Raw genomic sequence first — 72089 nt, forward strand, 5'->3', positions numbered from 1 at the left:
GCCCTTAGCTCCAAAATTGAACTAAATGGCTCTTGTTAGCCTATTTGTACTTTATTGACCTGAAATAGGCAAAAACACAAATAAGTATCTAAGATATGAAAGTAAGATAGATGAATGGACTAAAATACCCTGACTTAGGTGCTAAAATGTGTCACATTTGAGCACTTATCAAGAATGAACCTCTAGTAATCATAATGGATTAACCTCAGGTGGAGATTCACATGCAATTTTTTCACACAGCCCATATTGGATATGGAAAAAATTGAATTTAAGTAATTTCATTTCCAGAGTGAAGAGATACTTACCTATTACTTCAATCGATGGCAATCGAGTTCTTCTAGGTGTCGGCACCGCTTGTCTTTTGGGTGTTGATGATGTTGGACTCTTCTAGTAAGGGCCAATGCGGTTGGTTGTACATTCCAGATTCTGATGTGGTTGGTTGTACAAATATATATTAATTTTGGAGTGTTGCTTTAGGATTCCAAATTCTGATGTGGTTGGTTCTCTGTGTGTGTGTGTGTGTGTGTGTGTGTGTGTGTGTGTGTTATGGATACTACCAATTACTCCCTTATATACATATTGGGGGCGATTTTTTTTTTTTTCCCTGGAACTGTGAATCTGTGATATTGAGAATCAGGAAAGCTTAATCGAGGGCGGGGCGGGGAAAATGGTGGCGGGGACAAGGGCAGGGATAGGGGTGGGATTAAAATTTTTAACGGGTATAGGGACAGGGAAGGGGGTGAAAATTTTGGCTGGGTATGGGGATGGGGAATGAGATCCCCGCCCCACCCCGCTCCGTCCCGTTGCCATCCCTAGTCGAGGCTAAGTTGTGGACTCTTCTGGAAAGAGCCAAAGGCGGAGTTAGGGACTCTCTTGCCGAGGCTGAGCTGTGGACTCATCTAAGGATGAAGGCAAAGTTGGGGACTCTCTTGTCGAGGCTGAGTTGTAGACTTATCTGGAAAAGGCTAAGGCAGAGTTGGGGAATCTCTTGTCGAGGTTGAGTTGTGGACTCTTCTGGTAAGGGCCAATGCGGAGTTGGGGACTCTTTTGCCGAAACTGAACTGTTGATTCATCTAAGAAAGGCTAAGGCTAAGCTAGAGGCTGAATTGTGGACTCGTCTAGAAAGGGCCAAAGCAGAGTTGGGGACTCTCTTGCCGAGGCTGAGCTGTGGACTCATCTAAAAAGGACCAAGGCTGAGCTGGGAACTCTTTTGCCAAAGCTGAGTTGTGGACTCATCTGGAAAGATGGATGTTGGTTTTTCCGCAGGTGGGATTGGATCTTTTTTAGGTTGTCTTTATTGAGAAAGGATGATGTTGGTGTCGGACCTTCTATAAGTGATGCTGACCTTGTAGTGATTAGCCTTAAGGATGGTAATGATCATTATTCCCTTTCATTGGATGTACCTGTCAAGCAGTCATTGGATTAGAAATGCATTTGATATAAACAGCTCTAATATGACATTTGGCATATGCTTGCATTTTTTGTTGGTAATTACATATTTAGTTCACATGACTAGCCATTATCTGAAAAACAAAAGTAGAATGAAAATGATATTTGAATGCAACTTTGGTAAAGATTGTAAGGGTACATGTGATGCTTTTGAAAACTTTTTGCAACAAAAATGCATTTTTGTGAATTCATGTGCCTTATCAACCCTTAATGACAATGGTCTAATTTTATGTGCACTGTTTGTGACAGATTCCTGCAATGGTATCCCAGAATATGACTTTAGACATATCACTTATCTTGTCCCTTGTTAGACAATGACTTTGTACCATTGTCTAAGTTTACCACAATTGTCAAAGGATTCATGGGTTTAGTGTGGTTTGACCATGATTTAAAGGGAGGATTTCAAGTTACCTACGTATCTTAAGTTAATCAAGAATCAGGTCATCACGTAGTTTGAAAAGGATGATAGAGCTCAAAAGGCTATGAGGTAGGTTACTGTATACGGGGGAATGGAAAGTGTGATGGATAGTGTGACTGAGCCCAAGGATGGGCTACCAACGTATCCTGGGTTTTAAGTGCCCAAGAATCAGGTCAAATCGTTGTTCAGGCCAAGCCCAAATGGTAATTTAATGAAGAAGCTGTAGGGGGCCATATCTGATGGCTGAGATTGCAACGACTGTAAATGACTGATACTAAAACCGACCATTCAAAAACTTATCTTGATAATTGACTGATGTTGTGTAACGACCCGAGTTTTTATTCAACCCGGTGGATCAGTGACGAATCGAAGTTTGACCCGTTAACAGATCCAGATGCGGAAGCAAGAAACAAAACGATGGTCTTCCAAGGCACGAAACACCTCTAAGACCCTAGGATGACCCTCCATGAGGCCACGAAACTCAAAGAAAGTATGTGCGGAAGCAAAAGATAAATCAAAGTCTTAAGAGATATAGATCATCTCTCAGACGCAAATGTGACCTTCCATGAAGTCACGGAACCCAAGGAAATACCCGGAGGTGGAAACCAAGATAAAAAGGTTAAATGATACCTTATGGCACCAATGACACCCAAAAGGACAAGATCTAGTTCAAACTAGATCACGTACACCATTAAATGGCTTATGCAAGATCAACAAGGTCAAGTGGGAACGAGTGAAACAAGGTTAACATGTTTAGACAACAAACCAAACAAGGCCCACAAAACAGCTCCATTTCGGTCGACCGAAATAGAGCATCGGTCTGCCGAAATGAGCCAGGAAGAAAGAGAAGAAATAGCTCCCAGTTCGGTCGATTGAAGTGACAAACCAGTCGACCGGTTTGAGGCTCGAGATAAAAGAATGAGTTTCGATTGACCGAAATGGAGAACCGATCGACCGAAATAAGCCTCGAAGTGAAAAAGGCTACTGGAGTTGGGAGATTTTGATGAACAATTGAAACCAAAGGAGAATCGGTCGACCGAACTGGCATTTCGGTGAACCGAAATGGCTCGAGAATGTGCATATGAACCTGTTATGCACCTAAATGGAAGAAAAGACTCTAAGTCTTATTGGAATCCCCCATGGCATGTTCAATTTACATTATATACTAATGTGTGATGGTGTGAACATGCACGCAAATGTAATATGGTATTTTAAACATGATACAATGGCCTACGGCCTCATTACAAGTCATTTACAAGATTTGACATGCCAAACCTCCCAAGTTAGAAAAATTACTTTTCAAAGGCAAAATTTGAAATTTAAATACATACACTTGAACTTAAAGGTTTGTAGCCCTTGGCCTCATGTCATACATGTCAAATACATTGAAAAGAATGTACTTATGTACACTTTATATAAATGGAATCAAAGAATACAAGTTTGATACCTAAGAATACCAAATGACATCTCATGCTAACACTTGCATGAAATGGAAACTTGAAGCTACAAGTCATCTACGGAACGATGAGAATCACGAACCAAGTCTTCTTACCTAAACAAATCCCCCAGTAACTTCGGGGTGAGTAAACAAGTTTACTCGTAGAGAATGAGCATGTATCGACTCGATTTCTTTCAGATTTTTAGACTGACATGTAACAATTCAAAAGGGTCATGCCACCTAATGTCTATGTCAAAGGTTAGACTCAGGAAGCATCCTAAGCTACCATAGAGAAATATCAACAAGAATCATAATATGCATATGTGTATGAAACGAATCAAATTTGGAATAATCCAAAGAACACGACAAGAAGGATGCTTGAAAATAGATTAACATGGATTGCATTATCAATACAATTAAGCAAGATTGGAACATACCAATTAAAACGACAAGAAGCATACTCGGATACAAGTTAACAAGAATTATATTATCAATGCAATTAACACGATTGGAGCATTCCAATTAACATGATAGGAGTAACACACGAAAACGAAAACAAGGCATAATATCTATGCAATTAAACAAGGATAGAACATTCCATGAAACACGGAAAGAGTTGTACATGATATCGAGAATAAGGCATAATATTTATGCAAGTAAACAACATTGGAGCATTTCATATACACAACAAGTTTAAATCTTCAAGGAATAGCAACTTGAAATTTAAAGAGTGAAATCAACCAATGTGGAAAACTCAGATATCGTCTGTATTAAAACCGTACTCTTGAGATCACTTTAGGGCTACTAACCCATGGGTACCTTTCCCCTAGTGTGCACTATAGTGTAGGAGGACATTCCCCCATACTAGAACCAAATCCTAGCCATGTCAATTCTTGATTGATATCCCAAGTCCCAAAATCAACAAGTTGTGCAAACCAAGATTGTATCGAAATACAAGAAATGCATTAACCACGTTTCATATACAACCAAGATTTTGGAATACACAAGTCATGTCCTAGGTTCATCAACTATCATGGCAAGCGAAATGTCAAGAAATTATAGTATGCATCTATATAGATTACAACCAAGATATATACAGCACATGGAATCTATTGAAGTAAATATACCACAAGTATAAGATTAATGATTTAATTATTTACTAAACAACGCATGAGTAATTAAACCATTTCAAGACAAATGTGCATGTTCATTAAGTACATTAATGAAACCAAGATACAAGGAGTACGATGCTTGATAAAAAGATGAAGGTACATGAAATACAAGTCCAATTCATAAGTTAACACAAGTTCAATATCAAAGCATGATTAACGCGATGGAAGCATATAAAGAAATTTAATCTACTTAAGGGATTAAATTGTCAAGATTACAAGACAAGTCTAAATATTCTACGAACAAGATATGTCAAGGATCATGTCAAGGCCAAGTTCAATGTCAAGTTACAAGTTCATTTCATACAATATACGGCCATGTGAATTAAGTCCCATACAAAGGAAATAATAGACTATAAATTTCAAAACTTATCCGGTTATTCTCAAATTGATACACGTGAATGAACTTGTTAAGAAAATTATGAATACTAAGTTAGAGACTTAAACATGCTCATAGAACCATTGAATGGATTTTAATTAATTTATTTAATTAAAATCTCTAGATTTTAAAATTCATCCAAATGATCCCAATTTAACATATGTTATACAACATGTCAAGACTTGATTTAAAAGCATGATACAAGTGAATTCCATGCAATGTACGGCCATGAGTATTAAACTTTAATACTAGAAAAATAATAAATGAGAAGTTTCAAAACTTAATCAAATATTCTAGATTTAATATATGTGAAACTATATGACATGCATATCAAGAATATCAAGTCAGAATTTCAATGGAGTGAATAGTACACTCGGAATAAATTAATTAATCAAATTAATTAAATATTACTAGATTTCAAAACGTCTCTGATTTCTCTCAAATTAATCTATGTTGAAGAGCATGCTAGGGCCTAATATAATATGCTAACACACATTGATTTCAAGCTAGTTAAGGCTATGTGAATTAATCTTTCATTCAAGATAAATATTAAATAAAACATTCAATACTTATTCAAATGCTCTCAATTTAATATATGTCAATGATCATGTCAAGGGGTAATATCCTATCATGCCACATGTTTAAAACAAACTATGGACAACCAGAAAAATTAAATCTTACACAAGGAAATAATAAATCAAAGTTTCTAGATTTGTTACAAAAACATGTAAATGAGTTGCATAAGCATCACAAGCATGCTATATAACAAGAAAGTAAATTATAACACCCCCTACCTCAATTTGAGATGAAAACCTCAAAGGCCCACCGAAATAAAAGTGCTCCGAATCCGACGATACCGAAGGGTTTTGTTGGGGACAACACGGTAAACAAGAATCCGAAAGAAGCCCCTTGAAAATCACAACTTGACTTCAAACCCGAACTCAAAATTTGGTCAAAAATGAGTTATAAAAAGGGTGAAAGATGCGCGTCGTCAAGACAAGCATTAAACGTTACGGCACTACGATGTTTCACTCGAGGGAAGTGGCCGAAAAAGAAGAAGAAGGGTGGCAGCCCCTTGGCAGCCATGGCTGCCGGCTAAGAGAGAGGAAGGAGAGAAGAAAATCTGATTTTTCTCTTTAAGTCTCCTATTTATAGAAAATCTCAAAAAGTGCCCCGAAAGGGTCCTACCGGGTCCGGAAAAGTGGCTTTTGAGCAAACGCGTTCAAACGGCAAAACTCCGTGAACAAAAAAAATTCTAAATGAGAAAATATGAACAACGGAAGAAACGGCGTCGAAAATTGAGTCCCGAGCAGAGAGATATGCCCCGAATAAGTTCAGCGGCAACCGGGGTCAGAAACTCTGAAACTAAAGAAAAATGACCAGAACGAAATTCTAACAGTACACGACTCGATGAAATGTGAAAATGAATCCCGTACGACGATCCAGGCTCTAGACGAGGTATTTTTGCAATATCTTTCGTTAATTGCACAATGGTCCCTCCAAAAAGTGAAAACTGTACTAATGCCCCAAAATGAAAATATCTTCCAAATATATTTTCTTAAAAACCCCTAAAATAAAATATCTTCAAAAGATATTTACAAAAAACACCCCAAGAAAAGAAAATAATTCCAAAGAACTATGCATCCATGCCCTTATGAATACCGGGAGCAGCTAGAGTACTTTCTTGCAAAAGTAAATATATGTATTTCGAGGAAACCACTGAAGATGAAGACACGTGAAGTCAAAAACCAACTCCGAGTATGAAAAGTGAGGTTTTGCCAACAAAGTGACAAACGGGAAAAAGACAGAATAGGGAAAAGGACGAAATAGGGAAAAGGACAAAAAGTGAATAGTGTCCGAAAAGTGAAAATGTGGAAATGACTCGGTCCTCAAAGGAAGTTGTTAATCCAAATGAAAGAGTCTCAGAAACCATTTTCGAGCACTCAAAACGACACTATTAGACAAGAATCCGAAGTCAGAAAAAAAATTTAAACGAAAAAAAATTGGGTTAATTTCACCTAGACCTCCTGAGGTTGGCACATATTTCACCTAAATGGAGATTTGGTTTTTAACGACTACTTAGACCCCAATTTGATTTTTGGCCTCAAACACATGCGAATAGACATTTTTACCCTCAAAATTTTAATACTACAAAATATCTTTAATTTTAAATAACATAAATGCCCCTCTTTCATCTCTTTCGTCTGCGTCTACGGTCTCTCTCACCCACCGCCTTCAACCACTAACACACCACCTCAAAAAATGCATAAACACCCACAAACCACCACCTCTGTAATCAATTAAACAAACCAAATCTTACACCCAATCACAATCCCACAATCAACGCCCCAATTCACAAAATCGGACCATGTAATCAACAATCCACAAGAAGAAAAAAAATTAAATTAAATTAAACAATCCACAGCCTGCAAATCAAACCCAAACTCGGCAACGATGGTTGCCATCGAGACCCGCAAGACTTAACAAACCTCGCTGGAGACGAATCCGAACCAGAATCGGACTCAAACCATGGCAAAGACAAGCTCAGCACCCCGTCGCTGGAATTGCGCCACAGGCGCCGATCGACATCTTCTTGAGGAGAGCAGTCACGGCGTGTTGGAGGTCCTCTTTACCGCGATCGACGGCGATTGGTGATTGTTGATGCAGATATTGACCATCGGCTGGAGGTCTTCCTACGATATGCTCTCGATTATCTCCGTCGAGAAGTTCTCGCGTTGCAGAAAACCCAATCTCAGGGACTGTCCGAATGATAGCGAGCTTGTGGCTTCGGATGATGGCAGCGGCGAGCTTGAGATTCAGTCATCCCGTCTATCGCCGAGCTCCCTCATCCTCGCAGGTCAAACTCAAACGTGTACAACTGTAGTTTATCCACAACCATCGCCCGAGCACGCCGTTGCTGTTATTTAAGCCGCCGCTAGTCATCCACAGCCGAACTAATCTCCCAACCCTCTCAACCGCCGACCTCTATTCGACTCCCCTGTTCTATTTATTGGGCTCCTCTCTCTCTATATATGTGAATCATTCTCTCTCTCTCTCTCTTCACAAATATCAGAGAGGTCTCACTTTGCCAATCTACACTCTCGCCTCACTTCCCCAACAGAAAATGGTGTGGGTTAATTGGATGATTGTCTGAGAGGAGGAAGAAGAGGAAATGTGTGTTGGGGACAGTTTAGTCACAAAAAATAGTCAACACAAGGTCAAAGGGTAACATAGTCATTTAACACTAAAAATTGACATTTGGGGTGTAAGTGAAATGTTAAGCTACTAATTCGGGTCTAAGTGGTCGCTAAAAACCAAATCTCTATTTGGGTGAAATATGCGTCAACCTCAGAGGGTCTAGGTGAAATTAACCCAAAAAAATTTATCCGTAAAATTTCAGGAAAAGGAAAGGAAGGAAAATGACCAGGTCATTACATGCTGATAGGGGATGTTATAACTGACTGCAGAAACTGTTCTGATGATGTGCTCTATGATCCTTGTAGAACTAATGCCCTTTCCTTTTGGGATTTTTGTTAGGCCTTATGCACTTTTTTACTTTTAGCGCCAGACACTCCCAGGTCCCGCTAAGCCCGGCTGTTTCTCTCCCTTTTCTTGGATCCGAGTCGATCAATAAGGACTTAAGGAGGCCCTATTGGGCTGATGGGTTTAGGGGTATATGTCTTTGGACTACCTCGAGATGTCGAGGTAGAGAAAGGGCTTTGATCCATTTGAATGTCGGATCCTAGAAACTACCCAGCTGAGCTAGGGAGGGACGAGATTAGATTTTCTAGGAATGTACCTGTGACGTTGGGGCGACTGACCTTGGAAAACTTTGGGATAATGATTCCCTAAAACTGCCCCAGCTCTGCTGGGGAGACTTAGATGTCGGAAGAAAAAGTTTAAAAACTGCCCCAGCTGTGCTGGGGAATGACTCAAGAAATGGTAATAATGACTCATTGGGGATTGTCCTTAACTTTTAGGAAAATGACTATTGAAGGTCACAAAAATTTCCCCAGCTATGCTAGGTGAAGGACTTAGGAGGTTTGAGGGGTGATTCCCTAAAAGTTGTCCCCGATCATAGGGAAGGGAGGGAAGTGCTCCTAAAAATTGCCTCAGCTATGCTGGAGTGGACTCGGTGAAACTTGACTCCCTGACTTAATGATTTTGACATGCAATTTGAACTTTCAATGCGAAAATAATGAGAGGGATTATTTTCTTTTAAAAGCAAGCCTTTTTTTTTTTTTTTTTACCGTATAATGTCTAGGTCTATTAAACTCTTTTTTTACTGTGTAGCAAGTTTTAGGTCAATGACTCTCAAACTAGGTGGTTCAAGGACATTAGATCTGAAGGCACCTCAAATGACTTAATAACTTGAGTTTGCTAGGCTTCGAACCTAAACCAGCCTTTGTGATTTTTTTTCTTCTTCAATTGTTTTTTTTTTTTTTTTTTGTTTGGTTCCTCCCATTTTTTCTTTGGCTTGGCTCTTTTGATTATTCTCTCCTTTGCATTCTTTTGTTCTTCTAATGCAAATAAATGAAAATGCATAATTTGTAAAGTAAATGACGCATAATGACTTCGACAACTGATCTTTATTTGAAGTAGCGAAACTCTTAACAAGATGCCTAGTTACATTGACTGGTTTTGACTTGGTTTAGAATTTGAGAAAGAAAGGAAGGGGCAGTAGGGATTAGAGAAGGGTTTTCCTACAAATTGCCCCAGCTCAGAGCTGGGGGGTGTTGATGTGATAAGAAATGAAAGAATGTCTTCCATCGTGTCGACCGAGTCCAATCTCTCTATTTATAGTACCGTTTGACGGTATCTGAGTTGAGTGGCTCAGGAAATTCTTCTTCATCCGTTTTTATGAGGATTGATGTGTTCCTAAAGATATTAAGCACTAAGTACGGGATGCTTCCTTTCATGTTCCAAAAAATGTTGGCACTGAAATGTCTTGGTCTTGTTGCAAAGCTTATGATAGTGAGTCTTTATGGTTTTCTTATGGGTCTTGGTTTCAGGGGTTTCACGTGTAGGGTTTTGAGGGAAAGGTTCGGATTTTGGGTATTCGATCATGGCGTAAGATTTCTTGTGGCTTATCATTCGGTGGGACATTGACAAGGCCTACGTGTTCAAAGTCAATTTCTATGTCAAAAGTTATGTTCTTCTGGGGCACTAAACAGCAATGACATGATATTTGTATTTTTTGAAAAAAGTTCATTTCATTAACCATGCAGAAATATACAACAAAAGGATAGTGGAGCTTTGTAAAACTCTTCTAATTGAAATCAATAAATAGAAACATCAAAAATAAATAATTTCATGCATAACAAAAACTAAACATAGTGCTAAAAAGGAAAAAATAGATGGGCGGAAGAGAAGCGTATAGCTCCCCTCCCTTTACCAAGACTCCTTAAGCTAAAGGAATGAAGGGGTGGCCAGCGTGATAGTGCCAACTTAAATGAGGTCTTGGATTTTTTGCTTCAAAGCGAAACAACTCTCGGTAGAATGCCCGACTGCCCCGGAGTGATACTCGTATATTTGAGCTTGATCATAATTTTCTGGGAAGGGGTTAGGCGGTGGTCTGCTAGGGACTATGGGATCTGTTCTTTAAACTGAGCCCATGCTTCAACCTGAGAACATCCAAGAGGAGTGGAAGTTCGATTAGGCAATTCTTTTTCTTGAAGTACATGAGTTTGTGTCTTGGCTTTGGGGTTAATTCCTCACAGGATTGTAGATTTTTCCCCTCCTTGTCTCTCGAGTCAGCAAGGTGGAGCTAAAGGTTCCTTAGAATGGATGGTAATCCGGGGATTACCATCCATAACCCTTTGATCAATGTTCTTTCCTTGTATTATAAGTTCTGAAAAGCTTGCATCGGTGGAGATATATGCACATCTTCTCAAAGTATGTCTTTTCCAGAGAATGCAAGAATGTGTGGACCATTTCTTTTTCCGGCATTGGGGGATTAACCTGAGCGGCCACCTCACGCCACCTGGAGGCGAACTCACTGAATGTCTCATGTTATTTCTTTCGGATTTTCATGAGTGACAATTTGTCTGGTACCATCTCGATGTTGTACCTCACAAGAACCACCTTTTGCGTGTATAAGGCCAATTATAGCAACAGTGAGGCAAGAATGTCATCCCGTTGCTATAAAACACGTGTGCGCTCGTGTGTGTGTTTATTTCACATCAAAAGTAAAGTAATCAAAGAATAAGGCAAGAATGTCATCCCGTTGCTATAAAACACGTGTGTGCTCGTGTGTGTGTGTTTATTTCACATCAAAAGCAAAGTAATCAAAGAATGTAAAAATGGACAAAACAAGCAAATATAGAAGCAAAGAGAGCAAAATATGAACAAATGTATGAAATTTAAGCAAAACAGATGGAAAAGGAGAAGAGGAAGAGTTTTTTTTACCCCATTTTGCTTGAGTTTGCTCATTTGATTGTGCTTCTTGCTCCTTCCTTCAAGCTTTTGATGATAATGGATCTCTCTCTTAAAGTGTAGAAAGGAGGAGGGAGAAGATGAAGAGAGGTGTGTGGTTGTGTTGTAGACATTGGGTGTGTGTTCTTGGTGTTTGTGTATGTGTATATATCTAGAGAGAGAGAGAGAGAGAGTTTTAGAAACTTCTAAAGTTGTGAACCCTCTAAAGTTGTGAACACTTAAAAATGAATAAATGTGGGTCTATTTATAGACCAAAGAGGGACTAAACTCTAATTTCCAAGGGACTAAAAAGAAATTTTAAGAGGGCTAAAATGCAGTTTCCTTAGGCTAAAGTGTAATTTCTGAAGGAGTACATGAAGATCCCACGGTGGAGAGCCAATTTAGGAAAAGGAGGGACAAGTGAAGGGAAGAGATTCACTTTAGCAAAAGCAGCAAATTGGCGCGTGAATTCACACGCTAATTTGTTGCACTGTTTCCACTTTTTGCCTTTTCTCTCCAGCAAATTCCCTAATTTGTCCTCCCTTTTTCGAAAATTACATTTTGATGCCATTTTTGAATTTATGCTCATTTTCAGGGAATTTTGACTTCATAGTGACCTCATACATCTGATGTGGCACATTTTTTCCTTTGGTGAAGTCTGGAATCTCCTGCATAGTGCTGATTTGACTGTTCTCCCACTGGGAATAGAAATTAGGTCAAAGTGGTCCGGACCGGAACATAGCCACTATTATAGTGGTTTCTAAGGTTTTTGAACCTTCAGAATCTAATCTCGATGTCTGTTTGTCCATTTGACTCTACGTGAGAAAAGTCAAACCTTAGAGTTGACGGTTTGGTCTCTACCGTAGAGACTTGGTCAAAGGTGGACCAGGGCTGGAAGGTATGCAATATTATAGTGCTTTTAAGGTTTTTGGACCTTCTGAGTATAATAGTGAGGTCCAGGGGTGATATTTGTCCATCGGTATGAAAGGTTAAACTTGCGGTTAACTACTCGAGCCCCGGTGCCTCGCCGAGGGTTTTGGTCAAAGTGAGTGATGGAAAATGATAGATGTAATACCCTTAATCTTTAGAGCATTTAATTTATTATTTTAGTTGGCTAATTGTTCTTATTAAATGATTACATGGCATTTGATTCAATTTGGTTAATTAGATAATTTGAATTATTTAATATGTTTAACTTGTCATTAATTGTTTATGTGCAAATTGTTTTAATTGTTTAATGTACTTTTTTTTTATAAATATATATATTTTTTAATGTGCTATAAGTAATTGGGTTAGTTTATTTTACTTTAATCATAGATTGATCTTGGAGTTGTTTAACCCAAAAGATTTGGTTTGGGCTAATTAGAGAAGGTCTGGATGGTTATATAGAATTATGCCCATGGGAAGGTGAATATAGTTATATATATATAGTGTGTGTGTGTGTGTGTGTGCATGTTATTTATATATATAGATAAATATATATGTATATAGTAAATGGTCAATGTTTTTGGTAAATTAATATGTAGAGGGAACAACAACAATAATAATAATAATAATAATAATAAATTATTATTATTATTATTTCTAGTTAGACTTATGTTAGAATTTGGGTGTTAGTATATATAGATGTGGGAGTTAGAAGAAGAGGGTTTTTACACATAAGTGAGTTACAAAAGAAGCATAGATCTAGAGAAAGAATGAGAAGAAGAAGAAGAAGAAGGTGACCGGAGATAGCTTGGAGATTGTCGCATCTAAAGAAGAAGACTGGAGAATTCTTATAGTTGGTTTTCAATTCGAAAATCATAAGGCAAGGTCTTATTCTATATTTTTCCCTTTTAAGCTATGATCTCTCCATCACTTGTTCTATATTTTTCCCTTTTAAGCTATGATCTCTCCATCACTTGTTAGACTTTAGGCATTAAATCAAAAAGTTTAATTGAATCAATTAATTGCTATGCATGAATTGAATTAAAGGATTTTGTGTTTATATGTATTTATTCTTCAACTTAATGAATAAATACATGAATTGTTTATCATTGTTAAATATGAGTAATTGGTATTATGATTTTTAAATCATGTTTCTATCATAACCATTGTTCTAAACTTGAACTGCTATGGATTATAGTTGTTGTGCTATTGATATATGGCTATGATAAGATTTATTCGTGTATGTAATATTGATCATTAAGATAGCTATTAAGCTAGGTATTGATTGATGTGTAGGTGGGCTGGCTATTAAGTCATAACACTCTACTTGTGACGTTGTTAGATGTGGCACTTATTTATTGATGTTGTGTGTGTGTGTGTGTGTGTGTGTGTGTGTGTGTGTGTGTGTTTGTGTGTGTGTGTAAGTCATAATACGAGCTTGAGGTCTCGGGATCTATGGTTAGGACTGGGCGTATATTGCTGAATAAAATAGGTAGTTAGAATAGGAAATGTGTGTACCTTGGTAGAAGGGGGACTCTGGACCACCTCGCGTGCGATTTTTCAAAGAGATACCCACAACACAGTTAAGACTGTCCTATTATCCAGTGAGATTCTTAGTGTGTATATGTATGTATCGACTATATAGATATAGCATATGTTTGGCTAGGGATGTATTGATTATCAATTCTTTGATCAGGTTGTAGTAGAGAGAACTTATTCGTGGGTCTGACCCATCATTTATTTTTTAGGTCCTCGGCAGTACCATTCTTAGAGTTGTTCGTGCAGATCAGACATCATTCATCTTCACTCTTCCTTATCATCAATGTAAGATATTATTACAGATATTCTTTTATTTCTCAGACTTAGTAGTTATTCATTTGTTTCAGTTATGGGATTTTATTAGGGGTCCTTGATATATGGATTCCCGAGTTGTATTTTGGAGGTTTATTGATTATTGGATTTATTTGGAGTATTGATATTTGTGAGTTTGTGCGCAGCGAAATAGGATTGTGGAATATAATATGGATAAATAACCTAGAGGGTGCTCTTTTATCCGATTTTCGCTTAAATTAAATTTACTGAAATAAAAGTATATTAATCAAACCACAAAGCAAAACTAAATGCAGGTTAGAGTGATACCGGATTTTAGCGAGGAAACCAAATGGAAAACCTCGAAGTTTTGTGTGTTATCCCAAGTGTAAAAAGATCCACTATGTATGAAGCAAAGTATACCGAACTTTGACTCAGGCTCACACTCCTTCACTCTACCAAGACCCAACTTGTTGAACACCCTTAGCTTTGTGACTCCCCCATCCAACATCTCTCGACTTCATACTTACTCCTTGAACCTTGTAGAAGGATTGTTGGTAGATCAACAACACTTCACAAAGCGCCTTGATCCCTTCAAAGTGTGATCTAAACACCTTTTCTTCTTCAAATCTGAATTTGTTATAAAAAAGAATGAATTCTGCTTTTTGGAATCTCTGAATCTTCAATTATGCTCCAATTCCGATGAGATAGAGAATAACACTACTAAATCACTCTTGTGTTTATGTGTGTGCTCTCAAAAATAAAATCAGATTGATTTTCTGAATAAAAATCTTACAAAGATGGTTCTCAATTAAATATGAATTTTGTATGCAAAACCATGAAATCCTAATTGAGAAAATGTATTTATTTCAAAAACCTAGATATGCTTGGAAAATAAGATAAATTCGTGCATAGGATTTTGGAAGGAAGTCTAGACCAAATAAGAATCAAAACATATCAGGAAACTGAAGTTACCAAAACATATCAGAAGCCTTGAATCGGTTCCAGATTTGGCTACCAGTTCATAATGGCCAAAGACGAATCTTCTTTGATTCTTGAACCAGTTCAGGAATTAGCTACCGGTTCAAGAAAGACAGTGAAGAATCCAACGTGAATCTTGAACTGGTAGAGGGTTTGGCTACGGGTTCCCAATGGACAGAAACAAATCTTCAAAACTTCCTAAGTGTTCTCACACACTCACATACCTTTCTAAAGCATTGTTCTCATCATCCCGGAATGTATTAAAGTATGAACACTTGAACTTCTTCAAATCTACATCCGATCTTCAATCGTGAAATTCTGAATGAAATTTTACAACTTGATCGGACTTGTTTTGATAACGAAATTAACCAATTACAAAATATATATTTTTCACAATCTCCCCAATATATATATATATATATATATATATATATATATATATATATATATATATATATATCTCACAATCTCCCCCTTTGGCAATTTTGTAACAAAACACTAAAACAACATATGATCTACCCAAGCAAAAAAAACAAATTACAATGATTGTCAAAGAAATAAATATAAAGCAGAACTCTTCTTGAATCATATGAAGCTTCATCACTTGTAGTTTTCTTCCCCCCGTAATCTGCACATCAACTCAACAAAACTACCCATGAAGATTAATTAAGAAAGATAAACAATCAACATATATATATATATATATATATATATATATATATATATATATATATATATATGTCTTGTAGCTCCCCCTCAATTCTAAAAACTCTCCCCCTAAAATATACACATTTCTTCCCCTTTTTGTTACAAATTGACAAATAAAGCTCAAGAAGAAAAATAAATAAATAAATAATGTGGGAGAATTAACAAGAAGAAAGATCAAAACTATCATCTATGCATAAGATATAGCAATAAGCATAACAACATGATGATATATGGTAACATTAATGGAACCAAAGACAAGTATCCAAGATAACACATGTTCCATCCACAAGAAAAATAAAACGAATCATGCTCAAACTCACACACATGATATCTATATTCAATCAAAAACGAAAATTCCTAATAAAAACGAAAAGGAAAATCTTTTTGGATTTTTCAATATTTTTATTTTTTATTTTTCTAATATTTGAACAAAAATTATCAAATAGTAATTTCCATGAATTTTAAGCATACATGAGGTCCAAAAATTTCTGAAGAATTTAAGAGAATTTAAAAATACGAAATTTTTAGACACCACAAATTATTCAATCAAATCAATTCTCAAGCATGCAATCACAACATGAAATTCAACTTGCAATTTTTATAAAAAATTAGAAATTTGTCTAGCAAGTTCATATGTGTGTGTGTGTAGAATCCAACCTCATCAAATTTCAATCAAATCACATTAACCAACTATCTAAATCATATTGATCGACAAGTATCAAGATAAAATTGTTTTGAACAAATTTTACTAAGCAAAGCGCATTTCACTCTAAAGAGTAGACAGCAATTCCCTATTTCGACTTGTCTCCTCTTTTCTTTTTACTCAATTAGCTCCTCTTCAAAGTCTAGTAAGAGCTTTCGAACTAGTCTTAATAGGTAACATTTTCCTTAGCAAAGATTTTCAGCATTCTTTTGATTTTTCTTTTCTTTTCATGCTGAAATTTTTCATTATTTTTTTTTTTAAACACATGCTCTTTTTTTAAAAAAAATAATAACCTTTATAGTTTTTATGAGCAATATGACCTAGTCAATTTCACAATGATTTTCAACTAAATTTTCTCAGAGTTGGACTAGTACACATAAAAAATATGAACTTAAGAGACTCATCTCTAAAAAGAAATAAATAAAGCAAATTGTCTTTCAGCATATAGATTACACATCAAGAACCCTTTCATCAAATAATCATGTGTCCCCAATTTGCATTTTAAAAATAACGAATTTAAGAGAAATAATTATCACTCATGTATTGGCAAGAAAAACATGGTCATCACTTTCTCATGAAAACAAAAATAACAACCTAAATCCTAAACTACAAGATATGGTCCAATGGAAATAAGATATTTATCAAAGCATAGTCCATGACCATAAAACCTCTTTAGGACTTAGTTAGGGGGGTTTGCACCAATAGACCTAATAGGAACAAGTCCCATAGCATTAACAGGCACATAATTAACCAAGTCTTCCTTTTTTATCTACACAGTCTTTACATTCAACTTTTGAAAAGACTTTCCAATTTCAACCTTTTTCTTGTTTGGGTAATTCTTAATATGAGAATTTTTGGCCTGGTTTGATTCACAAAATTTTGATTTCTAGCATGAACACTATTCTTAGCATAAGAACCATAAGCAAGAAATTCATAAAAAGATTATATTCTCTTCTTATAGCAATAATATTGGCTATATCCATTCCTACCACAATAAGTGCAATGCAAAATAGTAGGCACATTAAACATATTAGCATGTGATGAATCAACAATCTTAGATTTATTTTTAGGCACATTCAAGTTATTAGGTTTCACAAAAAGAGTTTTACCCTTACTACTAGATGAAGCCTCATTAAAACCTAAGCCAGTTTTTTCATTCACATTCTTACCAACATTAATCATCCCATCAAGTTTAATCTGCCCAGAAATAAATCCAATCAATTTCTCTTGTGACTTTTTCAATTCAATTTCAAGGAATTCCAATTTAGAAACAAGAGATTCTTTTACAGAATTAACTTGACTGACCTCACCTTCTAGGAACCTTACCTTTCCTTGAAGATCTTCAATCTCCTTCTTTTTCTATTCACTTTCCTTCTTCAGAGCATCTTTTTGCTTCTCAACTTCTTCCAATTCTCTACCTTGCTTATTGGAGCCTTTCTTTGCTTGAACATATGTAACATACAATTCATTGAAGGCTTTATCATAATTCTCCTTTGTTGCTTCCTTGTAACAATCTTCATCATTAGGTTTTGCTATGTCCTCAAAATTCGAGTCATCTGTATCAGACAAAGAAAAACTTTTAGAAACATCATTATTCACAATAACAACAAAAGCAAGAGAATTATCATTATCATAAGAAGAATCATCATCAGAAAAAGAAGCATCATTATCCCTAGAAACTGAAACTTTTATTGTTTTTCCCTTATTTTTATCTTTGGACTCTTTCCTCGCAACAAAGCTATTTTTATGATTTAGACAAACTGTTGATGTATGACCTATACCACCACTTGTCCAATATTTGATTTCAGTTTCTTTTGACTCTTCATGTCTCCTTTTATCTCATTTCCCACTTCCCCTAGATGAAGACTCTCTTTTCCTAAACTTTAACTCACCCCTTTTCTTAAGTGCATTTATCTTTTCAGACTTAATCAAATTTCTAAACCTCCTCGTGATGAGAGCAATTTCTTCATCAGACTCACTATCATACTTAACCTTAGACTTGGAAAACTCAGACTTTGAAGCTTTTACAACTAAGTCTTTAAGTTTTTGGGAATTTCCATAGTACTTCATCTCATAGTTCTTAATATGACCTACAACCTCATTAACTTGCATGGTAGCGATGTTTTGAGTTGCTTGAAATGTTTCAACTTTGATTCTGAACCTTTTAGACAAAGACCTAAGAATTTTCTTATTAATTTTCTTATCTGTCACTCTCTTTCCTAGGTTTCCAACGCCAAACACAATATGGTTGAGTTTCATGTAAAACTTAGATAATTTTTCATTTTCTTCATCTTAAGATTTTCAAATTGAAACACAAACATCTCAATCTTTGAAGATTTGACTTCATCTGTACCCTCATGGATAAGTTGAAGCATGTCCAATGCTTCTTTTACAATGAGCATTACGAGCTTACTCAGATTGGACAACATCTTTGAATAAAGAAAACAAGGCTTTAGTGTTTCCCTCTTGAGCATTATTCTCAGCTTGATTTCACTCAGACTCTTCCTTTTCAGTGGTAACACCATCCTTTGTGACTGTAGGTGTTTTTTTATAACCTTTTTCAATTGCTGCCCAAATAAATTTACCTTGAGTCATAAGAAAAGATGTCATGTTAGGTTTTCAAAAAGCATAGTTATCACCATCAAATAAAGGAATACATTGAATAGATCCACCTTCCTTAAGAACATTATCCATATTAAATTTTTGAAAATAAAAACAGAATTTTTTTTTTAAAAGGAAAAAAATTCCACAAGAAACAACTCAATGCATAAAGGATGGCTCTGATACCACTTGTGAGTTTATGCGTAGCATAATAGGATTATGGAATATAACATGGATAAATAACCTAGAGGGGGTGAATAGATTCAACTTGTTCTTTATCTGATTTTTGCTTAAATTAAATTTACCAAAATAAAGTAAATTAATTAAACCATAAAGCAAAAAAAAATACAAGTAAAGTTATAGTGACACCGAATTTTAGCGAGGAAACCAAATGGAAAACCTCGAGGTTTTGTGCGCTATCCCAAGCGTAAAAAGATTCACTATGTATGAAGCAAAGTACACCGAACTTTGACTCAGGCTCACATCCCTTCGCTCTACCAAGACCCAACTTGCTGAACACCCTTGGCTTTGCGACTCCCCTGTCCAATAGCTCTCGACTTCAGACTTACTCCTTGAAATGTATAGAGGAATTACTGGTAGATCAAAAACACTTCACAAAGCGCCTTGATCCCTTCAAAGTGTGATCTAAACACCTTTCTTCTTCAAATCTGAATTTGTTGTAGAAAGAATGAATTTTGCTTTTTGGAATCTCTGAATCTTCAATTATGCTCCAATTCAAATGAGATAGAGAACAACACTACTAAATCACTCTTATGTTTATGTGTGTGCTCTCAAAAAATAAAAATTCAGAAAAATTAGATTGATTTTCTAAATAAAAATCTCACAAAGATAGCTCTCAATTAAATCTGAATTTTGTATGCAAAAAGCCGTGAAATCCTAATTGAGAAAATATGTTTATATGGATTTTCAAAAACCTAGATATGCTTGGAAATAAGGTAAATTCGTCCATAGGATTTTAGAAGGAAGTCTAGATTAAATAGGAATCAAAACATATCAGGAAACAGAAGTTACCAAAACAAATCAAAAGCCTTGAACCGGTTCCAGATTTAGCTACCAATTCAAGATGGCCAGAGACGAATCTTCTTTAATTCTTGAACCGGTTTAGGAATTATCTACCGATTCAAGATGGACAATAAAAAATCCAACATAATTCTTGAACCGGTAGAGGGTTTGGCTACTGGTTCCCAATAGACAAAAACAAATCTTCAAAACTTCCAAAACTTCTTAAGTTTTCTCACACACTCACATACATTTCTAAAACATTGTTCTCATCATCCCAGAGTATATTAAAGTATGAATACTTGAACTTCTTTAAATTCGCATCTGATCTTCAATCTTGAAATTCTGAACGAAATTAGCATATTACAAAATATATATTTTTCACAATCTTTCCAATATATATATATATATATATATATATATATATATATATCTCACAGAATCAAAGGTTTATTAATTAATTATTATTTAGTTTTCCTTTCAGCATTTATTTATTCTTTAATTATCCTTTTGTATTCTGTGCTTGTCTATTATCTTAATTGTTTTGACATCCTCAATCTCGTGTATGGACCTTATCAACCCGTGTTTTGAAATCGGGGGGTATCGCAATAGAGACCTCAATGAGAGATGTACCCTGAGGTTTTTGGGTGCTCTGGATTTGATGGTCAAGTCCCTTTGTCGTTCTAAAAAATGGATCACAGGGTTGCAGTGTAAAATCCCAATTTTTCCCTTTTCGGGGAATTGGTGATCAGGTACCTGGAAATGTGTTGTGTGGTCAATTGAAGTGTTTTCAATGGTTATGTGATGTCTTAATTAAGTGTGATGGTGAAGTCCGATGTCCAATTGGATGGTCTGGTTCTCTAATTTCAGTTTTCTATCGTAAGCGAACCCTACTGGGAAATGGTCTCAGAAGATGGAAACATCGTTCCTTCTTGTAGTTTGACATCCCAAATCCCATGATTCGGTTCATTAATCAAAATGATACAACTGGACCTGAAAAGCAAGGCAACAAAATGTGAAAGCTAAGGTCAAAACAGATATAATGTGGGACTAGGGGTAAAATGGTCATATCATTTTAAAAATAAAGGATGGGATGTAAACCATTGAATAGACAACTCAAAAAAATTAAAATTAGGCTAAAGAATGACCTCAATTGGATTTAAAATGAATGAGACATGGTCGTTTGAAGAACGAGTCAAAAGTGAAAGCATCAAGCCATCTAACCGATTAGATAACCTCATCTACCCGATCAGATAACTGGTCCAAAAATGGGAAAATCTACCGAGGTCCATCTAACTGATCAAATGACCTCATCTAACCGATTAGATGGTCCATCTAACCGATCAGATGAATGTAGCAGCAAAAATTGCATTTTGCCAGGTCTGTGTAACCGGTTAGACGACCCCATCTAACCGATGAGATGGACCCCTAGAACAAAATCAGCCTAGAAACAAGTGTTCTAACCCTGTCCCAACGCATCCAAACTCAAAGTATGAATCATGAATGGAAAGTAAATGTATAATACGTCTAAGAATCATTATCCCAACAACAAAATGAGTCTAACAACAATCATACGATGATTAAACTATAACGAAATCATACATTCATAGCAAGACTTGAAAGATGGATACAAATGAAATCCTCCATGCATTATGTGGGACTCAAACATGCATGAGCCCTTACATATAGATACAAAGTGACGGAGAGAAGTGAAAATCATCCAAGAACTCCAAAAGATGAGAGTAAGTTCCCAAACCATTTCCCTCCTTCAAAAATACACATGCTTACAAGTATTCCGTATACGAAAGACTACTCCAAACATGCTTAACATATTGCATGTGGTACATTATCCAAAAGAGTTCAAAACAACAACAAAAGCATGCTCAAGCTAGGATTGAGGTACGTCCATGTAAAGTACATCCTTACTTGAAAAGAGTTAAATCAAAAAGGGTGAGTAATTTAAATTACTCCCATAGGAAAGTGCATTATAAAGATAAACTAGGTTTCTTTGGCTCCGTAAATATAACATATGCTACACGAGTATGGAACATACCACCTAACGTCTAGCTCAAGAGGAATTCTAGAGTTTGCCTAAAACTAACAAGTAAACAGTTGCTCATAAAATCGTCTCAAATGTAGCATGATACAATAAAAGTATTAGAATCAAAAACAAGCCAAGTCACAGTACACGTGTAAGTCAACTTGGAAATATAAACCGAAATCATATAATAGGGATAACTTGGACTCACAAACACACAATCACACGTATAACGTGCACTGAAAAAATAGTTATTGTCGGGATGCTAATCCGCTAGGAGCTACCCTAGCGGCCACTATACAAATGGGGAGCCCGAGCTCACCCGTGAGAGTCAAACCCTCACGTCTCAAGTAACAATGTCCCAAGAATCTCTCAAAAATCGTCAAACGAATCCACAATGTATTATATAAATATGTATGTGTGTGTGTGTGTATATATATATATATATATATATATATATATATATATATATATGTATGTATCAAGTTTAAGCACTTCACAAGTGCACCAAAAACTCATGATCAAGCATTTCATGCCCTATAGTCTCCAATGCTAAATATGGCATGATAATAGATACAAATGACATCAATGATCATACATGATACCAAGGCTAATAAAACTCATTCATATTAGCATTTTATTCTCAACAACCTACTACAACTTAAACAATCATTTATTAACATATATGAATTCATATCCCAGGAGTAAACAACACTTTAATGAATTTAAATATAAACAATACACTAGTTTCATATAAAAAGATATGCAAATAAAGGCATAAATGAAGTGTTCCAAAAACACATTTTAGTCTCATGACCACATAGATAAATCAATGACAATACCATTTATAAATTTACTTCTACTCATGCTTTAAAACATTAAAGCACAACATATAGTATACTCCAAAAGACAAAGAAAATACTAGTTTAAAATTATACTACACCTCCTACCTCACTCTAGGATAGCAACCTAGAAAATCCAAAAATAAAGATGCTCCAAGTCCATAATAAAATGGAAGTTTATGTCAGCAATGGAGTCCCCGAGCTTTCCCCCTTCTATGGCAACACCAAAATGTGAGAGGATGATGGCCTAATGGGGGAAAGAGAGCATGAAGAAAAAGAAAACCAAAAATGGAGGAAAAGAGGAAAGAAAGAGAGAAAGAAACCGATAGGAGAAGAAGAAGATAGGATATGATATTTGTAGTCAACAAATATCCTAAAAGAATCCAAAACTGCAAAGTAACCCCTCTAAAATCCAAAAAACACACAAAAACCTAAAATAGAAATATCTTCAAAACATTATCGCACTTTTGCCACAAAATAAAATATCTACAAAAGATAATTACACAAATACCCCCAAAATTGAAAATGTGATCAAACATATAAGAGTGAATACAAGTGTAATACACATCCATAATGATATGAGAGAAAAACATGCGAGTATGGAATGAATGAAGTGCCGGGAATTATCCCCGAGCACTTGACTTGGTCTTGGGCCCACATGACCCGAAGACGAAAAAGAAATGAAACAAAAAATAAACGCATAAAAAGGAAAAAAATGACAGTCATCACATAGTCTGGATGGTTGGTATGCTAAAAAGGAAGGGCAAAAATGAGGTATCTACAAGTAATATTTCTACAGCTCTACTTATCGAATATTTCTTGGCTCCCTTTTCTCAATTGCAATTTCAACTCATATTATCATAGGTATCATACTATCATAGGTATCATACTATCATATCATGGCCATAGTCATTGAGTCAAAACAAGGAAAGTAGTGACCATAACATGATTTATGTTCTTTGGCTTCTTGTCTTTAAATAGCTGTCACATAGATAAGAGTTCAATTTCAATTGCTATTGAAAAAATAAAAAATAAAAGAGTTCAATTTTGATTGCATGATTTAATTGGTCTATTTACGTCGTGGGTAGGCAACACGTTTATTGTGTTTCTATACCTACAGTACATAATGGAATGATCATCTCGAAAGTGGGCTCATGATGTGCACAAGATTGAGCAAAGATATAGCATATCACAATTGCCTCGATAGCTCAATGAATTAGTGTTTTTTTGGGGATCTTGGAGTGTCAGGTTTCGACTTATGATTTGTGCATCGGAATAGATTGTGGAAAGTTCTGAGTTTTTATTGAAAGAGGATTTAATCGCGTGTTTCTCTATTCAATTTAGTCTACTAAAATTACTAGTTAATTAAACAATCGCATGCAAACTAAAAGCGAGTAAAGCTTAGACACAGCCCAACCCCAAGCAAATGAGGAACAAGTTAAGAGGCTCTTCCTAAACAAGGACGCAAAAGTACAGCTGGTTAGGGCCAGAAGAGAGCTGGGCTTCCCTGAAAATATTATGAAGTACGACTATCCTTATGAGCGTGCAAAAATTTCTCAAGACTGTTACTGGTGGAAATTGTAGGACCCTCTCAGTTGGTAAATCAGTAGGTAACATACTATTTTCTCAAGACTGTTGCGGTATTAATATTTCCATGTAATGTTGTACATGTGAGCGTATGGCTATTATTGGAGAGGAATAACATTGTGTCAAAACATATTGGTTCCATATTAAGTGGAATGTGCATTTCTTACACCTTATGCAAACTAAAAGAAGAAATACAAAACTCTGTAGCAGAAAAAGAAAAAAGCAAACTAGTTCGTGTTGCTCTAACAAGTATATCTCATCGCATGATAAATTGATTCAAGTTTTATCCATCACATAGCCATTTTAATGTAAATTTAGTATTTTCTATATCTATGAAGCATGGACAAGGATATGTGATACCGATACATGACATGGAAATATTAGTAAAGCAAATTTCGAGAAGATAGGATACTAATAGGGCGAGCTATAATAACAAACAAAATTGATAACATGGTAAAAAAATATTTCTCATCAATTTACTTATTACAAGTGTCTTATTTATGATATTGAAATTCAGACAACAAACTTGGATGTATGTTGAAGGCTATGAAAGTTGGGAAATATCAGAGCAAGCAAAACATAAAGGAAAATGAAAATGAAATAAGGAATTGCACCAAGAAAGAAATCAAGTAAGCTTATACTCACCTTGTAAGCTTCTCCAAATCGTCGACTGCTTTACTTAATGCGTGGAGAGACATCTTTTTTACCTGCACCAAGTAAAAAATGCAGAGCAGGTATGAGATTATCACAATGCAAATCCCTAAAGCTATTCAAGAAGTGAAATGGCCAGCATTTAAAAGTTACAATGGCCTTTGACCTGTATACAGATACAAGGCAATTAAGCACATTGCTCCAAAAGCTGCACAAAGTTCATTCTTGGTTAGATAGGCAACAAACAGAGGATTTGGTTCAAAGCTTACCCCAGCAAACAAGTTATAGACCGTATTGACCTAATCTAACAACCATCTATTACAAATTGCAATATCCTCGTTTAGAAATATTTTTTTAATCAAATTAAAATGCAAATTCGCCATTGCAGCACCTGCTTTATGCAAGCATAAAATTTTAAGGTAGCAATGCAAGAAAGTAGCTACCGTAGAATTGGGGCATAGTTAATCCAGTATGCTACAATACATGGAAAGAGGCGGCAAACAGCAACTAAGAAGCCTGTAACTCAGGTATCTTGAGAGGCACACTAAGGATTTAAGGTTGGGAAGTTTGATCACTGCTTTAGGCAAGCAGATGAGTAAGGTAAAGTACAATTTATGGAGACAGCCTGGGTTAATTAATGATGGTCAGTAACAAGGTGAAGCACTTAACTTAGAAGCTATAAGTAATTCTAACTGTAACAATAGGATTTCAAAAATTAAGAAACTACAACTATTAAAATATGTTTGCAAATCACTGATCCATGCAAATTCGTTTCCCATTAGCCAAAATCTTGTCCAGATCCCTTCCAGTAAAATTCACCTATTAGCCAAATGCTTCTCAAATTTTGCTTACCTATTATACTTAAAAATGAAAAAGAATGTAAATATTTATATGTCAAATTCGAGCAGAACCTTAGCTGAGGAAACATTATTGCTCCCACGACTTCACAACCAACTTAGCGGGCCAGATGTGGCCATAGTCTTGAGGATTCTCTATATAATGTATTGGAAAAAAAATATTACATTCAAGATCCACCAAACCTCTAGATGTGTCTCGTTGTCCCATCCACCCCAAGGAGGAAAAAGAAAGGTAGTAGAAAGATAAAACCTTTAAGCAAGTATAATATTAGTCAGGAAACAAGACAATGTACCTCTAGTTTGTCTTCCTTGGCTCTATGATTCTCAGGAAGAACACGAAATTCCTCACTCAAACGAATGCACTCACGGATGTTTTCAGGTGAAACAAAGTCAAGAGCAACCTTAATACATGACTGCAGAGGACATAAAGAAGAACGTTTTAAAAAGAGTCGTATAAATAAGATCATGGAATGACAAAATCCAAAATGAAAATAACCTGCCTCTCATCCCCCCTCCCAAGAGAGGGAAAAAGGGGGGGAAAAGAAGAAGAATAGATGTAACTCGTAGAGAACAGTTCCAGCACACATTGCCAAAATTTTCGCAAAATTAAATCTAACTATGAATTGTTCTACGGTTTTGTTTAATTAGATCATCAAATTTACATATTCATTTCCCAATAAAATCTTTAAATGTCAAAGAAAATGCACCACAAACAAGGAAAAACTTGTCCAATTTTCAAACACAAATCCTCTCCCTTCTATTAGAAACCTTAGAGGTTATAAGAAACCTAGTTCAAGAAAGCCCAACAAAATTAACATAAATCAACTGGTGTCTAGTAGGCTACAGAATATATAAAAAGCTTGTGTATGTAACTGCTAAATTTTGGATGCAGAAATAAGAAATGCAAATAAGAAAAGGGAAGAAAGAAAGATGGAGAACACATGCATATACATGGTTCGGCACTAAGGCCTACATCCATGGACAAAGAGCCACTAAGGGCTACATTTTTATTATTTAGATATATTTTTCTCGAGTATAAAAAGGTTATATATAGGCATGGTAAAGATAAGAAAATATGAAAAGTGTACAATAGTCAAAGGAGACACCAAAATTGGTGGAGGATTTTGCTCCACCGTTGTATAAAAATATTTATAATTGGAAAGAAATTGACCAGATCACTATGATTGGTGGATGATTTTGCTCCACAATTATATAGAAATATTTATATATTTCAACTCTCTCCCTCAAGTTGGAGCATAAATGTCATGAATTCCCAACTTATTAAAGAAACGCCTTGAAAGATCATGAGAAGGTGTCCGAAACAAAGCCAGGAAAATGACCAGATCTTGCCGGGGAAAATAAACTGGAACTCGCCAGGGAAAATGGCCTAAACTAAGCCGGGAAAAGACTGGAACTAAGCCAGGAAAATGGCTGAAACTAAGCCGGGAAATGGCCGGCACAACGCCGGAAAATAGGCCGGAACAACATCGGGGAATGCTGAGGTGCTGAACCAGTGTTATTAAAGGACCAAGGCACTAGAGGTCCTTTGAAGCCTAGGCGAGTGAGGCATACAATTGAAAATTTAAAATAAACATTAATATCTCATAAGCCATATCAATATTCTAAAAATTAATATCAAATATAAAAAAGTAAATAAATCAACTAAACAAGCATCCAACAACCATAAAACAGAGCACAAATTTGTTTTCTTGAAAGGCAAAACAAAATTTGTGTTTTTTTTAATGGCAAAACAGAGCACAAAAAGAAATAAATCTACACGGAAGAAGTAGATGAAGAGAGAGAAGTAGACGAGAAGAGAGAGAAAGTGTTAAAGAAAAAAAAGAGAAAAAATCGAGCCCCACCAAACAAAAAGACTAAGAGAGAAGAGAACTAGAAGAAGATAGAGATGTAAACAAAGATAAGAAGAGAGGAGTAGAGGAGAAGAGAAGAGAGAGAAGTAGAGGAGAAGAGAAGAGAGAGAAGAAGAAGAAAGAACTAACGTGGCTTCGTCGTTCATCTCTGCAACTAAGGCTTCGACGTTCGTCTCACATCTCACTCTTTCTCTGTTCGGTTGACGCTTTGACTCTTGGGCTTTCTTATTTGTTTATTCTTTTGAACAAAAGTTTCTTCTCTCGAACGCTTGGGCTTTCTTATTTGTTTATTAAGTTGCCAAAAGTACTATTTTTGGCTTAAGAAATGGAATAATCATAGTTTTTAAAAAAAATCAGCGAGGCGGCGCGCCTCACAAATAGGACGAGGCGCAACTGAGGCGTGCGCCTAGTAAACATCAGTGAGTCTGGGATAACAACAGGCCCTAGACCTGAGGCTCGAGCCCAGGTGCGCCTTCAACAACATTGTGTTGAACCATCCGAAAAACGGACCGGAAGGGAAAGGAATGTGAAGACATGGAGAATATGCTCTATGATAATAATACGGATACTCCCCCTCAAATTCTAGATAAGATTACAAGAACATCTAGGCTCTGATACCATATCAAATTTTGGATGCGGAAATAAGAAATGCAAATACGAAAAGGGAAGAGAGAAAGATGGAGAACACGGATATGTACATGGTTCGGCACTAAGGCCTACATTCATAGACAAAGAGCCACTAAGGGCTAAATTTTTATTATTCAGATATATTTTGTTTGAGTACAAAGAGCTTATATATAGGCATAGTAAATATAAGAAAATATGGAAGGTGTACAATAGTCAAAGGAGGCACCATGATTGGTGGAGGATTTTACTCCACCGTTATATAGAAATATTTATAATTAGAAGGAAATCGACCAGATCACCATGATTGGCGGAGGATTTTGCTCCTCAATTATATAGAAATATTTATATATTTCAACAGTAACCATGCACGGATGTATATTTATCCTTGCTCTTTCCTGATTTAAACAGTTTTCAGTTCATAAAATGGATTTTCATTTCCTACATCACACATTTCCAACAATTCCTTTGGTGCATGTAAAATTAACAATTGAATACTATAGGGGTAATATCAAATGGACAGCCAGGTTCAATAAAAAGTTCTGGTGAAAGATGCATAGTGCTACTGCACAATGGACAACTCCACACCCTCAAAGATTCTTATATTTCTTATTTTTCAATGAAAAAAAAAAGTAGTTTTAAAAAAAATACTATCCCCAATATGAAACCTTTTGACAGTCAATGACTACATACCTAGTTATCAAGAGTAAATATGTATTTAGAGATAAAGATTCATGTGCCAGTCAGAATTGCCATATAAGCATCAGGACAGGAGAACTTGACTACGCATGCTCATGACTTCAAACATATTTACCACATATAGTTCCGTAAGATTGGGTTTCAATTTGTAAGTAAACTGTTGAACACAATGATAATTGATTGCTTCTAGGTTTTGTAACAGAATTGAATAATAAATTTGCTCTTCTAAGTATATTTTTTGAAGGAAATGACATACAACTCTTTTCTAGGAACAAAATTTGTAGAGAAAACCATGCAGTTGCTGTGGCAACAAGTATCTCATATGCTAAATGTTAGAGGAATTTAAGATATAACATTCAAGTAAAGGCAAACACTTTGAAGAATAATGACAACAAGAAACAATAAAAACATTGGCATGGCAATCCATGCCTAAGCAAGCACAGAAGATTCTGGTTTTTATATATGGTGTGATTATAAAAGTAAACATTATTGCGAGCTTTTGCAGAATTTTTCTTTGTCAATTGATTCAACTAAAACATATTCAACTCATTAAATGTTTAGTTCTTGCTTATACAGCCACAGGGTATATAGGGATCTTTGTCAGAAGACTCGGAATGGAGAGGCATCTAAATGCTCTCATTTAGGAAATCGTGAAACAAGCCAGGGAGCATTAAACTGAGAAGGTTCTAGAAGTTGCCTTTTTTTGAAAGACTCCTTTAAATTGAATAACTGTTTGAAAGAGTCACCTTGATGGCATATTTATATGCTTGAAAGAGCCACTTGTGGTCAAAATGTACAAATACATTCAAGAAAAAGCCAATACTTATAGTCTCCGCATCCTAAACAAAGGTTTCATGGACTAATGCATGAACAAAAAAAAAAATCTATAACTGGTTTACCTTAAGATTTCTAACTCGATGAGGACATCCGGCAGGTATAAAGACAGCCTCTCCAAGTTCTTGCACAAATGTCCAAGGTTCAACTCCTGCATTAAGCATTCAAGTGAATTATTGCTCAAATAATAGTGAAAAGAAACAAAGCGCAAAGGCCAACCAAGCTTTGATAAACAACAACTAACCGAATTCCTCTTTGAGCTTCCTTTTATGATACAAATTGAGGTAGAAAGTCTGATCATGAATAGGGTCAACCACCTATAAATTAGATAAATATAAAATATGATGCAAAACTTTTATAAACTATCACCATTTCATTGAAAGATAGAACTACAATGATTAAAATTAGAATCCAACTACTCAAACTGATAACAGATTAATGACTATGAAATAAAACAATCTACCACTAGAATACTTTACAGTGATGATTGTATAATACAGAAGTTTACAATTTCAGAGGAAATACAAAATGAATACTTTTTGAAGAAATAAGTCCCTTCTATTGAAGAAGAAACAAAAAGGGCTAAAGATGAGGCATCCCCAGGGCAAATTACAAGAAAACAACTTAGACAAGATGTAATACAGAAGTGATAAGGATAAATAAAACAACAGAAGGAAAGGCAGGAAGAATATATGATGCACCCTCAACTGTTATCAAGTAAACTTTTTAAAATGGGATGTTGCAGAAATTTAACCTTGTGGAAATAATAAACATGAGTCATATGACCAATTTAAGGTAAAAGGAATGCTAAAACTAAGCTCACAAAAATTAATTTCCCCTAATTAATTTTAAAAAATAAAAAAAACATATATTGAAGTTATGCTGAAGTTGAGTGGGTTTCTTCTTGTAACACAACGTGGTCTGAGTAAGTTGGACAGTATAGAAGCCAAGCTGAGCGAGTATAAGTCTGTTCAAGCTTGGCACAAAAGTTAATGCTACGCTGGGGAACTCAAATCTCGGCTCAGTGAGTAACTCAAAGCTATAAAAGAAGGTACTTGTGTTATGAGCGTAAATTTCTTGTTGCCAAATTCAAGTATTTAATTTAAAAAATAGAATGTCAAAATCAAAGTTGATAAATATGACAAATATGATGTCAGCTGCAAAACAAATTTACTTGTATCATGCACCAAACATGTTTCTCAGATAACAAATAGCCATTGAACTGGTATAAAACTACATAGCTGCCGTCACACCAACATGTTCACGAGCTGAACAGAGCCTGCTTGTTTAGAGGACTCATAATCTAATTGACAGTATATTATACATTATCAAGAAGAAAAAAAAAAATTACATCATAATAACAACAGATAAGGTGTGCCTACATTCAGATGCAACTATTTTTTCTGCAATAGAAGAATCACTGAACAAGCAATAAAAATATTATCCAATGCGTATGCATCATGATGGAATTATCGTTACCTGCTCTACTGGACAACAACAGATGTGCCTAAATTCCCTGTGGTGGTTTCTAAGATATTCCTGCAGCTTGGGAACATCTGGTCGACAGAAAATGTCCCAAACAGCACCTCCCTCTGCTGTCTCCAACCCATTCAATCTGGTTTCAGAAACTGCATTTGGACAGCCAGAAAACTCTCCTTGCTGGTGGACATCAGTTGTTAAACAATGACGATCGGAGAGATTAGTATCAGTCTGTCCTACTCTCCTGTTATTTTCCTCATTTCTAGTACCCTCTTCATTCTGAGATTCAATACCATTACCAGTCTCTGTAAACAAATCTTCAGAGTCAACATTCAATCTATTATGCATATATCCTCTGTTCCTCTTACTGCCTCGCCCAACTCGTCTCCCCTGCCTGTTCTTTGTCTTCTTTTCTGAAGGCAAACTAGAAACTTGATCTGTTTCATCGAACACAATATCTTCAGAGTCAACATTCAATCTATTATGCATATGTCCTCTGTTCGTCTTACTGCCTCTCCCAACTCGTCTCCCCTGCCTGTTCTTTGTCTTCTTTTCCGAAGGCAAACTAGAAACTTGATCTGTTTCATCGAACACGATATCTTGCATTTCATTATTTCCATTTCTACCCAAACTGTCAGCATCTTTCCCCTTGTCTTCTTTAGTATTAACAACCTCGGCACAATAATCTTCACCACATGAACTAGGGTTAGCTAGCTCAGATTTGAACTTCCCATTGGATTCTGGGACATGATTCTCAGCCTCTTGATTATCTATATGAACTATACCAAAAAGTTCTACTTGGTCTTGGGCAGCATGTTTTTTTAGCAATTTTTTAATCTTTGAAAGCTTCTGAGGTGCATGGCTCACTTCTGCAGTGTGCATCAACACATTCACCTGGAAAGTATAACGACAACTAATGAAAAAGGATGATATTTAACACGTTATTATAACCAGTATACTGATACATGTTAACACAAAGGGACGGACCATGATTCTCTTCTCCATTCTATTCTATTATACACCATGTCTCCTCTAATATTTAATGTTTTACAATCATTTTTAGTTACTTCATTCCATGTTAGTTTTCAGGAATTTCACAACTTTTCAATGCATGGAACTTCTTAAATACTATTCCTGTTTTTCACCAAAAGGAATTACTTCTGTTTCATGGAAATGTGTCCTTTGCCAATGGAAGAACATAAAAGTGATGAGAATATGGCCTAGCCTAGACCATCGAATCTACTTGTATGTAACTTTATAAGATCTCAGTGCCTTGACATCACACAGAAATTAATTATGTTATTTGGTTAAAGAAATATGACTCAACTGTAATGGATACTGCTGTTACAGAAGTGATTAATAATTATAGTAACTTCTGGACCAACCAACAGGTTTTATTTTCCCATGAAAAGGCAGTAAGCTGTCTTGAAGTCAATTACAAATCATATCGCATCTGACATGTCACAGTGAAGCTTTGTCACAGAATCTCCACGTCCTAACTCTTCAGAAAATCCATATTCTATATTTAGATGACGGCCAATCTTTCAGTTTGAGCATCTTAGGCCAAGAGTTTCTGTGTGATCTACCTTCGGAGTACCCTATAAAAAATTGGTGAATATTTATCTCAACCTGCACAGCACAAGACAAAATAAGAAAGCATTAGTGTAAGATCAATCAACTAGGATAAATAAAATATATAACAATAAATGGAAGTGGGCGAGTTATGATATTACCCATTATACCTAAAATCAAATATTGAAGAAATAGAAAAGAGAGGGAAACTTAATGCAACCAACATTATATGATGCAAGCTATACGATTTCTAAACCTACAACAGTCAGTTATTATCCATAATTACATAAACCAATCTCAATAAGTAGATCAAGCCCTTATCCTGACTGCCTAGAGTATTAGGTAAACCACATCAAACCCTTTTCACTTTTGTCTAGCCAAAACACTTGGAATGAATGTCAAATTTTATGCATATATGCGTACATGAAAACAGAAAGTCATTAATATGCATATTTATTTAAAATCAAAGTTACATAATGGATTGCAGCATGCAGATGACCATAGGCCACTTGGACAATAATGGCAAGTCAAGCATCTTATTTCTTCAAGGTAGCATTCCAGTTTTACAATCAATTTTATCCCCAAAAGGGACCTAATGAAACCACTTGTTTAAAACGGATATTATCCAAAACATTTTCATTTGTTACTTATATTCTCTCCCACATTCCTATCATACTGAAACAGTGTCAATATAACTATGTACATAATACAAATTCATCACCCATGCATGTTTACATTTATACAAGTAATATGTAAACACACAATAACTGCAGATGTGGAACGGTGAAATATGAGTTGAATTACAAGTAAGCCTTTGCTGTTTGTGGGTCCTTAACTAAGCTTTGATTCAGATTTCAGTTTAAACTTCAATAATTCCTCGAAAAAATGAGCGCGCTTAACCAAAACTGCCAAGATTCACTCATCTGAGCCTGAAAATTTTGCTCAAAACCTGCCTAATATAGTTTTAAAATCAACTTGGATAGTGTAAATTTGAACTAATTAAGGAGTAAGGTCACCAGTCATAATCATGATAATCATTTTTCATTGTGCTTGCTAAATCAAGAAGACAAAAATACCGAGTGAAAATAAATTCAAAACCAAGCCGAATGACATTATAGAGTATGGCCAAGAGAAAAGGCATTATTTCAGAAAACAAGACAACATTTAATGCATTCACAATTTAGTGAAAAATAAAAGTTTTCAAGACTATCTATTCACACTAGACTGTTCAAACATGTATCTTATTTTACTATAAAAAGAAAAGAAAGAGAAAAAGAATAAGGGGAAAAAAATAATATTAAGTCTTCGCGAGGCAACGTCAAAAGGTAGAGAATTTTACTATTCTTGAATCTAAATTAGGATTTTCTTATGGTTTGTTTATTATGAATAATTGTCCTATAAATTATTCAAACATGTATCTTATTTTATGTTAAATTCTGACTTATATGTGGTTTCGTGATGTGATTGATAAATTTCCCTTAAGTGAGTCCTACAAAACATTTATGCTTTATGCCTGAGTAGGGTTACAAAGGTTTATATGATAAGTAGGGTAAAATATTCCTTTAAGTTACAGTTTTTAGTTTGAATTTATGACGTATATTACCATAAGTGGTTACCTCCTTGGGACACCAATCAGGCTATTTTGTTAATGCCTCTTCTTATTAGAGAAGAACTATTTCTTGAAGAAAAGAGGTTGGACACTGAAAGTTCAAAAAAAAAATAAAAGTGAAGCCCGTTGTTAATGATTGAAGACCGAGGAGTCAGTCCGAAGGTCGCAAGGGAATGAACTTCTAAATAAGCAGGCAGGGACTCGTTAGCGTTTTACTAATAACATAGAAAAGGCGGGCATCTTATTCATTAGCCTTGATTTGCCTGCTTTTGTCTTTCGTGCATATTAGAATGCGATAGATTTATGAATGGTGTTACTGAGCGAAGTCATCTTCAAATTCATATCAGGAAAAAGATTTAAGAATGGAAAGATCTTGACTCCGATGTATGTGGTTGCTTGATTTAAATGCCTAAGTTTCAGGGGAATTTGGTAATACTCTGTCATGTGTAATCTGAATTTTCACTTGTTATAATTTTTGGAATTTAAGTATGAAGGGTTGTAAAATTTAGGTGCAAAAGTACCATAGCTTATAGTATATTAGGAAGTGAAACATTGTGAACTATTTTATTTTAAATGCCTATAACCAATGAAAGAGAAGTTCTTTAATTGTAAAAAATTTCCGGCAGGCTCTAGACACGCTGGTGGAATAATGTACGAAATTCCATAAATCTGGATCAGGTTTATCATGTATTTACCAAGTATCAAATTTATGTATTGGTTTCTGCCTCAATTTTATCGCAGGAACTTCTAAACGAAAAATAATTTAGTAAATTTCTATAGTCAGATTTTGAACTTAAGTAAAATCTTTCTAGAATCTGAAGACATCAAGAATTACATGAAACTATATATTCTTCCGTTTTCCATGACTTTTTCTTCAACACTAAAAGCTGCAGATTACAATTAGACAATAGCAGAAGGCCGGACTTAACCTAAAAACTCATTTAATTGGAAGTAAATGCTCGTAGAAGGGTTTTATTCGTGTAGTATATCAACTTCACTTTGCAAAATGACTGATTTCACTCAATTTTATGGAAAATTGAATCTTCAATAAATTTTGTGGTTCGGTATTCTACCCAATTGATCAGCTTGAAAAGATCTTACAGGGACTCACATGCCCTTCTAGCAGAGACACACTCGGCTCCAGACAAGGATAAACCAGGTGTCTTAGAGTCTAATGATTGGTTCAGACTTCAGTAACTTGCAATAATTTGCGTCATAGTTTAAATCATAACATCATAAGTACAAAAGAAATAATGAACGACAAATGAACAGAGACATAGAGTAATGGTCACAATAACAGCATAACAATACCAAAATGAACAATACAAAGTGATATCTTGGAAGTACTGACCTCACACCAATCAAGGCAGTCCGTTGCCTTCACTGCCAAATCTGAGGAACCCTTGGAATATGTAATCTCACGGAATGCGCGCCACATAACCATTGGTTCCCAACTCAGTCCAGATGTAAATTCAAGAACATTGCTACCAATGACTGGCTCTCCCCTGATCCAATGTCTCTGGAAGTGCTCCAGATCCCCCTGCTGGATGTCACTTGCCGAAGGACAGTACAGATAGTTGTCTTCAGAATCTTTTCTAGAAGCAGATCTCTGCAGTTTACCATTGCCAACATCGATCTCGCCATTTGATTTAAAACATGAGCATTGTTGCGTAGAAATTTTGTTCAAATCTGCAAGTTCATAGGTTTTAACTATTTTTTTTACTTTCTTCTGCAACTCTGAGACCCAGCTTTCTGGAAACATACACTTGAGCTCCAAAAGATCATGACCACAACCACCCATTTCCTTTGGTGGGCAAGGATGACACCTCCTCGCAAGCAACCGTTCCGAATTTCCCAGCAACAAGTCAGGCAGAGATCATAGGAACAATTCGGACAGCTTCTATGAAAATCAACTATAGAGATTCTGCAATTGTTGCTGCAATAGAACATGTGGTATCATCAAATCTTTGTCACAACCCATATTTCAAAACAAAGGAAATCATAAATCATTTGAGAAAAGTACCATACCAGTACACACGTTCGTCGTTATAACAACCTGCCTGCTGTATCTCTACCTCTGATGGTGGTAACCCTGTAAAAATTCCATTATGTATTGCCAAATTATTAAGAAAATGAAAAACTGTTTTAGTTGCATAAGCCACCGCATGTATGACTGCAGAGCAGTGTCAACTTAATGCCATAGATGGTGGGCTACCAGTTCAATTCTGCCAAGTTATTTTATTTGTGTAAACATGTAAAAAATTGTGCTTTAATAACCTTCTCCATCCTTCCAAGCCTTGATTCATCACATATCATCTTTATCACTGACTTAATGTTACTTTCTTATCCTGAATGCTAACTAGCAACAATATGCAGTTCATACCTTGAATCTCAGCCTCAATCTTCTTTTCCCTCGTTTGGTCATGATCGAATTGCTCCAGGAACGGATAGAGTGCATGTACAAGATATTTAAACTGCTGAATCCTTTCATCCTTACTTTCCGGCGACCCTGAATATTTGTTATCCTGCATTAAATTAGGAGAAATGCACCAGATGTCACAAGCTATACCATAATGTAATTAATGCAGAGGTGAAAATACTACATACAATAGCTGCCATTACCAACCTTGATTATATCATTTCTACGTAAACAAGCTTCGCAGTTGCAGTTCCCACGACAGTATGGACAAGTCTCTGCTATTGCTTCCTCTGACAGTCTGGGGTACCTAAATTTTACGATCAGAAGAGGGGGGGGGGGGGGGGGGGCGGGAATGTGCTAATGAATCAGTTAATGAATGCTAAGTGTTTGGTACACCTTTATCGTGAGAAATAGAATTTACATAGCTTCAAAAAAAGAAAAAATCAGAAATCAGAAATGGACGAAGTTAAACACAATTGGCAAAACATTCCTTGATGTCCACATCCTGTAAATCACTTCAGTGATAAATCAATAAAGTCTAAGGAATAATTCCAAGCCAACAGTACCAATGACAGACATCAATATGATTTAATATGTGAAAAGATTCCTGGGAAAAACACCCAGGCATCAACCATACCTATAATATATGTGAGTTTCAGCAGCACATAAAAATATGAAGTTTTATTAAAGACTAATTAGCAGTTACTCATAATGCGTATTTGCTACCAGGGAAACTATATCACTCTCAGATGAAATGATAAAAAGAACATACTATAGTCAAATTCCTAGGAAGAATAACAATCACTAAATTAACTGTTCACAAGTCACTGTTTTACAGGACAACACCAAGATTAACAACGATGTAGTTACTGGGAAAAAAAAATATATAACAAAGATGCAGCCATGAAAGCCAACCTATGGAAACTATATGTATTCTCCAGCCCACCAAAACTTCATACATAAATATACATACATATATATAGAAACAAGCAATCAATAAATGAATTAATATGCTACAAAAAGTATTGGCAATGGCCGTAGTACTCATTTAACAACAATGTATCATTTCGGAACGTCAATCATATCAAAATAAGGTTTAGAGCACTCCTTTATAACAAAACAGTAGATCGGATAAATCTTAAAGTCATTTCATCATGGGAATAGAACAAATTATTCAGGAGAACAGCAACATTTCCTTTGACATGTGTAATTTTTTTTTTTTCCCCTGGCAAATTAGGGGGAGGCGGACTTGAACACGAAGCTCAATCAACTAGGGCACTGGGTAATGCCCTTTGACATGTATAATTTAGATATGTTTTTCTTTCAAATGTGGGACATAATAAACATTAAAAATGTTACCATCTCTGAATGCATGGGATACAGAAGCGTTTGCGACAGCCCTTGCGGCACCGCACCACCCTCTCCTTATCACTCCTCTGGCATTGATGGCACATATTACAGTCATCTCCACTCGGCTGTAAAAAAATAGTTAAGAAGAGTGCGTCAGCTTTGGTTAAAAAAATGAAAGTTTGGGAGAAAAACTAGAAAAGGAAAAGGAAAAGAAACTTAGAAAGAACATAATGCTTACATCGGTTACAAAATGCCTTCTCCTCGTATCGATAGACTTCACTCCCGATTTCGTCTTCTTCTCTCCAAGCCCCACGACCTTCTTTTTCCTATCCAGTGACAATGACTCAATTTTGACACTCTTTTTGACTCTTTTTTCCAAATTGGCCATTCTCGTTTTCTTCTTGTTATCAGACGATGGTTTTTTGATTTTTTGTTCCTCTTTTCCTTTGATGTTTACCTTTTCTTCGTCGTGCACGATTTTTTGACTACGCTTCGTCTTCTTCGTCGTTGGAATCACCTCATCATCGTCAGGCTCTTCTTTTCTTCTCTTTCTCTGCTTCTTGCTGTTTGTCGAGAAAAGCCCTGCTTGTTTGGGCTTATTTCCGGAATAACCACCACCGTCACCGCCACCTGTGCGGTGGTTCTTTGTGGTTGTGCCTTTGGGAAGCCTAGAACCAGAAGCAGTCGACTTCTGTTTGGATTTCTGCAGAGAGTTATTTTCGCAAAAGGTCTTCTCGTTGATCCTACGACCTTTGCACCGCCGACTGCGACGGAGACCGTTCGGCGGCACTGCTATTGTCTTCCCCTCCGGCGACGAAGATGAGTCTCCCATTGCACTCCAAAACTTGGGAATTCTTTTCAATTTCTGTGTGTTTTTTTAGAGGGAAAAACGGGGAAGACGCACACAGAGTCGGATGGTTTACCCCGCACACGGTTTTAATAAATGACTGAACAGTGGATTAAAGAGCTACTCTAAAGTACGCCTATTGGCGCTAACATTTAAAGTTTACACTTGTTTTTAACTTTATGCACATAATAAGTGCGCTGTTTGAATGTAGGATCATACATGCATCAAGGATCTGAGCCTAATATGAAAAGATCCGGTGTTGGGCTGTTGGGAATTAATAATATTATATTGAAAAGAGCAGGCTACACGTATTTAATTGGAGATGTATACCTCCAATTTGGTGCGGTGACAGTTTAAGAGTCAAAAATACATTTTATTTTGATACATATTATATATATATATATATTGTAAAGGTATACTGATTTGTCTAAGTCTGTGTGTCTGTTTAGAAGGATATCACGTCAAAAGTCAAAATAGTAACTCTAAATTTGTTTGACTCTTTTTTTTTTTCTTTTAGAGGCGTGCCAAAGTCTTTCGACCCAAGAGGTTACATAGATAAACTATCCTTAGTGCTGACAAAATCTGAAATCGGCCCTTAGTGAATCAGGCGATTGCTGGAAGGCAAGGATGAATCCTTCCTTCAGGTTCTTCAACGCCTCAATAAAGAGGACTTTCAGCACTATAAGTAGAATAGATGAAGGGAGTAAACAAATTACACGAGCATTCATCTATTCTAAGAGACTTAGAAAATAAAAGTAGAGGGGACTAACGCCAAACGTCGACTTTGATTTCATAAGTAAAATTTTTATACAGAGTACAAGAAGTGAAATTCTAACACTAGGCTATTCCTATAAACAGAAGTAAAATACAATTAAAAGACTGTATTGAATTGCAGAGAATGAAAAATATCGATAAAGAAACGAAAAATTTGTGTTGGTCGGGGACTTTTTGCACAAGGCCCTTATGGTGCTATTTATAGATGTCTGGAGCTACAGTTTCTTTATTAAATTCAAATATCATTTGAATTATAAAAATTAACGTTGTCTTAACCTTATCCATCTTAATCTTATCCAAACTTTGTTTTGAAATAAACTCACGTGACTTTAGACTTCATTTAAAAATAAGAGTCCTATTTTAATAACGCGATATAAATCTTCTCTTCCAATCAAACAACACCAGGTGTCTGAATTTAAAAATTTTATTTTATGGTGCAAACAATATTCTCTCTCTTTCGTTTTTCTCTCTTTCTTTTCTCATCTTTACCACTATTATCTATTTTGCATCACGCATCTCAACCATAAACGCCCACCTTACAATCCTCGCTGACCACTAGCGGCGATCTAATTCATTATATGAAAGATATAATATCCATGTATATAGTATATGAAGTTATAACAGAAAATTGCATATGGCAAACTGATATTTTTCTTGATTGATGAAAATAATCATTTAAAATTTAATTTTAAAGAAAAATTGCAAGGACAACAAATAAGGTTGTGGTTATTTTTTAGTGGTGGTTTTGGATTTCGAATAACATAAGAGAAATAATCAATCTTCTCCTTAATCACAAGTTGTTGAATCAATTTCCTCCTCCATCAATGGTTTCCGGTGTTGAATTCTCAGCCTTCAAATCGCCGTCGTGCGTGGTCGTTAGATCATATCATATACCTCCACATGCGGCACCGATGATGACTGTATATCAAATGGTGTGTAATGACCCAGTCATTTTCCTTCCTTTCTTTTTTCTCAAATTTTACAGATAAATTTTTTTCGTTTAATTTTCTTTTTTGAGTTCAGTTTCTCATCACTTAGTGCCGTCTCAAGTGCTCGGAAATGGTTTTCGAGACTCTTTCGTTTGGATTGATAACTTCCTTTAAGGACCGAGTCATTTCCACATTTTCACTTTTTGGACATTATTCACTTTTCGTCATTTTCCCTATTTTGTCTTTTCCCCGTTTGTCACTTTGTTGGCATAGCCTCACTTTTCGTGCTCGGAGTTGGTTTTTGACTTCACGTACCTTCATCCTATGTGATTTCCACGAAATACGTATCTTTACTTTTGTAGAAAAGTACTTTGGTTGCTCCCGGTGTCCATAGGGGCATGGATACACAGTTCTTCAAAATCTTTTTCTTTTCTTGGGGTGTTTTTCATAAATATCTTTTGAAGATATTTTATTTCAAGGGTTTTTAAGAAAATATTCTTGGAAGATATTTTCATTCTAGGTCATTAGTGCAGTTAACCCTTTTTGTAGGACCATTCTGCAATTAATGAAAGTTATTGCAAAATACCTCGTTTTGAGCCTGGATCCTCGTACAGAATTCATTTTCACATTTCGTCGAGTTGTGTACTCTTAGAATTTCCTCCTAGTCGTTTTCCCCAGTTTTAGGGATTTCTGGTCCTTGTTGCCACCAAACTTGTTTGGGGCATATCTCTCTGCTCGGAACTCGGTTTTCGATGCCATTTCTTTCGTTATTCATATTTTCTCATTTTGGTTCTTTTTTGTTCATGGAGTTTTGCCGTTTGAGCGCGTCTGCTCAAATTCTACTTTTCCGGACCCGACGGGCCCTTTTGGGGCACTTTTAGGGTTTTATTATAAATAGAATGTCTTAAAGTGAAAAATCACTTTTTTCCATCATCTTCCCCCTCTTTGGCCGGCAGCCATGGAAACTCCTTGGGCTGCCACCTTTTCTTCTTCTCCTCCACTTGATTTCCTTCATAAAAAGTCTTCCGCCTTAATGTTTATCGTAGGCCTCGTCGTGTTCTACCTTTCCACCTTATTATAATCCATTTCTGACCATTTTTGAGTTCGGGTTTCAAGTTCAAGTTTGGATTTTCATGGTACCTCAAAGGTTAAACTTGCTCCCCTCGTTGTCCCCGACATAACCTAAGAGTATCGTCGGATTTGGAGCATTTTTCTTTCGGTGGGGATTTGAGATTTCATCTCAAATTAAGGTAGGGGTGTTATAGTTTATATTCTTGATGTATTGCATGCTATTGATGATTATACAACTTATTTACATGTCTTCGTATTAAATCTAGAGATTTTATTATTTATTTTTCTTGTGTGAGATTTGATTTTCCCGGTTAGTTATAGCTTGGTTTAAACATGTGGCATGACATTAAATTACCCCTTGATTTGTTCATTGACATATATTAAATTGAGAGCATTTGGACAAGTATTGAAATTTTTATTTAATATTTTTTAAGAATGAAAATTTAATTCATGTGGCCTTATCTAGCTTGAAACTAATATGTGATGTCATATTATATTAGGCCTTAGCATGCTCTTCAACATATGTGAATTTGAGAGTATTTGAAGATATTTTAAAATCTAGTGATAATTAATTAATTTTTTTCAAGTGCATTATTCACTCCATTGGATTTTTGACTTGATATTATTGATGTGCATGCCATATACTTTCACATATATTAAATCGGGAATATTTGATTAGGTTTTGAAACATTTCATTTGTTATTTTTCTTGTATGAAGGTTTAAGTATCATGGTTGTAGCTTGCATGGAAATCACTTGTGTTAGGCTACTAAATCAAGTATTGACATGTTTTATAACATACTTTAATTTAAGAGCATTTGGGTGAGTTTAAAAATCTAGAGATTTTAATTAAAAAAATATATTAAAATTCATGTAATGGTTCCATTGGCTCAATTAAGTTTTAAACTTGATATTTGTAATGACTAGGACTTGTTTACTTGCATATATTAATTAAGGACCATTTGAAGTTGCTTTAGAATCTAGAGATTTAATTATCATGATTTAATTAAATTCTACTTTATTGTTCTAATAACCTAATTAAGTTTTTGAATAAATATAGGTGATGACCATACTATATCCTTTAACATGTATTGATTTGAGGTTATTTGGAATTAATTTAAAATCTAGAGAATTTAATTGTTTTTATTTAATTAAATTCTATCTAACTGCTCCATGGATTTAATTGTGTTTTGGAATTTGTTTCTATGTTTAAATCATGGACTTGGACTTGTTGTACATTCACTTGGTTACATTTTGAGTATTGGATAACATTGTTGTTATATTTAGATTCATGAGTTTATGTTTTCAATATTGAGTAGCATTGTTATAGCGTGTAACGAATCGCACACTGAAGATTCGACATTTGTCATGCCATAGTAGTTATGGACTTAGAGCATGTATTGTATATGTTTCTGAATTTGGTTATGCGTGGTAGATAGTTGATTATCTTGTATATACATGTTGATATATACATTGTAGCATAACTTGTTGATTTTGGAAACTTGGGATGTTGTTGTATGACTACGGTTGGGACATGGTTCTAGTATGGGGGATTGTCCCTCTGTAAGTCTAGTGCGCATATAGGGAGGTTACCCGTGGGCTAGTAACCCTAAAGTAACTATGGTGTCGGTTTGATCCTGCGTGATGTCCGAGTATCCACCTTGTTTGATTTCACATTCAATTTCAAGATGATATCGTAACTTGTTGTTCCTTATTTGATTTCCCATTTTGAGTTTCACGATGTTGACTTTTAGAAATCATATTGTATGTGTTGTATTAGAAGTTCCAATGTTGGTTAAATTGCATCGATATTGTGATTTGTGTTTCATTGTTCTAATGTGGCTTAGTAATGATCCTATATGTTACCTAAGAATTGACTCTAGAGGGGGGGTGAATAGAGTCAATGGCCAATTTTCGCAAATTATAGAAATACAATTTCTAATCAACAGTATAACCAATTATGCAACAAACAAGATATGAAAGTAATCAATTAGGCACAATTGTAAAAGAGATAAGGGAAGAGAAATTGCAAACAATAACATGGCGATTTTTGCGAGGTTCGGAAACTCCTACTCCTTGGCTCAAGATCCCTCTTGAGACTTCCCAAATTCCTTAGAGCTTCTCCTTAATGGTGGAGAGCAAACATTCAATTGAAGCAAGACCTTGCATCTCTTTCTTGCTAGGAAAACACCCTTCTCCTAGGCTTCCTTTTGGGTCACACCAACCCTTTACAGTATCCTTGCTAAGAGACCACTTCTCTTAGTTTTACATAGGCCACACCAGCCTTTACAATTTCTTTGCTAAGAGAAACACTTCATTTTAGGCTTACAGCAGATTTGTAGATAGAATTTGTAGTACAAGAAATCCTCCCAAGAACTAATACAAATCAAACCTCACAATAGAGTATATATGAAATCAAGTGAAGCTCAAACTCTAAGTATGAAATGTATGAGAGATGATGAGGAAAATGCAGAACAAAGGTCTGATGAAATACTAGAATAAAAGTTCAGCCAAGGCTCACGAAATGCTCTCTGAAGTTCACTCTGATTCAGCTATGGAAGCTTATATATGAGACAAAGATCGATATCTGAACAGAGGCTCTATAAGTGAGTATAACCAGAACAAAAGCTCTGTATAATGGTAGATCCAAAAGCTCTCTTTGATGCACTTGAATAAATGTTCTTGAATGCTCTCTCAAGTAATATATGAGTGAATGAGAGACATGAGGAGAAGATGTGAGAACAAAAGCTCTCTTTGATGCAATTTAATGTCTCTAAAAAATGGTCAACTTATTCAGCAGACAACCCCTCTGCATTTATAGAATTTCGAAGCTCAATATAGCTGTTAGAAGTAGTTGGGGTGCAATAAATGAAAATGTTTCTGTTGCAGTTCAAAACCCTAGAAGAAGCCGGCTCTTGTAAACAAGAGGAGGCGGCTCCCTAGCCTTGAGAACCGGCTCTCCATTGCATGGAGACGGCTCCCAGCCTTTGAGAGCCTGCTCCCTATTTTGGGAGCCTGCTCTTTGGTTGGAAACTTCATTTTTCGTTGAAAACTAGTTACTGGAGTTGAGAGAGACTTTTACAGAGCCGGCTCTATTCTTTGAGAGCCTGCTCTATTTGCTTAAAGCCTTCTCCATTTTCATGGAGTCTTCTCCATTTGCTTAGAGCTGTCTCTAATTTCATGGAGCCTTCTCCATTTTCTTGGAGCCTTTTCCATTTTCATAGAGCCATCTCTAATTTCATGGAGCCTTCTCCATTCTTTGATTGAGCCTTCTCTAATTCATTGAGCCTTCTCTAATTTTCATTGAGCCTTCTCTATTCTTTAAGCCTTCTCTAATTTTTCATAGAGCCTGCTCCATTGACCTTGAGAGAGCTGGCTCTATTTCTTATAGAGGCGGCTCTTGCTTCATGAAGGCTGCTACTAAATTGGATTGGACAAAAAAAGTGCATTACTTCAAATGGACATAACTCCGTCCATGAAACTCCAAATGAGGTGAAATTTGAGTCTAAATTTATTACCTTGAAGTCAAATTTCTAAAGCCACTGGCCTTCCTCAAAAATTCCAATCACAGTAATGGTTATGGCCGTTTTAGTGCAACCTGGTCAGAATTTTCGTAGAGCAGAATCAGGCATCTTATGATGGTTATATCTCTCTCAATTCAAATCATTTTTAGGTCAAATTTGAGTCTAAACTCAAGGTCTTGAAGTCAGCTTTCCAATTCCACTATCCTTCTATAAAAATTCTAACTACACAAATAGTTATAGAAGTTTTAGTGCAAGCTGGTCTGAAATTTTTCTGGGCTGAAAATTGCTTCTTTTGAGATATCCATCTTTCTAGCACCTAGGATTTTAATGAATGATTCAATTTAGTTCAAGGCCTGTTTCTAAGAGTCTAGGGACATATGAAGATGATAAATTTCAAGTGCATTGTGTCCTAGAGTCATTTACCAAATTATGGCAATGAAGGCTTTAAAGATGAAATATTAAATTCAATGCCTTTTCCTTTTCTTTTTAGAGACCAAAATAAATATTATGATTAATGTGCATAGTCCTAGCACTTCTAGCTTAAGTTGTGAGTTCTTTCAAAGCTTATGCAAGCTTGAACTAATTCATTCTTAGCAAAGACTTCATATGTTAAATATATATGTATTGAAGTTCATAGTCTATTGCTAATGATATAGAAGCATATAAATGATGTATGATATGCATGGTCCTATAGAGATGAGCTTCAAATGTATTCATAAAGACTTTGACATTGAATCTTAAGCTCTCACCATCCTATCTACCCTTTTCTTCATTCTTTGACCATGATTGTTTAGGCTTGATGAAGACTTTCTTTCTTTCTTTGAAATGCTTTGTGTGATCTTTGAAGTCCGAGTTTTTCTTTGATTTCTTGCAACTTTGAGGCTTCCTTGAATCCATTGCTTGAGTATTTGAAATGCTTTGAATGGATCTTCTAGCTCAACATTGAGGATTGAATAATTGATTAACTATACTTCACTCAATGAAAATATTAGTACATAAACATCATTAATGGTTTGTAATCATCAAAACATAAGATTGACCTTTAGATAAAATCCTTAGGCCAACACTATAGATTCAATTGGAACATAGACGTTAGGTGGCATGACCCACTTTAGTTGTTTTCGTATTCTAGATTTCAAGTTGATAACTTTGAGAATCTATATCTTGTTACGTTGTATAGTATGCTTCTATATCATTTAATTGCATAAAAATTGTAGTTTATGCTAGAAATGCTCTAAGGTAGCTTAGGATGCTCCTTGAGTCTCACTTTGACATAGACGTTAGGTGGCATGAGCCCCTTTGACTTGTTTCACCTTAAGGTGATAATTTTGTAAAATGCTAGGTCTATGCATGCTCATCTCTTATGAGTAACTTTATGTTACTCACCCCAAAGTTACCTGGGCATTTTTCAGGTACGAAACTTGGTTCGTGATGCTCATCATTCCTTGGATGACTTGTAATTTTTAAGTTTACATTTCATGCAAATGTTAGCATGAAATGTCATTTTGTAGCTTATATTTCAAAACTTGTATCCTTGATTCCATATATGTAATGTGTACATAAGTACACCTTTTACGATGTATTTGACTTATATAAGATGAGGTAGGAGGCCAATGACATTTATATGGCATCTTATGAAATTCTTGACTCCATGAAATATAATGAAAATATTGAAAAATCACAAGTCATTGTTTCACCATGGTTGCATCGGGTGTGTGAATTCCATTCTTTTTCTTCCATAGGGTCTCATTAATTATGTATGAAGTGTGATCAAGGGTCAAATGGTAATTTGACTCCATTTTATATTTTTGGATTTCAAATTTTCCATTTCAAGTATTTTTTCCTCATATTTGGTCGTCCGGGAGTCAAATTTTGAGTCGGGACTTCTCGGGAGCCGCGGACCATTCCTGCGCGCTTAGAATCATTTATTACACTTGTGTGCACATTTGTTTCAACCTAGAAATTCAATTAGGGTCAAATACATACTTGGTGCAAAATTGCATTTTTTGAGTTTTTAAGCCTCTACTGATCTAGGGGCATTTTAACCATTTCACATTATGTTTTTTTAATTTTTTCTCACAAAATCGAGTAGAAAACTTGATTTCAAGAGGGGTTTCTTCTTCATGTTTTTCCAAAAAAATTCGTTTGGTAGCCCGTTTTTTATCTCAATTGTGGATAGTTACTGTAGCATCTTTTTAGGCCCTCTTGACCTCTTCTGATCTAGGGGCATTTTGGAGATTTTGTAATGAGTTGTTTTCGTTTCCTTTCAAGAGGTTGGGTAGAAAACTCGATTTTGGAAGGGGTTTCTTCTTCGTGTTTTTCAAAAAAAATTCGTTTGGTAGCCCGTTTTTTATCTCAGATGTGGACAATTACTGTAGCATTTTTTTTTGCCCTCTTGACCTCTTCTGATCTAGGGGCATTTTGGAGATTTTGCAGTGAGTTTTTTTCGTTTCCTTTCGCGAAGTCAGGTAGAAAACTCTATTTTAGGAGGGGTTTCTTCTTCATGTTTTCCTAGAAAAATTCATTTTGGATCTCGTTTTGGCTCTCAGTTCTACTTCTCTTCCCCTAGCATGTCATGGTGCTTGTCGGGATGCTCGTGGGGTGCTCGTCTCAACGTCGTGACGTCAACTTGTGTTTTCACTCGTTCTCTTTCGTCCGGACTCCAAATCGAGTGAAATTTTTTTTAGAACTTGACTAATTTTTCGTTGTCTTTCCAACGGTATACTTGGTTGCACCCGAATCTTCCTGAATAATTACCATTTTACCCTTTTGCCTTAAGTGCTCGTTTTTCTTCATCATGTCGTTTCTTCTTCGTCCGGACTCCGAATCATGCGATTCTTGAGTCCATCTTGATTAGTTTTTTTGTTGTCTTTCCAACGGTGTACTTGATGACACCCGAATCTATAGTTTCAAAAATAACTATTTTGCCCTTGGGGCCATTTTTTTCTTATTTTTTTTTAGTTCCGTGACTTTATGGGAAGTCATGGATGTGTTTCGGGAATGATATATATTCTAGGGATGTCATTTCCATGTAAAATGACTATTTTGCCCCTGGGGGCTTAATTGTTATTTTCTGATCTTTTGCTTCCGCGTCAGTTCTCATTGAGTTCCACAACCTCATGGAAGGTCATCAAAGTGTCTTAGAGGTGTGTTGTGTCTTGAGAGACTGTTGTCTTGTTTCTTGCTTCCGCATTCTGGATTCGTTATCGGATTTACGTTCGATTCATCAAAGGACGCGCTGGCCTAAAAACCAAGGCTGTCACATGGGGGTCTGGATTTCTCGGCGGCCGAATTTACCTTTGGTTTCAAAAAAGACACCGGGGATTTAAAAACACTAATTTTAAAAAAAGAATACATACAATACAAGTATGAACTATTAGAAAAAAATAAAAAATAAGGAAAAATAAGGAAAAAGAAATAAGGAAAAAAATCGAGAAGGTTTTTCTAATGAAAAAGAGGTTTAATTTGTGAAATTTTTGAAGTTAAATTTGCACGTTATGAGCAGGGGTGGTTGCTATGCTTGGATGACCAGTGGTTGTTCGTATTTTGGGGAGAGACGACCCGACGTGTTTAGTAATTGTTTTAGTAACTAATTTATCGAGAAATGCATAAATTTTGATAAATAAATAAAGATACGCGTGAATCTTGATGACATGGCTGTAATATTTTTTTATTTTTATCATTTTCTATTTTTTTAATTTTTTTTGGAGTTTTTTTCACTCTGTCTCGTTTTGCGTGCCGAACACCATAGGGTGTGCCGGGTGTGTCCTGAGAGTTGGTTAGGTTATTTCTTTGAGTTTAGGACTCTTGAAAATGTATTGGTTGCCATTTCGGCATTTTTCAGTTTTATGGCCAGTAGGTCTCGGACCTGTAACCAGGTTTGTTGTGCACGAGAGTCATTTTTCGGGACCGTTATATTTTGTACATATTTATTTTTGGCATAATTATGTGACTATGTGTTTAAATATGTGGTTGTGGTGTGATTAGTGTATGCACACATTTATATATATATATTAAAGGGATATTTTTAGTTGGGTGGACCCCACATATAATAAGTTTAATGTGTGTGTGTGTATATAGCATCACTTCACCCATTGAGGACAATCTGTTTCTCTTTCCCGCAGCCTTTCTTTCATTTTCTTTTTTTCTTTTTTTAAGCCTTATAAATTCTCTCCCATTTTCAGGCCAATCAATCGGGTTTCCGGTCTTGTTTCCTTAACGGAAAACGTTCCTCTCGTCGTTCTCTATCACATAGTCAAAGGATTTAACTTTCAGAGGAACGGTGATTATTTTAAGAATTTTTGAAATTTTTGGATCTAAGGCTTCAAAGGGGGTTTTGGGCCACTTGGAGTCGGATTCTGGAGCTGAGCCTTTGGAATAGTAGAATCTCTTCCTCATCCTCTACGTTCCCACAGAACAATTTTTTGTTCAGCCGCCGTTGACCGGCATTGACTTCTGTTAACCGGCATTGACCGCGTAGACTTTTCCAGCCGAGGATGTATTTTGGCTACTTTTGAGGTAGGGATGTCTAAACCATTAAGTTTTAACTTTAGTTGAGTTCGCATACTTAAATTCTTGATAAACATGCTTAAAATGATAAATTTTGAAAAAATTGAATGTCGGTTATGTGTTTACGTGCTTATGCGACAAAACATGCTCTAGATGATATTAATTGTGTGTATATATATGTGCTTAGTTGCAAAGTTGTTTAATGAACATGTCTTGCGTTGAATTTGTTTCTTGAGATTATATATATATGATGATGAGTATGTATGGCTAAACTGAAAAAGTGCAGGCTTGTTTATATTACTTTCATTCATACATGATTCCATTCATGGCATGGGCATAGTTTGGGAAAAGTGAGGTTGAAATAATTCTTTTTAAGGAAATGCGTTTGGAAAGGATTGTGAAGAAAGGATTTAGAAATGAACCAAATTTCGCAAGTTCAGGGCTAGCTTGACCTAGAGGGAGACCTAGTGTAAAACGTGAAAAGTGGATACTAGGCCCTTTAACGGTTGCAAGGCTTTGCCAGAATTGGAACCGGAGATAACTATCAATCTCACCTTGGCAAAGTTAGTTAGCAGGTTTTCGAAAAGTGAGTGTTAGGTTGGTATAGACCAAGTTTGGGATAGAATGCATTACACTTCATATCATGTGTATGATTTTGAAGAATTGTGATATGTGACTACGTATATTGATTATTATGTTATAAATATTATACGGACTCCAATTGCATGACCCCGGCTTCTTTTATATTCCCATTCTTTGGTTGTTGGCTCAAGGGAGTCCAAAATCGGTGTTTTAGGCATTACCTATTGAGTTGTTGAGCTCACCCCTTATCATTTTCAGGAAGTCGGAGGAGTATGGACGTATGAGTTGTTGATGAGTACTCAAATATGATGCATTTTAGCACCTAAACGAGGGTATTTTAGTCCATTCATCTATCTTTATTTTTCCGTTTTAGTACTTATTTGTGTTTTTGTCTATTTCAGGTCAATAATGTTGAAACGGGCTAATTTCGGTCCATTAAGGCATTTTTGGAGTCAAACTAAGTCTTAGTGAGAAACTGGAGCAAAAGGAGGCTGATGCTGAAAACTACCAAGTTGGATCAATCGAAGCCAAGTTGGATCGATTGAAGCCAAGTTGGATCGATCACACCTGATCGATCACACCATACCCTTGATCGATCACGCTGTTGGTTGGATCAATCGAACTATTCGCAAAAGTTATAAAAAAGCATATCTAAAGCTCATTTCGAACCAACTCGGGTTATGCTTGAAAGAGGAGATCCTAGGGCCGAGTTCTCACATTTTTTGAGCTCTAAAAGCCTTGTATATAAAAAGAATTGAACCATTTTTGTAGAGAGGTTCATATTTTTATATTGTAATTTTTATATTATTGTAGTTTTTCTCTCTAGAAAGTTAGAGATTAGGGTTAGAAGAAAAGAGGGAAGTGGAGGCACATCTCAAGAACACATCTCTAGATCCACATACTCTTTATCTCTAGAGCTTCAAAGAAGAAGAAGAAGAAAAAGATGGAGCCATGTTTGGAGCTTTCCCTTGAGGGTTTCATGACCATATCCACCTCCTCCATGATTGGTTAGATCTACACTTAGGGCTTGGATGAACCTTAAGTCTTGTGTAATCTAAACCCTTGTATTTCTATTTTTGGGGATTTATATATATATTGTTGTGATTAGTGGTTAGCCTTGTGATTGTTGATTCAATTCTTTTTAGTGATTCTCTATTTTAATTACATGTTGTCTTATGTGTGGTTATTTGGAAATTGATCTCTACATTAGATTCTCTATGTTGGTTGCATGTCTATGTGTGATTAATTAAGGATTTAGTGATGGCTAAGCATGGGTTTTAATTGAATGGGTTTGTAAACTAATTTGATGGATTATGCTTACAATTGATGGGTTGTTCTACAATTTAATTCATGCTTGTAGGTAGGTAGACAATATTTGCTTGGTTTGATACTCTACACTTATTATTGCAAATTCCATGATTCTCTAAATTGATGTGTGCTCTCATTAGATACATTTGTTAATTAATTGGTGTATTATGCCTTTGTCTTGGTGGATTGTTCTACACTTAGTTTACTTGTTGATGAGGTAGACAATTCACTCTTGCATTAGATAGTTCACACTTTTACATGCAAATTATGTTTATGTTCGTTGTCACATCTTGATTGCAATAATGTATTCCTCATTAATGAAAAGCAAGTGGTTAATTACATGAGCTTAGTGGTGATTTCAGCACCCTAAGACCTCTCTTCATATCTTTTAAATCCCTATCTCTCATTAGTTTACTTGCATTTTAATTTCATTGCATCTTAGTTTAATCAACCAATCTCTCCTTTGCAATCTCTTGATACGCTAGAGTCGAAGTTAAATTCCAACACGTATAATCCTTGTGGATGATCCTTACTCACTATACTTCATTAGTTGTAGTAGTGATTTTTATAAATGTAAATTTGACTAGAAAGGCTTATGAAACCACATTCATATTTTAACTTTGTGAAGCGACATCTCGTATTAAAAAGTCGATTTTCTAAACACTTAGAAAAGGACTCATCAAATTTTGGCGCCGTTACTGGGGATTAACGGTTTTGTTGAAATTAGAATAGACAATAGTGTTCATTTGATTGCTTTTATTTTTATTTTATTTTTCATTATATATCCTTTTCACATTTTTGATATTATTTGTTCAATTAGGTACTTGAGTACAAGGAAGGCAAACATTGGATCATAAAACTAACATTGGAATTTGAAAGTTGCTTAAGGACCTTTGCGGAACTCTTATATTTTAATTGTGCACTTCTTTACATGCTTGTGATAGCCCTTGTTGAGGCTCATTATATTGCTTAAATTTTTGTCCAAGCATCAGCCTATGTGGAGGCCAAAATTTTTTCTTGCATTTGGATTTTTAATGTGATTGGAGCCATTGTTTGATCCAAGTTTAGGGGGGAATTTCTTTCCTTCACCTTATGCTCCTCCATCATATTTTAATTCTTATGAGATTGAGTCCAATTCATTTCATGCATCATCTTATTATGGACTTAATCACTCTTTTTATCCTTCTTATGACTATTACCCTCCCCCACCATTTTATGAAGACCCACCTCCATCACCTTATTCACCTGAATTTCAATAAAAAGTGTTAGCTTTACTTGATGTGCATATTTCACAAACTCAACTTATTAATTCTCATTCTCAAACTTTAGCCAAGTTAGAAGCTCAAGTTGAGCAAATTGCAAGTACTCTTTCTCGTCAAGAGGAGGAGGAAGAGGCAAATGAACAAATAGATCGCACTCAAATTTTCATTGATGAGGATGAGGAGAATGAGGAAGAAGAAGTAGCAAGTGAGCAATTTGAAGAGTTGATGAGTCCATCAATGGCTAATCCAATAGAATATAACATGATTAATGAGAACTTTTCTTGTTTTGATAATGATTTTATCCTGGCCTTTGATACTTTAGAGAGTGGGGAGATGTTGACCACTATAGAGGTAGGAGAGGAGGAGGAGGAACTTGTTAAAGATAACTTTCCTTCTATTATCTCCAAAGATCCTCTTGAGACATGCATTTTTGAAATGTATAAAAATTGTAGTTTTGACCTTGAAAGCTCCAAAAATGAAGTGAACTCTCTAATAGACTCCATAGCTAACTTGGAAAGTGGGGAGATGGTGATTATTAAGGAAGAGAAAGGGGATGAAGAGAGTGCAATTCCTATTAATCCAATTGCGTCCTTGAAAAACTTTGCCTTACCAAGTGTAAGGCCGCCTATTATTGATTTCATTTTCAAGACCATAGATGAAAGGAAACAAATTGCATCTTTCGTAATTTCTTTTCAAGTCATTTTTTTGGAGGATGATTTCATTGTTGTAAGTGATGCATTAAATGAGAAAATGGAAAAGAGGGCCAATAAAGAAATTTCATATCCAGTTTTTGATACGTTCGACTAGTGAGTCGAACCAACGTCTTACTAGAGACGTTAAACACTAGCATTCGTAGAATTTTCAACTTAAATCCTTTCCCATTTCTTTTTATCTTTTACTTCTTGCGGCATCTAGATATGTTCCATTGAGCTTCATTAAGATTTCATGCATGTTAGGCATAAACACTAGTTTTTCATACAGTTTCAAAACTCCATTAATCCCTCATTTATTTTTATTTTTTCTTTTTCATTCTTGTGGACATTCTTCCATCCATTTTTCAATCTCCATTCTTGTTACCATCATTGGGGCTTAGCATAGGATTTTCTACACTTTCAGCTCAAATTAGGCATTTGGTGCCAGTTCGATCGATCACAAGTGTACCCTGAATCTATTGAACCTTTCTGCAGATTTTAGGTCTCTGTCCATCGTGTGAACTTTCAGTTCGATCGTTCCAAGTGCAATTCGATCGATCCAGTTGTCCCTGTCATCGATCTCACTTCCATACTTCGAAAAAATTTCGAAACTCTGTAAATTTCATGCCCTCTGTCCCATCGTACGAGCATAGAGATCGATCATGGTATAATCGATCCAAGTCACGATCGATCATAGCTTGGCCCTTTTGACTTTTTGACTTTCTTTTCTTTCTATTTTTATTTTATTTTATTTTATTTTTCATTTTCTTTTACTTTTGTCATTTTCTTTTATTTTATTTAGTTACTTTTCTCTTATGAAAAATATATATATATAATCTTTGCATTCTTTATTTCCTTACATTTTCACTTCTTGCATTTTTATTTTTGTTTGTGTACATATTTGTTATGTTTAAAAAAAAAAAAAACAACAACAATCTTTCAAAGTAGTATTCCGTCTTGCTAGAGACGTTAAACTTAGCACCCATATGACACATTGTGTCTTTTATCTTTTGTATTATACATGTTTATTTTCATTCTTAATTTTTTATTTTTCTTGTATATTGTTTCATTGTACATACTTTCATAAAAATATATATATATAAACTTTTCACTATTGTGCCTTTATGTGTAGTCATGCATACTTTAATGCTTTAGTTAGGGCTCGATCTCATATCTCTCTTGCATCTTGTATTATATTGCCTTAGAATGCATGATTTTATTATTCTTATCCCATTTGATATTTGATGTGAGTTTGGTAGTGTGGTTATTCAAATAGGTTGTTGATTCCAAGTTTGGGGGAGACCTTTTCATATTGTATCATTGTCGGGCTTCATGCTTTCGCCAACACGATATACTCTTTCCATCTTTTCCATTATTCTCATTGCACATTGAGGACAATGTGCGGTTTAAGTTTGGGGGTAAGGTGGCTTTGTTGCATTCTACTTAAGTTTGAGTTTTAAATGCATGATTGAGATTGGAGGTTCATTTTAGCTATCATTTTGATCTTTTGAGGACTATATTGTTTAAAATTTAAAATTTTCTTAACTTGAGAGTCCAATACTCCTTGTATGCCTTGTGGATGCCATTTAAGAGTAAATTTTTCGAAAGATTGATATCTTGCTTGCATTTGGTGTCCACATCATCTTAATTTTGTGATTGTTTTGAGATTCACTCTAGGATTCTACACTAGCTCAGGCGCACACTAGCATTCATTTGTGGGATACATGCTTTGTTGACTATTGATTTGGTTATATCCCAATTGAGTTAGTAGTGCATTAAAAGTTTTCATTCTTGACAAAGGTGGTTAACAAACTCCTTTCACTAAGTAGCTGGGATTCAAGCCTCATCAAGCACTGAATTTCTCGCACCGAAAGGTGGAAGGCCCAAACTCTAGGTTAATAACTTGACCCGAAAAAAAAAAAAAAAATTAGTGAGGACTTCTCCCAAAAGGTGAGAAGTGGGAAATGATTAGATGAAGGTTGTTTTGATTTGTAACCTAGTTGATTTAAGTTTGTAAGTTCTTAGGGGTATTTAAAAGCTTAATGCCCTAAAACCGTCTGGTTTGGGAGTCATTGACCTAACGCTTGACCTCATGAATCGCTAGAAAGCTTAATAGATCAACACATTGCACTATGCTTCCATCTTTGATCCTTAGGGCTAAAATAATAATAATAATAATAATAATAAGTGCACCTAGTTGAATAAAGCTTTAATAAAATGTCTATTCTTTGCCTTAATGATGGTACTAGATTTGTGTGCTAGCTTGTGACCGGATGTGATCATTTATTTGGTTGGCTTAGATAGCAACATATTTGATGCCGGTTCACTTAAAAAGGATTGTAGAGTTGTTTTGATTTGCATGATCATTGTCTTGATGTGTGGAGGACCATTCTTACTTGCATGTTGTTGAGATTTTGGGAGATTGCTTGGACATGGTTGAAAAATTGCATACTTGAGGTAGTTTTCTCCCAATGCTTGTTTGGAATATTGGTCCCTCTTTAGTGAGAAAGAGCTCAATGTTTGTGGGTATCATTTCTGGAAACCCTCACGAGACTTCAATGTTAGTTGCATGTCTACACTATATTCTCTATATTGGTTGCATGTCTATGTGTGATTAACTAAGGATTTGGTGATGGCTAAGCATGGATTTTCATTGAATGGGTTTGTAAACTAATTTGATGGATTATGCTTACACTTGATAGGTTGTTCTACAATTTACTTCATGCTTGTAGGTAGGTAGACAATCTTTGCTTGGTTTGATACTCCACACTTATTATTGCAAATTATATGATTCTCTAGATTGATGTGTGCTCTCATTAGATACATTTGTTAATTAATTGATGGATTATGCCTTTGACTTGGTGGGTTATTCTACACTTAGTTTACTTGTTGGTTAGGTAGACAATTCACTCTTGCATTATATAGTTCACACTTTTACATGCAAATTGTGTTTATGTTTATGGCCACATCTAGATTGCAATAATGAATTCCCCATTAATGGAAAGTAAGTGGTTAATTACATGAGCTTAGTGGTGATTCCAGTACCCTAGACCTCTCTTCATATCTCTTAAATCCCTATCTCTCATTAGTTTACTTTACTTGCATTTTAATTTCATTGCATCTTAGTTTAATCAACCAATCTCTCATTTGAAATCTTTTGATATGCTAGAGTCGAAGTTAAATTCCAACACGTATAATCCCTGCGGACGATCCTTACTCGTTATACTTTATTAGTTGTAGTTGTAGTTTTTATAAATGTAAATTTGACTAGAAAAGCTTCCAAAACTATATTCATATTTTGACCTTGCAAAACGACCTCTCACATTAAAAAGTCAGTTTCCTAAACACTTAGAAAGGGGCTCGTCACTTGTATCCATGGACTTAGACGACGCTGCCATCCTACCTGCATTTGTGAGTTTTTTGTGATGTTAGTGATATGATGTACTATGAGTCTTGGGATGACGTATATATTTTATACATTGACATAGGAAAGGACGGTAATGCCTTAGATGACCTCGGATTTGGGTAAGGACCCGGTAAACGATTCGGACCCCTGAGTTCGAGTCGTTACAAATTTGGTATCAGAGTGTTAGGTTTAAATATCTTTCAGACGATAAGTAGTGGCTTACCTAGATAAGGTAGAGGGTTGACTTGCATCATTTATGAGCCTATGTGTTAAAGTGCTTAACTATTTAAGAAGCATGCTTACTTGTTACCTGTTTAAATGTTTAACGTTTTGAAAGGCATGCCTATTTGCTAAGTGCTTACGTGTTTAAATGCCAGTATATGTAAATGAAGTGTATTCGTGATCTGAAAACATGTTAATTGTGAAAGGATGCCAATAATGAACGGAATGTTTATTTTCACATAATGATTTAATGAACTCATTGTTTAAAATAATGGGATAGGACACGGTCGTGTCAAGGTATATGTTCCGGATATTATATATATATGTATGCATGTATAAGAGTATGTAGTCGAGCACGGGATGGTTGCTAATACAGTAGAGTACTTGTCTCAGTATAGCTAGTTGTGTGAGTTTTAACCTGAGTAGGCGAGGAACTCGATTGCTCTAGGGCTGTTTGGGTGCCGGTTCTTATCGAACGAATGGCGTAGGTCTTTAGCTCGTGGATTGAGCTATTCGGTGCATGGTTGCTTCAGTTTTCTTGTTATTTTTTAGGCGTAGTTCTTATGGCACGACTTTTGAACAATTGCATATGGCACAATGCGATGTCCAGGGTGAGATGTATGAGTTTCTTGTGTTAACGCATGGGTTCCTGTGATCGTAGAGGTTAGGTATGCATTGTGAGGTTTTCGTGAGGCATGGATGACTTTTAAGGGTTAGTGTTTGTGACTTAGGTCACGATTTAGTACAGAGATTCTTTTTGAACCGGTTTGCGATAGGTGTGACGAGGATTAGCAGAGTCTTGAGCATGGTCTGGTGATCGTGTATATATGGGTATTCTGGTACAATCCGAGGAAGCATGTCGGTTACGACTGTTAAGAGGACTTGTTGGACTTTATATGTCTAAGGTGACGTAGGCATTGACTGGAGTCATGCTAGTGTCAGATGACCGATTGCAGGATGCGGATCATTTCATGGTCTTGTAAGAGTCTGTTTTAGAGACTCGTTAGTTGAGAAGTGAGGAGCGTGTTGCGGGTGATTGACTTTCGTTGAGTTGATTGTATGGCTCGGTGGATGAGCGGCTGTCACGGTTGTCGAGAGAGTCTCGAGGTGAGGTATAGTGGTCAGTTTTAGCTGTATAGTGTAGGGTTACACGATAAGGCAGGTAGTATGGGGTCATTGAAGTGTTAGTTATTTGAGGGTCTGAAGAGATAAATTAATGATAAGAATTATTGGGATGAGGATAATCTCATAGGTCTAGTTGGTAGCCCCATTTGACTTTTGTCGGGGCCAAGGGTGTTCTGAGGAACGGTAAAGAGGGAAAGTGATGGTGTTGGCGCTAGGGCGTAAGGTTTCTTTGGTTAAATATGTAAATTATCTTGGGAAGAATGGTCGGAGAAGCCGATTAAGTGTTGGTGACTGATTGTGTTGTAGATGGTTTAAGGAGACAGTTAGGTGTTTAGCATTCTGGTTTATGTGCTTATTCCTTTTCTTTGGAATCTGTCGGCATGGCTTTGCCATGTTAGGGTTCTATCCTAGTGGTACGTAGTGGTTACTGTGGGGAGTATCGAGAGTAAGGTATACTCTGTTGTTGTGATGGTGTTATACTAGGGATGCTTGAGGGGAGATCACTTGGCGGTAGCCTGTTGAGTCGGTGAGACGTAAGTTTGAGTTGTCATTCGAGGATAATGGTATTAGAGGCGTTATGGCGTGATGTTTGGTACTGATGAGCAGAATGGTTTCAGGTATGATCCGAGGATGGATTAGAGATTGTGAGTTGTTTGTTGTGTGTTATCAGGTAGGTGATAGGGTTGTGCGCTAGTCGAGGCAATTGTGGACTGTTTAACCTTTTAAAGCCAGTGAGGTCGATGTTGCCAGATAAACACCTTTTCTGTTGACGAGTCAATGGGTTGTTAAGATTGAGATCACGGGTCTTGTGTGCACAGTGATTAGGGCAGTGTCATTTGGGAAGGAAGAGATTGAATGGGTGGTAAAGTATCATTTTATGGCTTAGAGGTTGTCATTTGGGAGTAACTGATTCTAGGTAGAACGGGATGCGGTGTCCAACGTACTGTCATTGTCCCTAGTGTTAATATGCTGTGAGCATTGGTGCTCTTATCTGATGGTCGTGTTGTGAGTTATATCCTTGTACTTGATGAATGGGTGGTATGGATCTGATTAGTTTTGACTAGCATGGGTATCGCGGTATAGCGTATGCAAGGTTTCGGTGTTGATAGTGTATGACGGTCCATTAGTGGCGAGATTGCCTATATTTGAGTTCGTAGCTCCGTGCGGGTATCCAGTTAGTTCACCTCCTTGTGTGCAAGGAGTTCATTTCATCTCAGGTCAGATTGGGTATCCACGGTTGGACGATTGGTGAGTAGCTTATGACAGGGTATCGAGTGTATTCAGGTGTGAGTCGTTAGTCTCTTATGAGCGGGGTTCGTTACCCTTTTCATTTGTTCTAGTCCTGACAAGGACGTCAATTGTCGTAAGTCTTGTTCTCCATTTAGGAGTTGTGCCCGTTCACAGATGAACGGACCTATGTGTGGCTTACTACGCTGTTAGAGTTCACCGGTAAAGGCTTGGTTGTATGGGTTGACTTACTCCCACGGAGGGAAGTGGGGTCTTTGGTTTGGTGGTGCTTGTTTGAGAGTGGTTTCGACCGATGGTATATGAGGCACGAGTTGCTGAATATGGATTGTGTGTTTCCGGTGTCTGGTACTAACGGTGATGGCTAAAGGTGCGTCGTGAACTATAAGCTTGAGGATGATTAAGTGATATAAAATGAGTCATGATGTGTTTATAGATGTTTGATTTAAGCAATGTCTTGAGGATAAGTGTCGATGTCGCCTTAGAATTACGTGATTAGAGAATGTGAATGTGGGATTCCGTTGAGGAATAATGGTAAAGATTGACTTTGGTTTTGAGATCTCAAGCATGAGATAGTCGCATTGTGTGTGTTGACGAGGTAAGAATTGAATCAAGTGATGTTATGAAGTTGTTTACCAGGTATGGGTGTTATGAGAAGATTAAAGAGCTTTTATGCTGGTTGATGATTGTAACGTTTGGTACCGTGTTATTTTTAACTTGTTATGGGTTGGGTGATTGAAGTATAATTGGGATTCTTAGAGTAAGTATATGACTGTATAGTTGTTGAAGTTACGTAGAGCGATGGATTGATAGTGAGTGGATTTCATGGTTGTTTCGTGGACTTTGTGATATTATGTTTGAGGTTTAAACTTGAGGACAGGAACAATGTTTGTGTTGAGACCGAATTAACGATGAGAATGGCCTAGCCAACCATTTCTCCTAAATCAGTCCCTCTTTAGCATGATGTTGGGTCAAAGGTCAATGATTTTTTCGATTTGTCAGGGACAGTGAGAGTACGATATTGCGCGTTGTGTCGGTGTGACCGTATGGATTCGTGTGGTCTGTCTCGGGTGACAAGGTGTGTTAGGTAGGACCAAGTGTCCGATAAAGGGTTTGCGATACGATCATTGATTATTGAAGAACTTGTTTTAAGGATTTGTGTCCTGGGTACATGATAGTGTGCTTTACTGATTTAGTGACTCATGTTTATGTAGTTGGTCGGAGATATGTTGTTTAGTCATCTTGAAGTTGTTTAGTATGATGATTGTCGAATGGTGCGGTTGGTAGTTGCTCGTACCGATATGTGACGGTGTAGCTATATGTTAAATAGCGAGTGTTTGGTCTGACGGGGATGTGTAGATTTGGGTTTGAGCTTGATTGTGAGATGGATGGGGTTTCTAGTCTGAGGTTTTGTGTGTCCTTTAAAGGATGAGTGGAGATCAGATGTTGTCATGTTCAAGGGTCTTGTGACTTTTCTTCTTTCGGGCTCTGAAGCCTTGCGTAACAGTGTAGAGTAGATCGGTGTCCGTTTTGAGTCAGGTACAGTGTAAAGCGTACCATTGGTTTTGTGTTGTGATGTTGTTAGTAATGGGTACCCTCATAGGGTGGTAAGCATTGGGTTTTAGTGGCAGTGGTGTGTGATTGCCTATTGGCATCTGGTGTCAAAGGCAATAAGGTTGGTGAGCTCATAGTATTGCGATTTTATAATGTGTTACTCGGGATGGTCAATGACCGTGGGACTCATTCTTTAAAGAGGGTAGATTTCGAGGACGAAATCTCTTTAAGGAGGGTAGATTGTAATATTTTTTATTTTTATCATTTTCTATTTTTGATATATTTTTTTTATTTTTCGGGGTTATTTTCACTTTGTCTTGTTTTACGTGCCGGACACTATGGGTGTACCGGGTGTGTCCTAAGAGTTGGTTAGGTTATTTCCTTAAGTTCAGGGCTATTTCCTTGGGTTTGGATTTTCCTTGATTTTCAATTTGAGATGAAAATCTCAAATGATACCAAAATGAAACCTCTCCGAATTCGCCGATATTTCAGGGTTACGACGGGGACAACGAGGGGAACAACAAACCCTCTTGCGGTAACACCAAAATCCAAACCCGAAGTCAAAACCCGAGCTCAAAAATGGTCGAAACCGAATTCTAAAAGAAGGGAAATGAAGGCCTCATCAAGGTCAACGATAAAGTCTTCATCGGTGAAGGAAAAATCAAAAGGAAAAATCCATGGCCGCAGCCATGGGAGGGGGAGAGAAAATCTGATGTTTTTACGGGCCCCGCACGGCCCCGAAGAGTGAAATCTGTCTAGATGTACTCAAACAGAAAAACACCACGAAAGAAAAAGAACCAAAATGAGAAAAAATGAACAACGGAAGAAATGGCTTCGAAAACCGAGTTCCAAACAAAAAAATATGCCCCGAGCAAGTTCGGCGGCAACCGGGGTCAAAAATTATGAAACTGGAGAAAATGATCAGAAGGCAATTCTAAGAGTACACAACTCGACAAAAAGTGAAAATGAATCCCGTACGAGGATTGTACAATGGCCCTACAAAAAAGGATAACTACACGAATGACCCAAAATGAAAATATCTTCCAAAAGATACTTTCTTAAAAACCCCCTAAAGCAAAATATCTTCAAAAGATATTTACGAAAAAAAATCCAAGAAAGAAGAATGTTTCCGAAGAAACTTTGCATCCATACCCCTACGGACACATTAAACAACCAGCGTACTTTATTACAAAAGTAAAGATACGCATTTCATGGAAACCAAATGGAATAAAGGTACGTGAAGTCAAAAATCAAATCTGAGCGCAAAAAGTAAGGTTACGCGAAAGAAGTGACAAACGGGAAAAAGAAGAAAAAGAAAAATGTTCGAAAAAGAAAAAAGGAAACGGCACTGTCTTCACAAGGACGAAACCAATCCCCCAAAAGAAAAAGTGTCGGGAACTATTCCCGAGCACTCACGACTAGACGGATCGGATTTGGATCGGATCGATCAAATCCATATCCTATTTGTTAAGCAAACAGAATATCGGATTCAGATCACTAACGGGTTATCGAACTAAATATCCCAATCCATATCTTATTTAGCTCGGATTCGGATCGGATCGATCAAATCCATATCCGATTTGTTAAGCAAACGGATTATCATATTCGGATCATTAACGGGTTCTCGGACTGAATATCTCAATCCATATCTTATTTAGCTCAGATTCGGATCGAATCGGTCAAATTCGAATTAAAATCATATTTACTAACATATATAATTATAAAGTTAGAGGAAGTGAAGAATTGCTAATATACAGAATGCTACATAATATAACTATGCAACCAAATGAATATAATGATAAATAATTAATATATATAAATTTAGTAATATATATCTAATATATGTAACATTGATATAGTATATTATATACTATATATCAATGTTATATAATATGAATTTTTTTTTTTTTTTGATTTTTGGGTTACCTTTAATACAATTCTAATAGGAGTATTGATATATATATAGATATATATGTATATGTAAAATTATTGATAAATAATTATATATATATAACTATTTTTATATATAATTTTAATCAAATCGATCAAATTTTTTCGGATCGGATTAGCGTAATCTATATCCAATTCATTTGTTAAGCTAACGGATTATCGGATTCGGATCGTAATCGGGTTATCGGATTTTTTTGTTCAATCTATATCCGACTAATCAGATGGGATTCGAATCGGATCTGGATTAGGATCCGCTCCATTGACAGGTCTACTCACGACGATCCGTAGGATCAAAACTCAGACTCAGAAAGGAAAACATCAACGGGAAAAAAAAAATATCCGTAAAAACAGGAAAAAAGAAAGGAAGGAAAATGTCAGGATCATTACATATATATGTATAGGCTATATAACCCTCTAACCCTAATCCTATCCCACGTTGAATTACAGAAAAAGAAAAGGAAATAATAATAATAATAATAATAATAATAGTAATCCTAGTCAACATAATATTCATATATGTATAAATTATACACACACACACACACACACACACCCCAATGGGCCAAAATCTTTACCCATTTAGGTTTCCTTCCAAATAGTCCATGACCTATTTAGTTGGTCCATTGCTATTAGCCCAAATCTATCTCTTAAAATAAATTAAAATAAAATAAAATAATTAAGCACATAATCAAACAATTTACAAATAAACAAATACACATAACTAATTCAAATAACAAATAAACCAAATACACACAATGAAATTAAACAAACAACCAAACCATTTAAGCATATAAACACCTAGCCACATAATCAACTAAAATGCAAATAAAATAATTAAATAAATTCTCTTAAAATTAGGGGTATTACATTTTACGGATGTCCATGTGTACAAATTCTTAACTCCACTAAATTTTTAATAACTTTTGACTCTTAGATGCAATCACAACATGAAATCCAACTTGCAATTTTTAAAGAAAGATTTAGAAATTCATCTTGCAAGTTCATGTGTGTGTGAAATCCAATCTCATCAAATTTCATCAAATCATTGTCTAAGTCATATAGATCGAAAAACATCAAGATAAAATTGTTTTTGAACAAATCTTTTAAGCAAGATGGCTTTCACTCTAAAGAGCAGACAACAATTCCCTATGTCAACTTGTCTCCACCTTTCTTTTTACTCAAATAACTCTACTTTAAAGTCTGATAGGAACTTTCAATCCAAACTCAATAGGTAGCCTTTTCCTTAGCAAAGATTTCAACAAATTTTTATTTTTCTTTCCTTTTCATGCTGAAAATTTTCTCTTTTTATTTTTTTTATTTTTTTATTGCTCTATATTTTTTTTTTACAACATACCTTTAAAGCTTTTTTGAGCAATATAACCTAGTCAATATTATAATGATTTTTAATCAATTTTCTCAGAGATGGACTAGTGCACATAAAGATATGAACTCGAAAGATTCAAATCTAAAAATCATATAAACATAACAAATTGATTTTCATTGTATAGATTACAACCCAAGAATCTATTTTTATCAAATCATCATGTGTCCCAATTGCATTCAAAAATAGATCATAAATTCAACCGAAAGAATTTTTTCACATATGTCATCAAGAAAAATATGATCATGTTTCCTCAAAACCATAACCAACCCTAGACTATTAAAAAGTGATCCAATGGCTATCAGATTTTCAATAACCACAATCCATTATCACTCAACCATCTTAGGATTTAGTTAGAGGGTTTTGTACTCGATGACCTATTGGAAACTAGTTTCATAGAATCAACTGGCACATAATTGATTGATTCTTCTTCGTTGATCCATGTAGTCTTCACCTTCAATTTTTGAAAAGATTTTTTAGTTTTGACTTTCTTCTCATGCAAATTCTTAACTTTAGAAAGATTTTTCAGTTTTGACTTTCTTCTCATGCCAATTTTTTTTCTTTTTGACTTTGACTAAAATTCTGGATCTCAAAATTTTTCAGAGAACCCATAAACTCATCTACTTGAGCACTAGACAAATTCCAATATTCAGTGATAGTTTCTACCCTAATCTGAAATCTCTTAGGTAAAGATCTCAAGATTTTCTCACAGATTTTCTTATCACTAACTCTTTTGCCTAAGTGATGAAGTTTAGAAATAATTTCAAGAAGACTAGAATAAAAATCAGAAAAAGTTTCATCTTCTTTATGAGAAAGCATCTAAATTTTGGATAGCTTTACTTTTGATGTTCCTTCATGAGTGACCTGCAAAATATCCGAAGCAGCTTTAGCAATTTTACAATCAGAAATCCTAACATATTCAATGGAACAACAAAATTAATAATTGCATATAAATCTTTTCCATTAGCATCATTATGCTCAGACACAATTGCAGTGAACGTGAAAGTATCCTTCAAAACCTTAACAACCTTACCATCCAATGTCTTTTCCTCAGTCGGAGGTGTATATCATGTCTCAACAATAACCCCGACTTTACCTCCTGAATTTTGCAAATAAGCTCTCACTTTTTATTTCCAAAAATTATAATTGTCTCCTTCAAATAAAGGACCACATTGATTAGATCCACCCTCTTTCAAAACATAAACATGAAAAAAAAAATTAAAAATAAACAAAAACTTTCCACTAGGATCAACTCAACGTGTAGAGATTACTCTAATACCAATTGTGAATTGTGTAGTGGAATAGTTTTTGGAAATTAAGATTTTTTTATTGAAATAGGTTTTAATCACGTGTTTCTCTATTCAATTTACTCTACTAAAATTACCAGTTAATTAAACAATCCCATGCAAATTAAAAGCAAGTAAAGTTTAGAGTGACACTGAATTTTAGCGAGGAAACCAATTGGAAAATCTTGAGGTTTTGTGTGTTATTCCAAGCATAAAAAGATCCACTATGTATGAAGCAAAGTATACCGAACTTTGACTCATATTCAAACCCCTTCGTTCTACTAAGACTCAATCCGTTGAACGTCCTTGACTTTGCGACTTCTTGTCCAATAGCTCTCGACTTCATACTTATGCCTCGAAACTTGTAGAAGGATTACTGGTAGATCAACGGCACTCCGCAAGCACCTTGATCCCTTCAAAGTATGATATGAAATTCTTTTTATTTGAATCTGAATTTGATGTAGAAGAAATAAGATATATTTTCTCTGGCCGTTGTAGATGCAATCTTTAATAGACTCGAACATGATCAGGATACAAACAATACTCTAAATTCACACGTGTGTATATAGTGTGTATGTTTTTAAATAAAATCTCACAAAAAAGCTTTTAATTGAAATCAGAATTTTAATGCAAAAAGCCACACAAACCTAAATGAGAAAATATGTTTATATAGACTTTCAAAACCCTAGTTATCTTTGGAAAATAAGTTAATTTCGTGCACAGATTTTTGAAAAGAAGTTTATGTAAAATAGGAAGTTAAAACAGAGTAAGAAACAAGTTACCTATATCTGCAGAAACACTTGAACCGATTCAAGTTGACGAGTATGGTTTTAGTTTAGTTTTATTTTATTTATTTATTATTATTTTTTTAAAATGAAGCTTGACATCGTGAACCGATTCAGCTACGTTAATCGGTTCAAGTTGGCCAGACCTGAATTGAAGGTGTATACACTTAGAAAAATTTCAGCAACATACATTTTGAAAAACATACTATGTATGCAAGTATCCTAACCTTCTAACTCAACTTCCTAAAGGTGTTATTCTTACCTTTTCGTAGACTTTGAGCTATCAAACATGAACAACTCTTCAATTCTCGAACTTGAATTTCAAACTCAGAATTACAACTCGATTAAACTTGTTTTGATACCAAAATTAGCCATTTACAATATGTGTGTATATATATATCACACGACTCTCTACATCTACTACTCAAAACAAATCTAAAAGGCCGATATTGGGAGTAATATATTATCCATCCCACTTGTTGCAAGGCAAAAGTGCAAAATCCAACCTCCCGTTCGATATATTGCAACATAAGGAGTGAGAACATTAAAAGGTTTTATACGGTTGAAATATCAATTGTTAAAGTCACAACTTTTCAAGTATTTTGAATACATATCTATTTGTGAAGAGTTGCACAAAATAACAAATAAACACATTTATTCCTAAAATAAGTGTATGTTCAATGGTGGCATTTGTTTTGCTTAGTTGAACATTGGCTTGAAGGAGAAGACGTTCTCCAATGGTTCAAAGAATGACTTTGTCTGAGCTAGTCATGCGAGTGAGGTTACATACACGATATGAAAAGCACATTGAGACCATTCAAGATGTATGCAGTAGTGGATACATTAGAGAGGAGAGAGCAAAAAGACTTTTATACCTTCTGATTTCCAAGGCAGTACACAAAAAAGGTCCCTGTAAAGGACAATCAGCCAGGAGCACCGCACAAAAGCAGGGGATATTGCACAATTGACTACACATACAACCACCAAAACCGGACGAGGGAAATTCAGAAATACAACAGATTCAAATTGTTTCTAGTTTTCAATACTGACATGGACTTCGATCTTCCAGAAATGATGTCAAACATTCAGGATGAACGTGAAGAAGATGCTGGGGAACACGGAGGGAGATCTTGTGATGAGTCTGGACTTTGCAATGTAGTTTTCGATGGTGATGCCTGAACTTTTGTTGTCTTGGAACTGGAAAATCAAAATCAGTAAAAACATTATTGTGGCAGCTAATATACTAGGTTCACAACCAAAGAAGTTTATGCGATCCATGAGAAATGTGACAACATTTTAAGAAATAAAAGACCATTGATATTCACTCTAACCAATGTCTCCAACAAATTATCACTAACCATAAACAAACTAATTGACAGGATGAAGACCCCAGATCGAGCTCATAAAAAACATGACAGATGCTACAAGAATAATAACTTTATAAATAAAATTTAAATATAAATAAGAATACATTATTATTTTAATTGCAACCACAAAGGGGCCTAACTGTTTGAGCAGTCCAAACGTATTTCTCCCATCTACTCTGTGGCAATTTCTCTACAAATATTTTAACCAACAAATAAGAAAATAATCAATGATCTAGCATTGAGCCTGAGCGGAGAGCCTTCAGGTGAATCAGGTTCCCCATGGTGAAGGTGGGGACTGCATAAACCATGGTACCACGAAGTCCTTTATAGTACTCGGAGAGAAGAAATAACAATGATGTTGTAGCAAAATTTCGTGGCCTTTTTTCACTTGTCTCTTCCTTGATCCTTGATTCATTTTTACATTGTTAATGTGAACGTCATAAAAAGCTAAAGTTCAGAATCATCACCTTATAAAAATATTTAAGCTAAGCCGAAAAGATTCATCCCATGGACATCAGAATTTTAGTTTCCACAAAACTTGATCATTTTCAAGAAAAAATTACTGTCACTCTATTATTAATAAAAAGAAAAAGAACTACTGCACTAAGCCTGAGAGTGTGTCCTCTCCGGCTCTCCCAAGATCTCGATTGGGAGCAATCTCCTCTATGTCAAGGCTGAGAGATATCACGATTGCCCTTTATAAAGGATCAACTTCTTGTTTCAATGTATGATGATGGGGGGCATAGAACACAAAGGTCGCCAGATGTGAAAAAACCAATAAACAAATCAATAATATGCTACAAGCCCAATCAATTTACCGCCAACATTTTAAGCTCATACTCAAATCATTCACCGTCATGAACCGTTGGAATGGTTTCTTGTAACTACTATCATAAGCTCATTCCCAAAATTTGGACAAGTTTGAAGGCAATGGTCATCAGCATTGAATGTTTATGTTTTTTAATGCTTTTATTGATATTATTGTTACGGTCACAAGATTTCAATAATTCTACAATGTTGCAAGTCAATTCACTGGGAATAACATGAATGGTTTTCAGGTATTGTATGTTAGTAATCTGGTGAGGGCATAATTTCCTACTGGCCAGAGTAGTGTATCAGGTGAAGATGCTTGCACTATTGCATAAATGTTTTGTTGGTGTTGACACGTATTAGGAGTGAACATGTTGTTGACCTTAAAGATTTCATCCAAGGACAATCTAGAGGTTTTGATGATAACAAACCATTAATGGTGTTTAAGGACTAATGTTTACATTGAGTGTTATAGATTATTCACATTCAAAGGATGACCTCAATGAAGCACGAAAGATCATTCCAAGTATTCCATTATTCAAGATCACATCAAGGAAAGCAATGGATACAAAGAAGACATGAAGTTGCAAAGAACCAAATGCAAAGTCCATCCAAAGATAGCTTGGACTACAACGAGCAAAAAAGCAACCCAAAGAAAGGAAGAAGCAAGTCTACCTAAAAGCCTACACGATCATGGACAAAGCATGAAGAAAGGGGTAGATAAGATGGTGAGTGTTTAGGATTCAATGTCAAAGTATTTATGAATCTATTTGAAGCTTATCTCTATAGGACCATACATATCATATCATCATTCATATGCTTCTATATCCATTAGCAATAGACTATGCACTTCATTCATATATAATTGACATATGGAGTCATTGCTAAAGAATGAGTTAGTTCAAGCTTTGCTTAAGCTTTGAAAGAACTCATCACTTGTGCTAAAAATGCTAAGACCATGCACATCAATCATATAATTTATATTGGTCAACAATTAAGGCATGAGAACCCTTCATTACCATCAGTTGGTAACGGACATTAGGACCCCAGAATGCGCGTCATGAAAAACTGTGTTTTTGGCTAAGTGTGAAAAATGGATTTTTGAAATAATGATTGTTTCAAAATAATTTTTCCCGGTAATAACTCTTTATACTTCAACTAGCCTAAACTGATTTTATCAGAATTTTTTACCAAGTCTACATTGGTCTACATACGGATTCATTTTTACCAAAACTGTCGGAAATCCAAATTTGTACTAAAACTGAATTTCTACATTTTGATTTAGTTGGATTTCAATTTTCTAGTATTTTTTATTGAATCCAAATAGGGAGTACTTCCTTATTTACATTGTAAACTTAAAGTAAATGGACAGTGTATGCAGAAGTCCTGTAGAAAAACTGTCCAGTTGAACTGTCTGACACACTGTCCCTAAAATCTGATGACCATATAACCGGTTAGGAAGTTTCTTCTAACCGTTTAGATGAGCTAAACAGAAAGCAACATGATCAAAGCCATCTCATAACCGGTTAGGAAATTTCATCTAACCGTTTAGATGAACAAAACAGAAAGCTTGATCTTCTTATCCGCACCTTGTAACCGGTTAGAAGAATTGTTCAAACCGTTTAGATCAACATACTAGAAATTGTATCTACCTTCTCCTAACCGGTTAGGAGAACTCAGGTAACCGTTTACATGTACTTAAACAGAATATGATTTTTCTTTGCCAATGATGTAACCGGTTAGAAGAAGCTATATAACCGGTTAGGAACAGAATATGATTTTTCTTGGCCTTTGATGTAACCGGTTAGGAAGCCTCTTGTGTTCGAATAGTTGGCCTTAACTACAGAAGTCCCTTAGCAGATGTAACCGGTTAGGAAAAATCCTCTAACCGGTTAGACGAGATCTAGATTTCATCTACTCGAGTAGTTTAAGCCTTCTAACCGGTTAGATGAATGGGCTGAAGCTTCCCAACGGCTATTTCAACCATCTAACTTCCTGGGAACTTACCATAATGCCCCCAAACGGCTATATTCTTCCAAGGGCCTATAAATACACAATGTAAGGACATTGCGGGTATGCAAGGGAGCCAACACTTGAGAGACCTCATTAAGCATCAAAGAGAGCTTTTGTTCTCATATTTTCTCTCCATCTCTCTCATTCATTCATATACTATACTTGAGAGATTTAACTAAGGATTCGAAGAGCTTTTGCTCTATTCTATACTTGAGAGATCCTATTGAGTTCATAAGAGCTTTCATTCTTCACATATTTCATCTTCTCTCATTCATAGAGTTTGAGCTTCATTGATATTCATATATACTCTAGTTGAGAGCTAAATTTGTATATCTATCTTGAGAGAGATTCAATCTTGTATTTCAACTACAAACTTGTAAAGGTTGGTGTGACCCAAAAGAAGCTTAGGAGAAGGGTGTTCTCCTAGTACGAAAGAGAAGCAAGGAGTTGCTTCATGTAAAGGTTTGCTCTCCACCCGTAAGGAGAAGCCATAGTGGATTGGGAAGTCTCAAGAGGGGTCTTGAGCTGAGAAGTAGGAGTTTCCGAACCTCGCTAAAATCGCCAAGTCATTGTTTGCAATTTCTCTTCCCTTATCTCTGTTACAATTGTGCTATTAATTGTTTACTTTCATATCTTGAATATTACATAATTGCTTAAGTGGTTGATTAGAAATTGTAAATCTAAATTGCGAAAATTGGCCATTGACTCTATTCACCCCCCCTCTAGAGTCAATCCTTGGGCAACACATGTGTCACTTGATTCACTGGGTACAACATAACTGGTTTTCAGGTATCACGTGTTAGTTATCCGGTGCCAAAGGAATATGATGGAACTGATAGTGGGATTCCGGCTGTAAGAGATTAGTGTTTTGGGTAGACTCACCTGTGTCATTGCGTGAAGTTGTTGGAGTTGACACATATCAGGACAAAGAACATGTGTCATGCCAAATGGATTGTAGGCTCGCTAGAGAGGAAGCACATGTTGATCGCCATCGGTACAG

At 35.7% G+C, this 72089-nt stretch overlaps 1 pseudogene; it reads right to left on the reverse strand.

The window, feature by feature from the left end:
- Positions 1 to 24996: 24996 nt before the first annotated feature.
- On the reverse strand, positions 24997 to 39280 carry LOC132313881 (lysine-specific demethylase JMJ29-like; annotated as a pseudogene).
- Positions 39281 to 72089: the final 32809 nt, after the last annotated feature.

This window comes from Cornus florida, unplaced genomic scaffold (genome assembly GCF_030987335.1).
Source record: "Cornus florida cultivar Cherokee Brave unplaced genomic scaffold, ASM3098733v1 CherokeeBrave_3.0.0_Hap2_Chr06, whole genome shotgun sequence".
NCBI lineage: Eukaryota > Viridiplantae > Streptophyta > Magnoliopsida > Cornales > Cornaceae > Cornus > Cornus florida.